The sequence below is a fragment of the Schistocerca piceifrons genome, chromosome X (genome assembly GCF_021461385.2).
Source record: "Schistocerca piceifrons isolate TAMUIC-IGC-003096 chromosome X, iqSchPice1.1, whole genome shotgun sequence".
In the NCBI taxonomy this organism is placed as follows: Eukaryota; Metazoa; Arthropoda; class Insecta; order Orthoptera; family Acrididae; genus Schistocerca; species Schistocerca piceifrons.
In genome coordinates, this window is record NC_060149.1 from 689,046,048 (window position 1) to 689,118,136 (window position 72,089).

Consider the following 72,089-nt stretch of genomic DNA (forward strand, 5'->3'; position numbering starts at 1 on the left):
CTAAAAAGAAATCAAAGGATGAGCAGAATATGAGAATATGTTTACTATTTACCGCTGAATGGTTTCTGTTCCACATGATGACTGTCATTATAGTTACAAAATCAGACATTACTTTTGAGCAACATTGTGAACTACTAAGTCATAATCACATTATGAACAGAATCATTCATAAAAGTTAATTTGAAACTGAATGTCAGCAACAAATTCTTGTGTATAAAGCTATACTTGACATTGCAGTTATCATAGATATGAACCTTCCACTGGCCATACACAAAAAGATGAGCAAAATATAGTAACTATTCCTCTAAATGGCATACCAGAAGTAATCAGTATGATTGGAGACCAAGTTAAAACATTCAGATCCACAGAAATTTTATCAAATTATTCTAGTATATGCTGGGATGAAATAATTTGCCAGTCCTCTTGACTTTTGAACCCCAGTGTGGTACTATATGTGAACAAATGAGAGTAAGTGCAATACAAAACTACTCAAAATGCTGTGTCTAAGACAGACCTCTAGGTAAAACAATTATGTTCCTTTGAAACTGTAATGACTATAGAAATTAGAATGAATTAAAATGAATTCATTAAACAGATGGTCCAGATCTACTTCACAAAATTCACTTTTTGCCATCATGTCACAGCTTATGGACCTGATGAGGTGACATCTCACACAATATTTGTTGCTGATTTTTCCAGCATTGCCATTAGTAGCAAAATCTCTGTATCATAATGTCTTCAAAGAAATAGAACTCAAGTTCTACATTATTGTTTCCCATACCAGATCTGAAAAGAAAAATGACCATAGTAACACTTTTAGTACCAAAACAGAATAATGTTATGCAGTGAAGAGTTACTTATGTATCCTTTATATGGACTTCAAATTCCATGTTTCATCAAGAGTTACAAAGGAAAGAACAAAAGGCATTAAGTCACAGATGGGGACAATGAAAAAGGATACTAGAAATATATTAGTTTTCTGACAAAGTCCTTCTTCAGAAGTTTCAAAAGGGCAACCCATGCATGCATGGACACTGTCTCTGGATGCTAAGGCCGAGAGACAATGACCATGTGTGTATAATACCTGTGTGTTTTCTATATCTCAAGAAGGACTTTGTTCAAGAGATGAAATATCTCTAGTATTTTCTTTTCATTGTGCCTGTCTGTAATTCAACATCTGCTCTTTGTGCTGAATAGGAGCCTATCCTTACTATAGTGTTGTTATTCAAGCCCAGTCTTTTACTGATTGAAGAAAGAAAGAAAGCATATTGAGACTGTGTCCTGCTATTAACAACACATGCCTATTTACTTTGTTATTAAACAGTTTAATGTGTTGTATGCAGCACAAATAAGCTGAAACAGCATCTTAACATTGTGAGATGTAGCAATGTCAATTATTTCTGTGAGTGCTTGAGATTTAATTACCAAGATAATACAATTCATCACTTATACTTGCAAAATGTTATGGAATCACATTTGAGGTTTCTTATGGTGGTAGTTGCACTTATATTCTAGCTATATGTAAAATGTTTGTTTATTAGCTGTTCCATTGATTTCTCTGAACACATAAATCACTGTATGTATCACGTAAGATCACTTATTTTCACCATAGTAAAAGTTTTTGTAATTATCACAGTGGGGTCTACAAGCCAATGCAGTACAGTTATGCACACTGCTTAACAAAACTAGTGATTCACCCTGAAGACATGGTCAATTGCCAGAGTATCTTTGTAAACATACACATCATCAGTTAGTACGTAAATGACTGGAGTTGTTAAATTTTCTGCAGCATGTAGAAAGGCCACCAGTGTGCATTAGTGATGTTACCATGCCTGGTTGGGTATACGGTGGTCAGAAACAGCAACAGATGTTGAGCAATCACTGTGAAGGACACAGAGATGCCACGTACTGAGATCAGCTGCACTTAGAGCACATGACAGAATTTGAAAGGGGGCTCACTGGAGTTCTCCATTTGGCTACTTGGTCAAACTGTGCAGTATCCATATTTGTGAGGCATGTAGATGTGACAATGCCTCATGCTGAAATGTATCGGAACATGAAGGCAGCAGATATACTTGTCGTTAAGGTCCTAGTCAACCATGTCTGATCACAAGAAGGATGGAACACCTGCATTGGGCACCAAGCACATTGTAACCCCTTCATATCTGTGCCTGCCATATGTCCACTCCTTACAGAATTTGTCACCCTGCAACCATTGGTCCGAGACTAGCAGCAGCCAAATTACAAAATTAGTGTTCCATGCATAGGCCACCATTAACACCACAACACTAATGGCTGCATTTGGAGTTGTGCCATGACAGGCAACCTGGATTGCTGAGGTAAGGGACCATAATGTATTCAGTGATGAATCATGGTTCTGCACTACATCCATTGCGCTTTGTTGATGGCTATGGTGGCAGACTGAAGGGAGGTCTAACACTTTTGCAGAGGCACAGCAGTGTTACTCCTTATGTCATGGTATAGAGAGCCATGAGGCGTGAACTCAGATCATTGCTTGTAGTGCAGAGGTAACACTGATTACAAGAAGGAACATCACTGAAATCTTTTCTTACCTCTTGTGCGCAGCGTGGCATCCCAAGTGCCCACTTGTGTCAGTTGGGCCTTAAACCGTCCCTGGTGATGTCATACTCATAAGTGGGGTCACTGCCATGTTCTTTGTAAATTTTACTGAATTACATAATCATTGAAATAAAGTCACATACCCTCTTGACTCATGAAATTTCATTTCATTCCTTCTTTTCCCTGTGATTCCTCACTTTTTCTCAGACATTGTGATTATATTACACATGTTGCCCAATTATACAGTTCATTTAATGATGATTGGCAATCTCCCTATAACTCCCACCAAGTAGCAATTTAAAATGTGTGTCAATGTATGTGTGAGGATAGACTATTATACTGTCTACTGGCCCCAGATGATGCTGCTGCTTCCCATAGGTGGTGGAATGCAGCAGCACTCTTTCTGTCTTGTGAGTACACTGGTGGACATAGACATGACAGCGCCAAAGTAGACAAGCATTGTCAGTGATAGACAGTGTGGTTTCTATGAAAGGAAGGAGTGACTGCTTCAGACATTCACAACGAGGCTAGGTGCCATATGTGGAGAAATAGTACAAAATCACACATCTATATTTCAATGGGTATCAGATTTTAGCGATGGAAGAGGCTCTGCTAAAATTCACATAAGCACTGGACATTTAGCAACTGCACAGAAACCAACAATGCCAAGCGTGTCGATGGCTTGATATTGGGCACAGGCAAGTCAGTTTAGATGAACCAGAGAAGGCAACAGGTCTATCACAGAGAACTCTGCACACCATCATTCATAATGATTTGAGGATGAAGAAGGTGTGTGCATAATGGATGTCCGATGCCCTCACCACTGTGCAGAAACAGAAATGTATGGAGATATGCCAACAGCTGGTGCAAAAATATGTTGCAGATCCCGCAGAGTTCCTTGAGCATGTGGTCACCATCAACGAGTGATGGCTCTTCCATGAGACTCCAGAAAAGAATGCCAGTCTATGGAGTGGAAGCACACTATAAGCTCTCATCCCAAGAAGTCACAGCTGGGCCTATTCATGCAGAAACCAACGACAACTCTTCTGTGATCAGGAAAGGATAGTATTAGTGGATTGGTTCTCCCCCAATATGACCCTCAACAGAGATCAATACTGCAGTTCACTCCACCAACACAACAATGTGGTGCCAGATGCCAGTCGCCAAGCTATTGCCACCACACAGGACTTATCGTTTACTATGCTGCGACACCACCCATATTAGCCATATCTGGCTCCTAGTGACTACGACCTATTCTACGAACTGCAAGAGGTCCTGCGGGGTAACAAGTTCTCCACCAATAACGAACTTCAGTGAGGTATCCTCCAGTGGCACAGGGATACCCACAAAGAAAGGTTTGCTATGCAAATATGTTAGCTGCCACAACAATGGCCAAAGTGCACAGACATTTGTGGGGAGTACCAATAGTATATACTGCATTTGTTTGTTCAGTAAATTGTTCCTGCGGACACAAAAACATTGTAGTAGCAACCATTTTTGAACGCTCCAAGTATTTGTGGTGCAACCTCCACACTAACAGATGAGGATGTAAGAAATAATATGGTGCACATGCTTTACTGATATCACTATGTAGCAGCTGTATGGTACCATTTTCTATAAGGCGACTTCACAAAAAGGTGGCAATTGTTTAACTACCTTTAAGGATGCAGGTGCTATAATGTTGCATCATTTAAATTATTTCATTATTATGCCCAGTTATGTGTGAGGTGACTCTATTTTAAGTGATTTCTGAACTACTAACTCACAGTTTCTTCCTCTTTTTCATTACTTTATTCCCTACACAGCTATTTTATCTCTTTGATGTGCTTTTAACATACTTATATCTCTGATTTCTCCTACTATGAAACCTCCAGATTCATTCTAACAGTCTTTACAATAACACTGTAACCTCCATTAATTCGTAAGTCATAACACGACATTTCTGTAATGTACTGTAGATTATGAGGTTGGGTCTCTGGGACCACTAAGTTTAAATTGAGGTTTAAGGAGCATCATTAGAAAATTTTAATTTAAGTTAACGGTATAAAAGCTTTATTTTTACATTTATTTGAGTATTTTTTAAACTGTCTTTTTATTTTATTGCATTAAATAAAGCCTACAGTACAGTATTTTACTTTTTCTCTAATAAAATCACATGCTTACATACTGTTTTTTTTTTTTAAATAGAAGACCTACCCATAAATGAACTGTTAGAGAACTGAATTTTACATTCTGTAAAATTATAGTATCTCTTTAGCAAGTAAATTTTCACATAAAACTAAATTCTGGGGTTTGAATTTGCGCAGGGAGATGTCACTCGATAGACAGAAAATGAAAGTCTGCCAAATTGATGTTCAACACTGACATCTACATTTTTCTTTACCACTACTCAAAACACATTTGATTTTAACTAACATTTTAGATATTTTATTGGAGGAACATAAAGGTTTGCATCAAGTTCCCCATCGCCGTAGTCCTGACATTCTTCCACTGAACAATCCTCTTGTTCACTAGCAGAGCTGGGATGAATGGCTATTGCAAAATTGTCATGTTTTTCATCTGTTTCTTGATTTATTCCACTGACATCTTTGTCATCCACTGACTAACAATTTCACCAAGTCATCAAATGAGGATTGTCAAAACTGACACATGATTGCAATTAGTTAGTTAGTCGGTTGTGTGTTCCATTGATCAATTGCACGGTACAGAAGCCATTATGATGTGGAACTTGTCAATTGCACAAGAAAGAGCTAAGAATATTAAGTTCCCCCTGTTTGTACATCTATGAACTGACTATTTTTGTATACAGTAACCCTATATTGTTCACAGACAAGAATTTTAAGCATCAATACAGCACAAGGAATAGGGCAAACTTCGTGCTTCCTACTCATAGGTTAAAGTTATACACCCAAACCCCAGAATATATGGGCATGAAAATCTACAACATGCTAAAAAAGAAACAAACAAACAGCATGGAGCTAGGGCAACTGAAACCAAAGCTACACAAGTTATTAGTGGAGAAATGTTATTACTCCGTAGAAGAATTCATGAATGATGATGTGGAAGTCTGAGCAAGGAAACATCACCAGTAAATTAAGCTTAGCAGTTTTGTGTCAAATAAATGATTGTAAAAATATGTTCACTATGTAAGCACTGTTGTTATATATTACTTCGTAATACATGTAAACATGAGTGTTGATATATTGTTTTTGTAATACTGTATATACAAATTGTAATTGCAATATAAATGTAATGTTGTCAAGTCCTCAGTACATCAGATCTGTGATTTGACTTTGTATGTTATGGGATAATAAAAAATTCTGATTCTGATTCTGATTCTCTTTGCAAGCATCACTGTTGTTTCAAAAAGGTCTTTTTCATATAATATTTCTTTCCCAGACATAAGATACCTTTTAGCTTTTCTTAGCTATTTGAAGTGCACCCCTTCATAGTCATACCAAATATGCACAATTCCAATAGTTGCAAGTGTTGTACTAGTTCAAGCTTCAGTGTGGTGTTGGAAGTTGACTAGAATCTACCCAATACTTCCTGAACACCATTGAAGATTTTGTTCATATTTGTAGTTCGTCTTGTAAGCATAGTCTGGGAAACTGCCAGTTCTTTAAATGCCTGCAGCCATCCCATCTCACTGCTGGTAATAGCTGCATCTACAACACATCCCAAGAGTGTATAGATGATTTCCTTACTTTATTACCTGCCATCTGAAATTAGCGTATGTAATATCATCGGATTTGTGAATCATAGCATATTTATCAGTTCATGTTTAATGTTTCACTTAATTTATTTTATTATAGAGTGACCTACCAATATTCTTGTTAAATTTAAACAGTTATGTGAAATAAACATGTTAATTAACATCAAAGATCACACAGAATAGAACTAGAGTTCACATTGAAGAAAATGAACTATTGTGCCATTTTACTCTGATACATGTTATGTTTTTGGAGCCTGACACACCTCCCTTGATCCATTCGAGAAACTTTCAACTTCTGTGTTCTCTAGCAGAACCTTCTACCTCTCAAAACATAACTGATACTTTTCTCAAACATCTAATTACTACAACACTCCAGAGAAGTGACTGTGATGTGCACATTCTGATCAGCTTTTATCATTGGAGCCACATGGGAAATATTGTCATTATATGCATTATATATGTGAATAAAAGTAAAAAGTTGGAGACTTACCTATAAGTTTTTCGTTCACAGTAGCAATGCAAAACCTGGCAGCTCTTCACCATATATGGAGGAAGTGGGTTGACTGTCGACCTTTTTACACTGCATAGTGCAGGTGTCACTACTCATCTGGTTTTCTCCATAGCCTTGCTATGTCATTTTACCTGGGTATGTCACTATTGCCTGTTAAAGGGAAATATAAAAAGATATTGTACTATGGGCGTACAGATATGTTAAACAAATGTTTTCTATTGTCTCACTGACATATAACATTTTTATGTGTTTGCATAAAAGATCAGAGAAAAAAATTCTTGAAAATTTTGTCTAGAGTAGCAGCTGTAAGAAAGATCTCTTGTATAATACTGTCACAGTCCAGATTGTAATCAGCAATTGTTATCTGTGAACAATTATGTCTTGAGATCCTCTGATCTTCTATTGCATAGTAACACATCATCCCTTGACCCGATTATGATGGTAGATAGCAGTTGTTACTCGAAAATCAGCACTGCAATATCCATGTTTCATTGCCAATAACAATGGGGTCCAGGAAACATTCACTATCCTTGAAATACCATTCCAGATGATTCAGTGAAGACATCATTTGCTTAAGTTTCATCACATCACGGACCCACCGATGTGAAACCTCCCGGTATCTTAAGAACACATGAAAAATGTTGTAAGCACTCCCACACAATATACCAAGCTCCAGAGAAGTGACTGTGATGTGCACATTCTGATCAGCTTTTATCATTGGAGCCACATGGGAAATATTGTCATTAGCAAGCAAGAAACATGGTCTCCTCAACTGCTCATTGTCATTAGACTTCACGGTCTTTGTCGAACTCACAACACCACCACCTCACAGTTCTCTAAGCAGGAGAGTTTTCCTCATATGTGGGCTGCATTTGCCTTTAGATGTCGATGGGCATTCATCCTTTGCTCCATATAAAATGAATCACATTTCATTGTTCTCATACGCTGGACATGTGAAACACAACCACCATTTTTAACAAGTGACAGCAATAGCATGTGTGAGAGCTACAAGTGGATAAGACCAGCACAAACCAAGAAAGACCCAGTGCTGCAAATATATGTGTTACTTTACATTTACAACAATAATTTAGCTAAAATGACACTCTGCTTTGCCTTTGCATAATGTCATTGTAATCTAGATTCACAGACACTAGCACTATCAAATCCCTTTACTGGTTGTTAGAAAAAAATCTGCTGCATTTTCAGATATATATTCCAAGACTGTAAGTGTTGACCTTGTTGCTTCACATTTATTGCAACAATAGCCTGAATTCCAACCTTATTCTATTTCATTTCCACAAATTAAAAATGCTTATCACATCCATTCCCTCATTGCAGGGTCCCCATTAATAGATATAAAACGAATACAGTTTTACATTTTATCTTGTTATGTGCAATGCAATACGGTGCAATATCTTGTCTTTGTTATTTGTGAATGTATGAAATATTGGGGTATGTGTGTGAGAAACACTGTGTAAGCTATGTATCTTGAGATACTGTATTTCTAAGATAAAGTGTTATTAAACTGGAGAGACAGCTTATGTAAAGTCTACTATGTAAGGTAACCGTCCACATTGCTGTGCGGTCAATGTAACCGACAGCTATCCCTGCAACTTGAGTTTCATTCCTCATACATCCAAGGAGCTTTTCTAGGTGTGGGGCTAGAAGGGAGTGCAGTGAGCCTTATCATGCCAATTGAGGAGTTATATAGTTATATAGGCAAAATAGTAACTGCAATAGAGAACAAGCAGTATTTTAGTGGAGAGTTCCTTGATCTTGGAAAAGGTCTTGGTTGTGCAGTCATCACCATATTACTTGACAAACTGTAGAACATGGTTATTAGAGGATCTGTGTCTTAATTCATAAAATGATGTTTGAGCAACAAATAATATAAGTGGCAGGTCATTTAAATCAAAACTTATTATGTAATACACCGTGAGTCTCAAAGTTCCATGGTGGTATGTAGCGTTGTCTTAATGTATAGAAGCAGTATATCGTGCTGTTCTTGTGACACTGTATTGTATGATGGCAGTAGATCAACTGTGTGGCAACTCAAAGCTTGACCGTCTGGCTATGATGTTCAACAAATGTGTAACTGTGTTTTTGGTTGTGTCTGTCAGCAACTCAATGTGTGATCCTTCGGGTAAGGAGTAATTTATTTTTTTCATAATTTTATTGATACTCCAACCTGTATTTACCATTATTTAATATGTTGTCCTCATTAGCTGTGCATAGATGATGTAACTAAAGATGGGTAACACACAGAAGACAGTAAAACTTTATCATAATTGTATAGATTTTTGAGATGAAATTTAATCAGTATCGAGGCTCATCACCCTAAATTATGCCCTGTTGCACACAAATCTCCATATGTTAGTAAATAGCATGACAAATTAGAAATTAATACATTAGTGCATTAGTGTGAATATATTAATTGGAATCAAATGGAAAAAGGGCTGGCAGCATTACAACTATGACAGTTGTGGGACTTAATATTTAAGCTGGAATTTCATAATTCCAAACAGTTCTAAGTAAAACAAGTAGGAGAGGGTATGGCATTAAACTGAAGTATAAAATCAAGCAGCTACATGCTGTTCAGCTTCTGACTCATGATATTTACCAATGAATTAAATTTCAGTAGTATCCTCACAAATTTGTGCACTTCAAAAATGGAAATTTCTCATGTTTTCCAATAACTCCAGTTTCAGAATATTTTTAGCTTACTGGTGGTTTTTGTAATATTTCTTTTAATCTGATTTAGTTCCCGGTTTTTGGCATGCAGTAGAGTAGTAATGTTGTACATAGATTATTGAATGCACTGCTGATGAAATATTATAAGTTAGAACACATTTCAGACTGAATAGAATAATTATTCTTAGATACATGACCATGTTCTTCTTTGGATCAGTTTTTTACATTTAGAAAGGCCTTACTTTTCTGGAGTAGCTATTTAATATCAGAGAAAGATTGCATCACACACAAAGTGCTTCCATTATTTTAAAATGGAATCATCAAGTATATTAAACTTCTACTACAGGGCTGGCAAGAGTGTGGAAATTGTTCGAGGCTACAACACTCTTCTCTACTGATAAGTTAATAGAAAGTTGTCCATTGAGTTGAAAGAAAATAATGCTTTAATGGTTTTGCATACACGGTGATGCTTCACATAACTGAGTAAGATGACTGAATAGGTACCTAGATTTCCTGTGAAACATTGTCATTGTTTATGTGGAGATCACAAGTAGTACATAATAGTGTATCTGAATGAGCTACGACCTACTGCTGTCCTGCTGCAAACTGCAGCACCATCACCTCTGAGGTAACTACAGCTCTACTGGTAGACATGAAATTTTTGCTTGTGGAACCAACTGTGGTCAACATCATCTACACGGTCAATAATAAATCTGCTTTTGCTATTTCAAGTGTTATCTGCATCTAAATAGTCTAAGAAAAGAACGTATGTGCTAATGTTAAATAATAATGAGTGTCCTGTGCTCATTGCTTTCTAGTATTAGACATCTAAACAACATCTCGGTAATTTTAGTAGATTTGTGATGAAAATACATATTACTATGCATGCTAGTGTTCTTTGTGTTTCTTATGTCAGAATAACAGTAACTTTAATGATAACACTCATTTCAGAAATGTTCATACTAAGCTACAACTGTTCTATCATTTATGTGTGTATTGCTATGATACTCCAAAAGGAAAACATTTCTGTATATCATAAAGATCCTTTGTTCTCATATCACTACATTATGCTATTACTTCATGCAGAAGCCATAGACTGCCTAATATTATCCATTAACATAATTACCTTATAACAGTTCAATAATATCAGACTTAACTATAGCAATAATGCAGTCATTGTAATACAGTGAATAATGCATTATAAAATTACATTTAATATTTGCCTCATATTAACCAGATTTATTGCAATTCACTTTATGCAGCAGTAGATAGACATATGGAAGAAAGAGTACGACAAATATAGGTAAACCACTTACATTAGTCGCCTTGTGCATACTTTTGTGTCTTCCTGCTGAAAAGGTAATTATTTAGTAAGAGATGTTCATTTTGTATGACACTGATTTTCATATCTTGGAGACACACACCAATAATGTTTCCTACCTTATATTTTGATCTCAATTCTTATAAGACAGATGTATTTTTCATGATAGTTAAGAGTTCACAGACATTAAAATTATCCCCAGATATTTGAAGAAATTTGCTGCTTCCATAAGAGTATTCTAGACACTGGTGAGTGGGAAGTGGTTGCTTCATACTTGATATAACAAAAGCATGGATTCAAACATGCCCCATTCTCACTGTGCTGTTTACAAATTCACATTGTTACCATTCTCTTATAGCATATTCCTCAAGGTTAAATAAATCTGCAGCCTATTTTTACACATTATCTTAAATATGAATGGTGTGATAGTTTGTCTTTGACACTTGTGCATAGATAAAAATATTCACACATGGATATCAAACACATATCAGTTGGATTTATTATATGATATTTTGTCAGTTCTGAGAGACATATTTTGTAAGATTTACCATATCATGTTTAAATCTGTTTGTGTAAGAAGATATAGTTATAGCTCATACATTAGTGTGTCAGTCTGATTCTACGAATTGTTGTACAAATGGAAACATTTTGTCAGTGTTCATATCAGTGACTTGTTCTTCTTAATACTTAAAAGTGGAGCTCTATATTCCCGAAAAGTTCTACATAATTCCTCTTGAGAAATAATCAACAAATAACTCAAGACCTATTGTTTTACAGTTGGACTTAATACATAAGCAGAATTTTCACATCTCCTAAACATTTTAAGTGAAACAAGTGACAGGGGTTATGTTGTTACATTAAACTGTAAAATCCAAAAGAGAGATGCTGTTCAGTTTCTAATACATCATATTTGCAATTGAGTTGAGCATCTTAGTGTCCACACAAACATGTGCACGTCAAATGTAATTCGTCTTGGTTTGCAATACCTCCTGCTCTCGAATATTTTTAGCTTGTGTCTAGTTTTTGATAACACTTCTTCTCTAGTTGATATACTTCCTGGTTACTGGAATGCAGTAGAGTAATAATAGAGAACATAGATTATTAGATACAGTGTTGATGAGATATTGTCAGTTAGACCATTTTTCTCTCTGAATAGAATATTTGATACTATGTACATTAGCATGCTGTACCTTGGAACTGTTTTTCACATTTCGAAAAATCCTACATATCTGGAGTAAATTTTGTAATATCAGGGAAGGAATGTATCACAGGCATAGCGAATCCTATTATTTTATAATAGAATAAGAATGTGTATTTAACTTCTGTTAAAGGACTGGCAAGAGGAAAGAGTGTGGAAACCGTTCCAAGCTACAACTGTTTTCACCGCAGATAATTCAATTCATTAGTTCATTGAGTCAAGAGAAAATAATGCTTCTCTGTGTTGGCATAGATAGTGATGTTTCAGATAACTGAATAAGATGACTGAATCGCTACCTGAATTTCCTGTCAAACATTGCCATTGTGCATCTGGAGATGAAGATGTCATAAAAGTGTATTTTAATGAGTTACACCCTCCTTCTTTCCTGCTGCCTAGTGGCGTGCCATCATGTCTGAAGGAACTACAACTATGCAGGTAAATGTGTAACTTTTGATTCCAGAACCAACTGTGTTTGGCATCATCTAAAAGGTCATTAGTAAATCAGCTATTTGCATTTGAAGTGTCATCTGTAATAAACTGGTCTAAAAAAACTACATCAGTTTCTGTGTTAAATACGAAAAGTTTCCTTTGCTCAGTGATTTATAGTGAAACCCCTTTAAACAACATCTCAGTGATTGTAGTAGATTTGCATGAAAATATATAGTACACTGTATGCTCTTGTTCTAAGTGTTTGTTAGGGATAGAACAAGTGTAACATCAATGACAATACAGATTGCGGAAATATCGAAAGTACGTTGCTACTATTCTATCATTTGCGTCTGTATTGCTATGTTACTCTAAAACAAAATCCGTTCTGCATATCCTTTCTTTTCATATCAGTACATAACAGTATTCCTTCATACAGAAGCCATAGATTGCATAACATTCTCCACTTGCCTAATTATAAGATAAATTATTCAGTGGGTGTCAGACTTAACTCTATCAAGGATGCAGTCATTGTAAGGCAGTCAATACTGTATTATAAAATTATTTTTAACATTCACCTCATATAACCTAGTTTTATTCTCAGTTCACTTTATCCGATGGTAGATGAACATATGGAACAAATATTACAGCAAATATATGGTAAACCACTTGTATGAGCCTACTTTTGCTTACTTTTGTGTCTTCACTCTCAGACACTCTACTTAAAAAGTGAATTCCTTTGGTAACAGATGTTTATTTTGTACAACAATCATTTTCATGTGTTGGCAAACATACCAAAAAATTTTCCTACCTTATATTTTAATTACATTTCTCATAAGACAGATTTTTTTCCATGCTAGTTCAGATCCTAAAATTATCCTCTTCCTTCCCAAGGTGTATGAACAAGTTTGCTACATTTTGCAGTGTATTCTGGATACCTGTAATTGGAGAGTTGGTTGTTTCATACTTAGCATCTCAAAAGCATGTACACAAACAAGAGTCTTTCTCACTGCACTGTTTAAGAATACACATTGTCACTATTGCCTTGTTCCATAATCATCATTGTTAAATAAAACTACTGTCTGCTTTCACACATTACCTTGAAATATGTGAATTAGTGTGGTGTGATAATTTGTCTTTGTCATTTGTGCAGGGATCAAATATTTAAACAAGGATGTTAACCACCTATCAGAAAATACCTGATGGTGGTTATTTTGATTTATTAGAGGATATGTTGTCAATACTGAGAGGAAGACTTTGTAAAATCTACTGTGTCATATTGTAATCTATTTACGTAGAAATGAAGGGTCATAACTTATCTATTACCAGTAATACATTAGTGTGTCAGTCTGAATGTATGAAGTGTTTTGGAAATGGAAACACTTGGTCAGCATTCATATCAGTCACTTGTGCTTCTTAATACTAGTAGCCGACCTTTACAGTCCAAAAAACTTCTACATGAGTCCACTTGAACAATAACCTACAAATAACTGAGAACATATTCTTTCACAACTGCATTCATCACTTGTAACACAACTTCCAACCATGCCTAATATTTGTTTCTTTTGATGAGTTGAAACTACATTCTCTCTATTCACTCATCCATGTAATATCAGCTGTTAATGCTGGATGTAACAAGCTATTCTTTTGGGTGAGTAGAGATATTTTATTCAAAATATTTCTATTGTCTTACAGACAACTAATGCTTTTAGGTGTTTGGAGAGATTGTGACACAGCAGATCACTGAATAAAGTGCTTGAAATTTTTGGCTAGAATATCAGCAGTAAGAAAGATTTACTGTAGAACATTGTCAAAGTTCAGGTTGTAATCAACAATTCTTAACTGTTTACAATTATGTCTTGAGATCCTCTGATCTTCTCTTGCCTAGTAACACACCATTCCATCTCCTGATTATGCTGGTGAATAGCAGTCGTTACTTCAAAAATCAGCATTGTTTAGTGTTCTGTAAATGACCAATTAGAACTAAGCTTTTGACATTGTTACTATATGATGAAATAGAGAAATGTAAGAAGTCAACATCCTTAGTCATGTTGAATATCTGTGTAAGATTTGAGTTAACTGCTTTCTGGTGTCATACAACTAAACACAAAAATATCAGAACTTTTGTTATTTTCCTTATGAAGAGGTTTAGTATTTTGAACCCTGTCATTGTATAAGTCTTGATTATTGAGAGCATGAGTACGACCTTTCTATGACTTGTGTTGTTATTGGTTGTTTACTATAACAAAAATATTACTACACAATTATCATTTCCTCAGTTTTCACATCAGAACATAATACAGGGTGATTCAAAAAGAATACCACAACTTTAAAAATGTGTATTTAATGAAAGAAACATAATATAACCTTCTGTTATACATCATTACAAAGAGTATTTAAAAAGGTTTTTTTTCACTCAAAAACAAGTTCAGAGATGTTCAATATGGCCCCCTCCAGACACTCGAGCAATATCAACCCGATATGCCAACTCGTTCCACACTCTCTGTAGCATATCAGGCGTAACAGTTTCGATAGCTGCTGTTATTTCTCGTTTAAAATCATCAATGGTGGCTGGGAGAGGTGGCCAAAACACCATATCCTTAACATGCCCCCATAGGAAAAAATCGCAGGGGGTAAGATCGGGGCTTCTTGGAGGCCAGTGATGAAGTGCTCTGTCATGGGCTGCCTGGCGGCCGATCCATCGCCTCGGGTAGTTGACGTTCAGGTAGTTACGGACAGATAAGTGCCAATGTGGTGGCGCTCCATCCTGCTGCAATATGAATTGTTGTACTTCTTGTTCGAGCTGAGGGAATAGCCAATTCTCTAACATCTCCAGATACAGTAGTCCAGTTACAGCAGCACCTTCGAAGAAAAAGGGACCAAAAACTTTATTGGCTGAAATGACACAGAAAACGTTCACCTTAGGCGAGTCACGTTCATACTGAGTTGTTTCCCGCGGATTCTCAGTGCCCCATATGCAGACATTGTGACGGTTGACTTTCCCGTTAGTGTGGAAAGTTGCTTCATCACTAAACACAATCTTTGAAACGAAAGATTCATCTGTTTCCATTTGAGCAAGGATAAAATCACAGAAATCGATTCTTTTAATCTTATCAGCTGCAGACAGTGCTTGAACCAATTTCATACGATAAGGTTTCATAACTAACCTTTTTCGTAGGACTCTCCATACAGTTGATTGTGGAATTTGCAGCTCTCTGCTAGCTCTGCGAGTCGATTTTCCTGGGCTGCGAACAAATGCTTGCTGGATGAGTGCTACATTTTCATCACTCGTTCTCGGCCGTCCAGAACTTTTCCCTTTGCACAAACACCCATTCTCTGTAAACTGTTTATACCAACGTTTAATACACCACCTATCAGGAGGTTTAACACCATACTTCGTTCGAAATGCACGCTGAACAACTGTCGTCGATTCACTTCTGCCGTACTCAATAACACAAAAAGCTTTCTGTTGAGCAGTCGCCATCTTAGCATCAACTGACGCTGACGCCTAGTCAACAGCGCCTCAAGCGAACAAATGTACAACTAAATGAAACTTTATAGCTCCCTTAATTCGCCAACAGATAGTGCTTAGCTCTGCCTTTTGTCGTTGCAGAGTTTTAAATTCCTAAAGTTGTGGTATTCTTTTTGAATCACCCTGTAGTATTCCCACAAGCAGATATCACAGATTTTGTAATTGGTTCCTGTAACCTACTTTTCAGTTACACTGTCCATTTATTTCAGTCCCAAGTATCACATGATTTCAGACTGTGTAAGGCACTAATTCTATGTTATATGAGCTTTATATGTAATTTTTTGTATTTTGAGTTCACTCTATGTTGCCACAGACAAATGTTAGTACTGGATATAATTGTCAATGTGTGTGAACCATAAGCGTTAGTCACCTCTAGGTCCTCTTGCATGCTCGCTGAAGGATGTTCATGGGGATCGTGTTGCTTCATAATTAGTGTAACTATAGCCTTAAGCAAAACCATATTCTATTTCACTTAACAAATTGAAAATGCACACCATTTCCATTCTCCCTTTGCAGGCTTCCCATGGATAAATGTAAATGAAATCTGTTTCTTTATTTTAATGTGTTAAATGTGAACTAATATGGTGCAATATCCCTGCCTTTGTCATTTGTCAGTAGATGAAATATTTGATGATGGGTTTTACAAACAGTCAGTATAAACTCCATCTTGAGATTCTATACTTCTGAGGTAAAGTTTTATTAAAATGTAGAGACAGGTTATGTACGGTTTGCTATGTCTTATGTCCATCACCATGGCTGAGTGGTCAGTGTTAGCAATAGCTATGCTTAGGTTTCAAGTTCCATTCATGATACTTCCAGGAATTTTTCCTTGATGAGGTTACTGGAACTGAGTGCAGTCAGCCTCATCATGCCAACTTAGGAGCCACTTCATTTTAGTAATTTCAATAGAATTAAATAGGCAAAATAGTAATCACTTCTGTATATCATAAAGTTCCTTCTGTTTCATATCAGTACATAATGATATCCCTTCTTGCAGAGGCCATAAATTGCCTAATATTCTCCATTAACCTAATTCTCAGATAAACTATTCAGTGTATATCAGACTTAACTATATTAGCATGCAATCATTGTAAGACAGTGAATACTGCATTACAAAATTAAGTTTAGTATTTACCTGAGATGAGCCCACTTTTAATTTGAGTTCAGTTTATGTAGCAATAGATAAACATATGGAAGAGATCTTATGACAAAGATGTGTAACCACTTACCTTAGTCCCCTTCTGCTTACATTTCTGTCTTCAGTTTTAGACTCTCGTCTCAATAGGCGAGTCTTTCAGTAACTGATTTTCATTTTTTACAGCAGTACTTTTGATTTCTTGGAAAAACAGGGCAGTAATGTTTCCAGCTTTATATTTGGATTTCATATATTATAGGACAGATTTATTTTTCATGCTGGTTCTAAGTTCACAGACACTAACATTATAGTCTTCCTTCACTAAGTGTTTGAAAAAAATTTCTGTTTCTTTGAGTGTATTCTCCATATGTGTATGTGTGGAGTTTGTTGCTATCTATTTAGCATATCATTTGAATGTATCAAAACCACTCCCTTCATCTCTGCACTTCTTAATAACACATATGGTTACTATTCTCTTGTTGTATATCCATCAAGGTTAAATAAACATGTTGCCTCCTGTTACACTTCATCATGAAATGTGTGAAGCAATAGAGTGAGTTAGTTTTCTTTGTCATTTGTACATAGCTGAAATATTGAAACATGTATATCAACCATTTATCAGAAAAAAAACCAGTCATGACGAAGTCAATTTCTGAGATGAAATGTTATGAACAATGAAATAAAAATTTTGCAAAATCTACGGTGTCGTACTGTGATCTATTTATGTAAGAAGACAGTGCAATGGATGAGGCATCAACACATTAGTGTGTAAGTCTGATTGCATTAAGTGGAGAGCAATTAAAAAAACTTTGTCACTGTTGTATATCAGTGATTTGTACTTCTCAATAATGAAATTGAAGCAACCATAGCGTCCCCAGTGCCAAATTTTTATCATGTAGCCGTAAAATAATAATTTCTCTGTGTAGGTTTAGATTGCAAAGAAATAATTTATGACAGAATGATCTAAAGAGACGACAAGATACGCTCTTTTGTTAATGTTTTTAGTCGTCTGAACTTCTTCTTTTGTCTTGAATGTGTCTAGAGGGACATCTTGCGTGTGCTGACAAATGTAAGCATATTTGTATGAGTTAAACATATAATATAACGATTTAGTAATATTGTGCACTTTTAATTTGTAAGAGGTGATCCTGATTTCATGTCCGCCTTCCTTGAATTAACCTGCATTCAAGTAATTTACAGCTCAACAATCGCAGCGGCCGATGCAGCCAACGACGCCATTACGTGGCGATATTAACTTACGAAAAATTAGCGGAAGCGGAAAACTCGCCAGCTATTAGCATAATATTAATTTTTCTCCACAGCTGCACGAAGTTGCAGAAATACTTAGCTTTAAGATTCTTATTTTCAGTACCATAGCCGAGACCCAGAGCCAGGACTCTGACTACAATACAATGGTTAATGGAGGTAAGAAAAATACTCTCGCACGTGTGTGGGCCACAATTTTAATTAACAACTAAAGATTTCTTGCTTTAAAGTGAACTGATTAGCCGAGGAAAGTAATATGAAAAGTTTATTACATTGTTCAACTTAAATATAATTTTTATTAAGGCCCACCACGTAAGTCGGCAACAATAAAAAAATAATAATAACATATATATTAAATTACGACGGCCGACGGACGCGAGATTGGCGCCGCAACTTTGGGACCCGATTAATATGATTCTATTGTACTGAATGTAATTATGTATGTGTCTAATTGTTGTAAAATATTAATGCTTGTATGAATTTTTTTACATGTACAACAACAAAACCACACCCTGAGGAGATCTGGAGAGGAAAAAGTGTAGAAAAGAAAAAGGATTGCGAGAAAGAAAAATAAGTAAGGTAAGGCCTATTGTGCAAGCATCCTGTGTAGCTCTGTGCGGAACATCGAACCCATGTGCACATGAGATACCTTCGGTGTTTTGTGTATTTATGTGTTTATTTTTGGAGGGGATAATTATTCGTTTTGTGTATTTATATGTTTATTTTTGGAGGGGATAATTATTCGTGTGTCTATCAGTGTTAAAGATTCGTCAGTGCCTTAAAGTGAATTTAGTATGGGTAAGATAGTACAACCTAAAGCATCCGTACCAGAAGAACAAAATTCTGTTAATATGGAAAGTGAGGGTCATTTGCAATACGTAAACGAATCCCAAGCCACCGCCTCGGATAACATAATTTCCGGAGCGGGGGGCGAGGATCTGTGGACGGTGAATGACGCTCCACAGCAGGATGGGAATAGAGTAACAACTCCACTGCCTGGGCAGGGGGGCCAATCGAGTGCTAGATTAAGTGGGGCACCAGTATGCTCACCGATTGCAGACCCATTTGCAGAATTTCTGCGCAGGTTAGAAGAAAGAGATAGGGAAAAAGAAAGAATGTTAGAACAGAGGGAAAACAAAGAGACGAAAAACTGGCTCAGATGCTGCATGAGCAGGAGAAAAAATTAACGCAAAAGCTCATTGAGCAAGAGCAGCGCAGTGAAGCAAAACTAGACAGTATCCAAAGCGAACTTGCCGAGATGCGGGACGCGTGCAAAGAAATACCCGATCTTGTGCAAAGCTTAGCCAGCGAAATGCAAAAATTACAGATGTCGCAGGCTAGGCTTGAAGATAATGTCCAGACTTTAACCAACCGCGTGGATAATGTGGAGATAGATGCACGGAAAAGTATTGACGCATATTTGGAAGTGCAAGCTCAAAAAGTAGAAAAAGAATTAAATGAATGGCTAGAAGTAAAGGATCGCGAGATATCTGCAAAGATTGAAAGCGATGTAAAAACAGCTGTAGAACAAGCGACTGCGGCCGCGAGTGTAAATATTGACGCTAGCGCTGCCGCACTACGTGCCGAATTAACATAGATCAAATCCCGTGTGACTGCGGAGTTGCCAAATTGGCAACAGGAGGTCGCGCGGAGACTGTCTGCGTTGGAAAGCAATGTAAACAGTGGCGGACAGATCATGAATCCGACTCTGCGCACTGATTACTATAATAACGCTGACGGTAGGCAGGGTACGAGTGCGCAACCGCAACCTAATGCGAATTATGAGCACGAACAACATGCGATACCGTGCAGCGCACATCACGAAGTGATGAATGTCCCAGAATGTAGCAATCAGACGTGCAAAAAAGAGGACAATGTAATAAAACACAGGACATTCCAACCCTTCAATAGCGAAAAACGAAATGTCCATCATGTTGTATTTATTAAGAGCTTCAGGAATGTGTTTCCCAGGACATGGACGGAAAGACAAAGAATACAGTTCGTGGTCTCCTTTATTCAAGGTGACGCGGCACTGTGGGCCACCGACGTGCCCGAAAAATGTCTAACGATGCAACAGTTTGAAGGTGCATTCTTGCAAAAATTCTGGTCCGATAGCGTCCAAGAAAGACTACGAAAGGAGTTGTACAGTCCAGAAATGTACAATCCTAAGATGGGAACGTTACGCAAATATTTCGAAAAGTATATAAACAAAACCAGGTACTGGGACGAGCCAATGTCCGATCGTGACATAATCAGATTGATAAAAATGAAGTTGCCCAGTGAAATTAAAAGATATTTCATCAATGTGCCGGAATACGATATAGAACAATTCATGGAAATAGTGGATTCTGTTGACTTATTGATCGAAGATATGAAAACCGAAAACAAGTGGAACCATGCAGGCTGTAATTTACAAAAAGCCGATTACAATAGCAGCCACAGTAATGCAAGTAACTTAGTACCAAATGGTAACGGGAATAGGGAAGAGCACCGGCAACAGAATCGAGGCACAAACAATGGCAATGGTTATAACGGCAACGGTTATAATCGTCAAAATCGAAAGACACATCATGATGGACGCATGAGTAATGGATATAATGGTAACGTCAATCCGCAATGGCGGAACAACCGAAACCAGTGGCGTGGTCGTAACGAAGCGACACCACAGTGGCAACAAAACACAGCGCCACAATGGAACGCCAACCCAGGTCCGTCACAGAATATGTCAGGGACTTACAACCGACCACCGCAAAACCAGAGCCATACACAATATCAAAATACACCATCGGGGAGGCAGGGCGGCCAACCCAACAGTAGCAACAACAACAACCAGAACCACAATGTGATGTTAGAGGAAGTGACAGACAACTGTCAACCCACTAAGGCTCATCCGTTAAACTAAAGACAGCCACAATACGCTCTCTGTTGTTGGCTGCAGGATGGTGTAGTGAGGGCACATTCACGGATGACAGCCATAAACTTTGTATGCTGAGATACAATGAGGGAACAAAAATAGAAAAGGAACTTGTAGACATACCGCAGAAATGTAACCGAACCGACAAAAGTGTTGTGCAGGCTATATTGCAAGCAGATATGTATGAAGCACCAATACACATAATAGTCGATACCGGTGCGTCAACCAATGTCATGAGTGCAAATTTTTACAAGTACTTGAGTCAAAATATTAGAATACCAGTATTGCCAGTGAAGAATTGTCGTGTAACAGGTGCAATAGGTGCACAATCTCACATCATAAAGCACCAGGTGCAAGTCGAGTTTACGGTAGGAAATGAAGCAATGAAAAGCTCGTTCCTAGTAGTTAAGAGATTAGGTGTTGCTTGCATCCTGGGAATGGAATTTTTACGCCAGAGGGACGCAAAAATCGACCTCTTGTGCGGGGAAGTAAGCCTTATGAATGAGGGTACACGTGTAGTTTTGCCGTTGTTGAGGACACGGGAAGTGCACGGTAAATATTGCCGGAGCTTTCAGTCGAGATTCGAAGGAATACAGGTAATGAATTTATATTCTGACTTAAGTACAAGACAAGCATATTATAAAGAATTCATTACTGAAGATAAAGAGGAAAAAAGGAAACTGATAGCCATGAAAGTTAGGGAGTCAGAACATTTGACTGAAGCACAACAAAACGAATTGACTCAGCTACTTACAGATTATGAGAATGTGTTTTCGGAAAAACCCGGTGTTATCGAGGGCTACACCTATAACATCGAAGTGGTACCTCACGATACTTTCTGTCACGCAAACTACACCATCCCGTGGTCAAAGAAGGAGGCAGTTACGAAGGAAATAAGAAAAATGCTTGATTGGGGGATAATTGAACCATCTCTATTCCCGTACAGCAGTCCGCTCGTGGCCGTAGCGAAAGCGGACGGCAGTATACGTCTCGTGCTTGATGCGCGCGATATTAACAAAATAATTGTACCTGTCAGAACGCGACCAGAAAACCTGGATGAACAGATACAGAAGTTTTATGGAGTTAAATATCTGACCTCTGTCGATATGCGTTCGTCGTATTGGCAAATCCCACTAACTGAATCATCAAGAAAGTACACTGCCTTTGTGTTTGCCGGCAGAAGTTACCAATTTAATGTTTTACCATTCGGATTAAATGTTAGTGCAGGTGTCTTCACTGCAGCGCTCGATAAAGTATTAGGACCAGATTTGTTGGACCGAGTAACGTTGTATGTCGATGACTTATTAATAGCTACTCCCGATTGGGAAAGCCACATGGACACGCTGAGATGCGTACTAAAAAGATTTTCTGAGGTAGGCGTAACAGCAAACCTCGCAAAATCCAAATTTGGCAGGGAGAGAATAAAATTCCTTGGTCATGTAATATCACCTACGGGTATTGTGCCCGATCCGAAGAAAATGGCAGCAATTGAGAACTTCCCTCCTCCTAGAACCAAGAAACAGTTAAAGGCATTTCTGGGTCTAGTGTCATTTTTCAGACGATTCATACCTGACCAGCTTTTAAATGATAATACCCTGTTGAACCTGTTGAGAAAGAATACACCCTGGATATGGAATGAACTGTGCCAGCAGTCATTTGAGCAAATACGACAAGCCCTTCTAAATGCTAATCTACTGTCACATCCTGACATGTCAAAGGAATTTTGCCTTGCTACAGACGCCTCCACTGTCGGACTAGGCGCTTGTTTATTTCAAATCGATGAGGATGGTGGAAACAAGAACATAAGAATAATTGGTTTCGCAAGCCGAGTGTTGTCAAGTTGTGAACGATCATATACAGTCACCGAACTCGAAACACTAGCAGTAGTATGGGCCATGAAGAAGTTCAGATACTATGTGTACGGAAAAAATGTAAAAATTTTCTGCGATCATCAGGCCTTAAGTTTTTTGCTGACATGCAAGTTAATGCACGACAGGTTGACTAGGTGGGTGCTTGCTCTGCAGGGATATCAATTTCAAATAATGTATATAAAAGGTAGTGACAACGTAGTACCTGATGCTTTGTCACGCTTGCCGCAAGGTCTGCCTGAGTTAACAACAATACTAGAACAGGCAACAGAGTACAAAATTTTAGTTATGAAAGACCCTACTTGTCGAAAAAAGTTCCTGCAGACGTGCAAGCAACTGCCTAGTTTACAGGACGAAGATCCCGCCTTGGGAAAACTCAAACAAGAACTCCTATCTTCGGGTGGAAATCAGATAGGTAGCCATTATTCTGTGCAAAATGGGGTATTATATTACCGGAAGGATGTTAACAAGGACTTGTGGTGTATCTGTGTACCGGAAGTATGTATCAGTGATTTAATCTGGCACGTACACCTTTCGTGGGGACACGTGGGCATTGAAAAATGTAGGGCACTTCTAGCAAGACAATGTCATTTTAAGAATATGAAAAGAATAATTCAGAATGTTGTAAGGACATGTGTAGTTTGTCAAAGGACGAAACCTACAAATCTGCCCACTATAAGCGAATTGCACCCTGTTGTTCCTAACAAACCATTACGACTAGTTTCTGTTGACATTCTAGGGCCACTACCCACTGGCAGAGGTGGTGTGAAATATGTATTTGCTGTATGTGATGCCTTTTCCAAATTTCTAAAATTGTATCCTGTAAAAGCTTCAACGGCCACACCCCTCATTCAGAAATTACGAACAGATTATTTTGTTAATGTTGGCAAACCACAGATCATATTATCTGATAATGCCACCTATTTTACTGGTCTCAAATGGAAAACGTTTCTACAAGAGCAAGGTATTAAACACATTTTTGTAGCCCGATTTCACCCGGAGAGCAGTCTTGTAGAGCGTACCTTTAAAGAGTTGAATAGGTTCATGAGAACTTACATTCCGAATCGCCACACCAAGTGGGCAGAATACGTTTCGACTTTTGAGGAACTCCACAATAGATTGCCACATTCAGCCACCGGTTACACTCCACTAGAAGTCATGTTTGGAAAGAATGAAACCGACAGCTGGCTGTCACCATTACCAACTGTACCACGACAAGTTGTACCTCACGAACAAATTATAGCTGAGACTTTAAATAACTTAACGAGGTGCGCGGAGCGCCGAAAGGAGAAGCATGACAAGAAACTAAAGAAGGTAACACTGTATCAACTAGGTGACTTGGTGCTAATAAGGACTCATCCCAAGTCATCGCTGTTAGCGAAAAAGAATAAAAAATGGCAACCGGTGTATGCCGGGCCCTACAAAATCATAGACATACCACATGGATGTAGCTATTTGTTGGGTGACGTAGAATCGGAAGAGATTAAAGGACTCTATCCATACAAAGACTTAAAGAAGTTCGCTCAGTAGAGCAACGTTTACATTTGTGTTTTGTAGGTTAAGTTTAGAGTGTATTTTTTTTCTGTGTGTAAATGTTCAGATTTTAGTGTAACATTAAAAGACAATGAGGCGCACAAGATTAGTGCGATTCAATTTTGTAGATGTTAAGGAATAATAGTATTTTTAAACAATTGCATTTTGAAGAAAAAAAATGAACGTAGATTTAAGAATATTTTAAAAATTTCATGTTGAAAAATGCTTAAAAAAATATTTAAAAAAAACTCAATAGCATGTAATGATGACAGAATTTTTCATTAGTGTGTCATGAATATTTTTGAACTGTAGTAGTAACGCAACTTATGAAATTCAATATTATAGTGTATATGTTGTTCCATGTATTTATGTCTATATCGATCTTGAAATATGCTCAAGCATAATTTACTTAACAATATGAGTGCAGGGTGTACAACACCCAAGGTACCTCATGTGTTGTGGACAAGGTACAAAACAAATCAGTAAACGCGATTACCGCTAAGCACTGTTAAAATATATTGCCATCTGCTAAGGCAGAGATTTGCACGAATTTGTAGTGTAAACAAAAGTCACAAATCTAACATTAATCTAGGAACTTGCACGCTAGGCCTAGATTATAAAATGTCTACAATAATGCGAGAGGCAAAGTTTTGTAAAGTCGAGCCTGGCTCTGGAGGGCAAGTACGCAATGAGTGGGCAGACATGACATGGGGACTTACCTCAGATGAGACGGAAATACAATTGTATAGTCAAAAAATCTGAAGGCAAGTACGACTCCAAGTGGAAAATGAAAAGAGATAATTAGTGCGAGAGACTGGTAAAATCCAGCACAAGCCAAAATTCAGTTCAGACTGAATGAAATACATTAGTGTTCGTGAACTAATCGAAACAGTTACTTTAAACAGTGTGAAAAACTGTGAAGCTGAAACTGTGATATGGACAGTGAAGTGTTAGTATTGAACGTTCAACAGCGGTAAAGACGCCAAACGCCAATATTACGCACGAAAAACTGTGAATTTGCTTATAAATGTGAACTGTTAACGTGAAGTGAACCCACAGTCAATATTTTTGGGACAGACTGTAATTTCAGTGAGTACAACAATGCGAGATTGGAATGCGATGCGTGGACTGTTGCAAAACAGCGACCGCAGAAACGGCGAATGTTTGTGCTAAGCTCGTATTGGGACACTCACCAGTGCCTGCGAGTGCGGCGAAAACAAATAATTTTGTCAAGACAAAAACTGACGTGTGATGGAAATAGTATTGCATCAAAACTGCATTCACGGGAGAAGGTCCATGTCATGTATTCTGCAAGACAGTGCTAGCTTGACACTCGGAAACTGGCGAAAACTTAACAACAACTGCCGCACTAATAAATGCTTCTTTCCCACCAGCGTAACCATCTGCAGCGGGAAAAAAATATTACGTTGGTTGTGATGTTCCGCGACGGCAAGACACACGCTGGCGTCGAGCGGACGTTGACCTCTCCGCAGCCGCCGCGAACGCCGAGCACCGAACACACCAACCGACGCCGTCGCGAGCTAAACGTCGCGGCGTAGATCATCAACGACACCGCAATCAATTGTTATAATGACCTCATTTTTTGCATAGTGCAACAAAAATATTTGTATGCACATCCTGTACTCCAGTGACATCCCAGAAACATTTAAGTGAAAGTGACCCAAGTAGTTAGTCTGTCGCTCCGTCGAGGTTTTCCCCAGGTTTCCCTACGGCCGCGCCAAATGGGGAGCGAACAGTTGACACCCCTGGGACTTCAAATATTCCGGACTAACTCGTGAACACTGCAAAAGTTGCAACCCTAAGAAGAAGCAGCCAAAATAAAACTAGTTGTATTCTATGTCCTTTTGTACATGACTGCATACGTAACCAATTGTATATTATATTGTTATGTAGATAACTTCATCTGTATTACACTTTGTGAGCAACACACCTCAGTAATTTAACGATTTAAATATACGATGTGACATGTATAGACTGTGAAAGAAAAATCTGCGTGTGGACACTGTGGACATGAAAGTGGAAATATTTATGTCAAAAAACACGAACATTTTTTATGACATAAACATTTCGGGGGGCAATATAGCGTCCCCAGTGCCAAATTTTTATCATGTAGCCGTAAAATAATAATTTCTCTGTGTAGGTTTAGGTTGCAAAGAAATAATTTGTGACAGAATGATCTAAAGAGACGACAAGATACGCTCTTTTGTTAATTTTTTTAGTCGTCTGGACTTCTTCTTTTGTCTTGAATGTGTCTAAAGGGACATCTTGCGTGTGCTGACAAATGTAAGCATATTTGTATGAGTTAAACATATAATATAACGATTTAGTATTATTGTGCACTTTTAATTTGTAAGAGGTGATCCCGATTTCATGTCCGCCTTCCTTGAATTAACCTGCATTCAAGTAATTTACAGCTCAACAATCGCAGCGGCCGATGCAGCCAACGACGCCATTACGTGGCGATATTAACTTACCAAAAATTAGCGGAAGCGGAAAACTCGCCAGCTATTAGCATAATATTAATTTTTCTCCACAGCCGCACGAAGTTGCAGAAATACTTAGCTTTAAGAGTCTTATTTTCAGTGCCATAGCCGAGACCCAGAGCCAGGACTCTGACTACAATACAATGGTTAACGGAGGTAAGAAAAATACTCTCGCACGTGTGTGGGCCGCAATTTTAATTAATAACTAAAGATTTCTTGCTTTAAAGTGAACAGACTAGCCAAGGAAAGTAATATGAAAAGTTTATTACATTGTTCAACTTAAATATAATTTTTATTAAGGCCCACCACGTAAGTCGGCAACAATCAAAAAATAATAATAACATATATATTAAATTACGATGGCCGACGGACGCGAGACAAAACATCCCAAAAAATTCAGCGTTCAGTTGCACAACAGCCTACAAAGAACAGTGGATGTATTATTTCACAAACACAAATATCACTGCTAACACAACTCACAACCATGTCTTATCATTTGTAGCCTTTCATTGCTTGAGATAAAATGGTCTCCATTCACTCACTCACACAGATATGTAATACCAGCTGTTGATGGAAGTTGTAACAAAATATTCTAATACGTGAGTACTGATATGTTAATCAATTGTTTTCTTCTGTGTCAAAGATAAGTATAACTTTTATGTGTTTGCATAGTTAGTGACACTTCAGACCAAAGAATAAAATACTTGAAAATTTGACTAGGGTAGCAGTAGTATGAAAGATTTCTTGTCTAATATTTCCAACGTTCATGCTGCTGTCAGCAGTTCTTAACTGTGAACATTAATGTGTTGGGCCCCTCTGATTATCTCTTGCCTAGTCAAACACCATTGCATTTCTTGATAACTATGGCTATTCTGTTAGATAATCAGTTTTTACTTGCAAAATCAGTTTTGATTGGTGTTTTCTAAATGGTCAGTGACAAGTCAGCTTTCGATATTTTAAGTATCTGACATAGCAAACAGGTGAAAGAAGTGAACATCTGTGGCTATGTTGAATATCACTGGAAACCTGAGGTAAGTGCTTTTTGTTGTTACAGATATAACAAAAAAAAATCTTAATACTTCTACTGGTTTTTGTATGAGGAGCTTTAGTATTTTGTACACCATCATTGGATAAGTCTTAATTAGTGCCAGCATGATAGGCTAATAGCAGGAAAACAATACCAATTTCAGATACAGCTTAATTTTTCACCACTCTTTTATGATATGTGTTATCACTGGTAGATCAGTATAACAAAATTATTACTACATACCAACAACTTCCTTATGTTTTACATCAGAAAATAATAGTATTCCCACATGCAGAAATCACTGATTTTGCAATAGTCTCCAGTACCATACTTTTCAGTTACGCTATTCAATTTATTTCACTCTCAAGTGTCTCATGTTTGCAGACAGTGTAAAACAGTTATTCCATATTATAAAATTGTTGAAGCTTCCTGGCAGATAAAAGCTGTGTGCCAGACCATGGCTTGAACTCAGGACCTTCGCCTTTCACGGGCAAATGCTCTACTGTCTGAACTACCCAAGCATGACTCACGGCCCATCCTCACAGCTTTACTTCTGCCTGTACCTCATCTCCTACCTCATTAGCATGATATATAGACTAGATCCCAGGGTTATATGTGGCAGTTCAAAGGGACACTGTTATGTGGTCCGACTGATGACAGACCCCAGGAGGATAAGAGAGTGCCGATGAACAGGTGATTAGTAAAACTTTCGGAGGAATCGGAGGCACAATGATAGCAGCTGGAAATTGGGTGATGAGCCTCTGAAGACACTCAGACCTAAAGTGGTCTTCTTTGCCATACACGGAACAGGTCTTGGGTTGGCTGTCGTGTATAATGACTGTGCAGCAGCTGCTGATTTGTAGGTAAGACGGCACATGACAATGGAGATCAATAGTGATCCGTCGTTCATCGTTAACAATGGGGTACGTTTGCAATTCCGCCCAGCGTTCAGCAATGTGACCTTGTACAGTGACATAGAGGAGGAAAGCATCTTCCACTGCAAACTCGAGTGGTAGTTCAAAAAGTTATATCATGCACATGGCCATGCCAGTGTAGTCGACAGTGACCACGCCGACATTACCATCGACCTGGAAAAAGCGTAGTCCTTGTCTGGTGTTATGAAGTCATTGATGACTCTGAAGTGCACCATACAGTTTAAGATGGACAAAAGTATGCGCAAAATGTCAGAAGCAGGGATTTTAGCTGCGTCACGTAGGAATCGTTCCACTTCCAAAGCCTTTGGACGGGTGTAATGATTGAAGAAGGTTAATCGCAGTGCAGATTTTCAAAAACGGTTGGTCATGCTTTACCACTCGTAAATGACACGTAAGTGATGGTCGCTGATAGTAAACAAAAACGAGAGCGCGCCCCACAGGCGGAAACACAAATCATGTCAGCACTTCATGGCTGCGAAAGCCGGATCCATTGCGCTTTAACCTCTACGCCATTCTACCAATAACCTACGTCTCATTTACTAAATGGTATGATATGGTCTGTAATGTCATACCTTCTCCATGAAAGGAAATTATATGCCTAGTGAAAGTCTCGCAGGGCGCCTTCGACGAAAATTCCATGAATGGAATTATGAAGAGCATAATTGAAAGTGACACGGTACGTATTCTGCTAGATTTTATCAAACCTACGTATTTTGGAGATACATTGTATGGGATAAGTTGAGAAAATTAATAGCTGCTAACGCAAGTGTCTTAAAATTTCGTCACAGTAATTATAAAGTTACTCATGTAGAAATTGCTCATGCAGAAAGAGGCTTGAGAACCTTTGAATCATATAGTCTACCATTATACTTGAAATGTACAGAATATGCAGTTAAATTATATACTTCCATATCTGTCTTACAACGAAAGTTTTAATGTAATGAAAGAAAACTCTTTCTTTCAGTCACAGTTATGAAATGATTTAAGTGAATCACAAAGTAATTAAAATGTATATTTACAAGGAAAAAGTTTCTCTTCTGATGCAGCTACATAAAAAAAGAGGTGAAAAAGCTTGCAACTTTGCTATTCAGTATGTTTGTCACTTCCACATTTACCTGTGTATTCATTGCTTCAACAACGTTTGTCTCGCGTGATGATCTCCTAAACGACAAACAACATCTAAATTACTGTCATTTAAGAGTCCTGTGGAGCCTTTTCTGCACCTTTCTTGTGCTGTTTCTCAGTATTTTCAAAATAGACACTTCTGGTCACTCCTACAATGTACTGAGAAGATGATGGGCTTATAGTGAAGAGCTTGTCTTAGGATTTGATCACTGAATTTCATCCTGGCCAGTTACAGATCGAATGCTGAAAACGAGGAAAAAAGTTAAAAAGTGCACTGTTTCTCCAGCACGATCCAAACCGACTTGTATATCGACCAGCACATTGGAAATCCAGTGCATTACCACTGAGCCAACATGATACTGTTGTGGTATACTTATTTTCATGATGTCCATCTTTCCTAATGTAGATGAGGCCTTCTCGGAACTTGACAGAAAAGAGCAGTCAAAGCTTAGGAACCAAACGTTAAAACTGGGCTCAAACAATGAATTTTACTTACTCACATACGAAACGGAAGGCATTCAGAATATTTCATCTAAATGAAAAGAAAGTACAATATCAGACATAAAACGTGGCTGCTGGCCGGCCACCACAGAGATGAAGTCCGAGTCGTCCATTTAAGGCGGAAAATATGGGCGCCCGCACATTAGAATTGTAAGTACCGCCATATGCACGATCTGGCAACACTTCGGGATGCGGAAATTTATGGACGAAGTCTGCTCGAGGAGTTAAGGAAATGTATCTGCTTGTGGTCTAGTGAAGAAGAAGAAGATTCGAAGAAGAGGAAGAAGGAGAAGAAAAATTGGTAAGTTTCGTGCTTTGTAGATATAAAATCGCGCGATCGGGTCCACTCGATTCTCTAGATTCTTTAAATCGCATATTGGATATCTGCTAAGGTTATCAGTCTGATGGAACCGCAAACATGATTCGTTTCATTTTCTAATCCTCCTATAATTGCAATAAGTTCCAGAAACATGTCCAAGAGACAGCTCGTTGCTGCATCAAAATCAGCACAATTTACGTTCGAGAGTTTCCTCGCCTCACAGCAGCTACTGGCTACCTGCCATACGCATCCCGCCGCCAACATTAGACGCCTCCGACCAGGTGAACGTGGCGGTGCGAAATGAGTGTATTTATCAACGGTCGTTTTCTTGTTTGAAGTTATCCTATTTACCCCACCCCCCATAGTTGTTATTGTTGTTGTTGTTGTTGTCGTGGATTTCAGTCCAAAAACTGGTTTGATGTAGCTCTCCATGCTACTCAATTCTGTGCAGTCCTCTTCATCTCCGAGTAACTACTGCAACCTACATCCCTTTGAATCTGCTGACGGTAGTCATCTTTTGGTCTCCATCTATGATTTTGACTCCCCATGTTTCCCTCCAGTACTAAACTGGTGATCCCTTGATGCCTCAGAATGTGTCCTACTAACCGATCCCTTCTTTTAGTCAGGTTGTACCACAGTTACGATTAGGATTTTGCGTATTTGAAACTTATGAATGTTGTTTAAGTGCGATAAATTAAAGTTGCAAGTGGAAAAAGCTCTGACATCTGCGACATACTGTTCGATTTGATTTTAGCAGAGGGGTGAAGGCAGCAGAGGCTGCTTTGAATCTTGATATTCTGTGTGATGAGAGAGCTTTTGGGCAAACCACATTAGCAAAACATGTTTTTTCTTCAAGAAATATCGTTCTGGCATGAATGATTTTGCACATTCAAGAAGCCTCAATAACAGACACCCGTGACGATGTGCGACCATTTTACCGTCGTGTGACATTTTCACTCAGTAGATAAGGTTCAAAAGTCGGCAGCAGGGGTACCGTATGCTCTAATGTAAGACAACGAAAGCGTTGAATATTAATGCATTTTTGATTGATCGTCATTAGCTGGCTCAGTGAGGATTTCAACGCAATATTCTTACTAGTTACAATGCCTTTACAAAAACATCTTAAGAAGAATTAATGACCGAGCACTAATAAAAGACAAAAACTCGATAAAAGGGCAGTGTGGACATAATATTTTGTCTTTGGTGACTTGGAAAGTCTGTGGTGCATTCTGAAAACCTCCCCAGCGTTGATTATACCGCAGCTGGTATTTTTTGCCAACGACTAAAACACGTATCTATCGCAGTGTAAGAAAAACGACGTACAAAATTCCACACTTGTTGGTATTACGCGATAACGCGCTCTGCCGGCTTTACTAACAAAACTGTCCAGGAGTTTTAAAAGTGATCCCTCACGCATTTATTCTTCTGACCTTCCCCCTCAAATGTTTACCTTCCTAGCGCCTTATCGATAAACAGTTCTCTCTGGTTTGACAACATCTTTAACTGAGATGCATTAGGTTCCTGCAGGCAGGGAATTGGTAAACTGCCTTAGCGTTTAGGACCATTTTAAACAAAGCGAGAAAAGATACTGTTGATGATTAATTTCCCTCTAATATTTCCTGATGATGATGAAGTCCCATACTCCTTTACAGAGCGTACGGGAACGATGTGGGAGACCCGCACCGCCGTACTACGTCCTAGTGGAGGTGGTTTCCCATTGCCTTCTCCGACTGTAATGGGGATGAATGATGATGATGAAGACAACACAACAACACCCAGTCATCTCGAGGCAGGTGAAAATCCCTAACATCGCCGGGAATCGAACCCGGGACCCCGTGCTCGGGAAGCGAGAACGCTACCCCGAGACCACGAGCTGCGGATTGATATTTCCTACCGTGTTCAATTAAGTAACGGGAAACGCTTTTAAAATATGCGCCGTGCTAATTCACATGAAATTCATATTACTACGATATCCGTAGGATGAAAGTCTACTTCAATAAAACATAAGGTATCTGTAACAGCAGCGTGCCTAATCACCACAAATTAGAAAGATATTACTCATTCTGGATTTAGAAACAGTATACTTGCTGTGTTGTGTCACAATGAAGTAGTATGGAAATGTGCATTTCATAAATAAAAATTTCATAAATAAAACAAACGAAATTTCCGTATTGATTACTGATCAGACTGCTTGTAGCTCTGTCACGAAATGGGTAATAATGTGTAGTTCAGCGAGACTGGAAGGGGGAACAAATGCAGCCCCCACCTTACAGACCAGGATTCCTCACGTACTGCAACGTTGAGCTTACCCGTTTTGTTCCAGTGCTGGCTAGGACACATACGGGAGCAACGTTCGCTATGAGATTAATTATAATTTCGACGTCGAATGATTTTATTGGGCTCAGAACCTTAGATTGATAACTGTATTTCACAGCTTATGTGAAAAATTACTCAGATTGTTTAATGGAAATAATGCAAATATATAAAATTAAATTTATATGCTAATTCTGTGTCATCCAGTAAGAAACAGGTCATTGCCAAACATATCCTGCATTGTTGACAAGATTCAGTTATACTTCTAGCAGGGCGTATACCAACCTTGCGAGGTCTCGAAGACGTGGCGCCCGGGTGCTGAAATACCCAAAGAAAATGTCAGTGAATCTTATCTGAGTTTCTGTAGCTGGGTTTAGGGACTAGAGTGTTGGTACTAGCAACACTCAGGTGCAATGACTGCATTATTATTTTAGCTAGACAACGAGAATGATGAAGAATTCATAATTTAATGCTCGACTTTACGTCTACCCGCTGGTCTTGCATCACTCTTTCTCCGCATGCATTGTGATTTGAGTTTGTCGTTAAATGGAAATGATATCTCCTTTGTGCTTTCGTCGATATTGTTATTCTGCCTGAATGTAGATAAAGAGAACACAAACTAAAATGATACTTTTTCTCGACGGAAAAACCACCAAGTACTTTCTCTTTGATGCCTTCATCAACACTGACGTCATGTGTCATGGGACAAAACAAAAATAGTTTAATGTTTCTCTCAGTCTTTTTGATCAATGCTCGTAAAAAAATATGAAATCAAAAGTGTATTGAAAAAAGAGATATAGAAGGGGGGGGGGGGGAGGGTAGAGAGAGAGGGGGGGGGGGGGAGAAAGAAAGATAGAGAAAGAGATAGAGAGAGCTAAGACAAATGAATTTCCCTCTTCTTCGAGGCAGTACAAAACGTTTATTTTCCGTAAACCAAATTTTCTCGATAGCAACACAATAATTCAGTACCGTGCCCAGTTTCCCCCCCCCCCTCCTATACAACTGCATTAAGCTGCCAGGGAATGGAGGGAAAAGTTTCCGGACAAGTCTGTTTTTCTGTGACAACACTTCCCTCGCGTCATGAATTGTTTCGGACAGTTCCGGCATCGTAGTCGGTGCTGGTCTTCCGCTCCCAATAATTTTCTGCACCTTTGTCCATACATGCTCTATGGGACTGAGGTCTGCAGCGTTGGAGGCCAGTCCAAAAGCTCAACGTCTACATTCATTTGAAACCAGTGTTTTACACAGCTCGCTGCGTGAGCAGGAAAATGTTCATGTTGGAACATTATTCAGCCTCCGAAAATCTCTGACGAACAGAAGAAAGCATTACGTTATACAGTATTTCGCAGCAGTAATAACTAGAAAACGGACGGTCCAATTGCCACAGAACGCCGCAACCAATAGCTGATATCCAACCCCAAACTCTGACAGCAGTTTGGTCATACCTTCGCCGATTATCGTTCATACCTCCCTTTCTCGTTGAGACGACGACGGATGGTGACCTGCTCTCACTTAGCTGGAGGATGTTCCTAATTTCTGTGCTAGTTGTGAAAGGCTATTCATCACTGCAGTGGAGTACACTATTGTCCTGATCATCCGTGGTAGCCTGTTTACGTCCAGGGAGACAAAGATGGTTGACGTAGCCTTCCTCCGCCGCCCTCTTCACCAAGCATGATATCGTCGAATTGGTGTATCCTACGGCACAGAAATGGTGCTGATACAGTATCTATCTTCACAAAGCGCAAGAATGCGTCGATTATGAAATTCCTTCAACTGTGAGGTTAAGCAAGTAATAACTCATTACAGGGCAGGAGGAAGCGTAGTGCAATACAGGGCGAAGAGCACTTTCTTCGCCTAAGAAGTCAGAATCATTCCCGATTACACGCTTTGAAAAAAGATTTAATAAATTAGTTCCTTGTAAGTATTGTTTAGAGGATGATATAAATGTATGTGTCTCTACACATCATATGTAGTGATAATAATGACACCGTTCCCAGACTTGAAGGTAAAATGTAGATTCACCTTGTGGTGCAGACCATGTTGCTCTGGCTGGAGTATTTTTCATTATTGATCGTTTTGTATTTTTAGCTGTGCATTCCCTTAAGAGGTTAAACTCAGATTCAACTTATGATTTCCACAGTTTCAGGAATACGATGTGTAATACCGAGTTCGTGTTTCGGTCCGGCACACGGTTTTAATTTTCCAGAAAGTTTCATGTGCAAATTTTGTTTCCCAAACCTTTTCCTACCTGGACAATAACCTTTTTTTATTCGGTAAATTTGCGAGCGTTCCTGCTTAAGTTGTTTTAAGATTAAACTAAATTCCTTCACCTACAACAAAGTTAAAATAAATCATCTTAACAGCACTAAATAGCAGTTTGTGAAGCGATTACTGGCCACATTTTTCTGCATTTCGCTGGTTAGAATGGGAAAAGATTACTACCCAGAGTACTCATCTCCCAGAACGAAAGGAACAACGAAATGTAGCTCGTAATGTTGCGGTCATGCGACTATTATTTCAGTCATAGCAAAATCACATGAAAGAAACTACGAATTTTGTAGTACGCACACCTGTCGGTGTCAGTAAGACGTTGCAGTACCTGGCGTTTGAAATGATGCGGAGCCAGTTTAGGTCAGGAATTTATAGAAATGGAGGCCATGGCACAATTTAATGCTGCAGTTCGTATGCATTGCTTGCACACGAAATTACGGTTGCAGTATACCTATGGAGTCGAATAAATCAATTACGTATTTCCCGGTGAGAAAGACCAGTGCTAAACAGTCTTCGCAACAGCACTTTACTGAAACTGGTGTTCCACAGAGCTAGACTTTCAGGTTGGCAACTAAGTGTAAGCCCTCTGAGTCGGATGTGAGTTTTGCCACGATGAAATATTTTTCTGCAGTGTTGAAGTGATATTACAATTAGAGTAATTCTGCGAAAATGTGAACTTGGGCCACGTAGAATGAGTGTATTACAACGAAAAACTGTTGATATTCCGCAGTATTTTTTTCTTTCTTCTATTTGAAATAGGTGGCTTCGACCAAATGGAGATAATAAACAGAAGATATGAATTAACAGAAAATACGAAAATCCTCTGGCTTTGAATGTGGCGTTTACTGCCAGTCTTAGCAATTTACAAGCGTCGCTGCTAAACGCAAGTTATTGAAGTAATGTAACGCAATTTGTCTTATGAAGTATCGTGTTCATCAGCTAATTTAATTTTGACGTTGTCTAAGAATAACTGGAGATGTCCGATATTAACTTCTTCTAAAAATGACCAAAAAACATTACATTCATTCTCAAGCACGCGGACAGCAGCAGCAGAATTAAAAATTTAATTGCGATAACGGCAGTAATAATAGACCTATTTGCTAACTTCATACTGTGCAATGGTATATGTCGACCTAAGAAATTTCTTGAAACAGTTAAAATTTCAAAATGGCTTCGAATCGAGGCTATGATACCAAAAAGCGTCTCTACATCCCGCTAACTTGAGACTAGTATAATTTCCGTGTTAGAAGCCTGCTGATAATTAATTAGTTAATAGAGAAATGAATTTTTTCACCATGTCTAATTTGTAAGCTAAGCGCCTATTACGCTAGGCACAACAATGAATGTAGCAAAAGTGGGCTTCAGTAGTCTTGTGGAGTGATTTTCAGTTTCATAGTTGCGAGGTATCGGTTCGATTTTCACTTCTAGCATGTATTTTAAACACAAAGGAGCGAGGTATCTGTTCGACTTTCACTTCTATTATCTATTTTAAACACAAAGGAACAGATCTCGTCCACCTGTAGTAGTGATAAGTGAAGAACGTTAAGTTGCACCGTAGTTAAGAATTTGCACTACAAACATATCCATTCTCTACCATCTGGGGCATAGCCGGTTTAGGTTTGGTCGTAACATAGGCGGAAGTCGCGGCAAACAGAAATTGTGTCGTCAGTGAGCTTCCTTGCACTAGAAAATGGTTCAAATGGCTCTGAGCACTATGGGACTCAACATCTTAGGTCGTAAGTCCCCTAGAACTTAGAACTACTTAAACCTAACTAACCTAAGGACATCAGACACACCCATGCCCGAGGCAGGATTCGAACCTGCGACCGTAGCGGTCCCGCGGTTCATGACTGCAGCGCCAGAACCGCACGGCCGCCGCGGCCGGCCTTGCACTAGAAACTTTATTTTATTTAATGAGCCAATTGTCATTTAAGGTGGCTCAAAAAAATGGCTCTGAGCGCTATGGGACTCAACTGCTGAGGTCATTAGTCCCCTAGAACTTAGAACTAGTTAAACCTAACTAACCTAAGGACATCACAAACATCCATGCCCGAGGCAGGAGTCGAACCTGCGACCGTAGCGGTCTTGCGGTTCCAGACTGCAGCGCCTTTAACCGCACGGCCACTTCGGCCGGCTCATTTAAGGTCTCAGGCTTCTTATTTTATTTGAAATTGAGACCGAAAACTTTGATGCTGAACTGGAATTCGAATTCAGATTTTTTTTTTTTTTTCGTGGTATGAGACCCACACGGAGCGACACAGTTCGATCATTTTGTTGTTTTCTGCAAAATTGCAAAACCCTCTAGATCTCAAAGAAAGGCACATATACGGATTCGAACCTTGGTCCAGAACAAATATGTTCATGGTTTCGTTACTATCTTTATCAATTGCACACAGAACTATTGGCGATAAACATTCTTCAATTTTAAAATCTCTTCATGTCAGTGATAGAGCACCGCGACTTCTGGCTGCCAGTAAGGAGAGTACGCTGTTCGTTTGTTATATATTTTTTACGAGCTTCCAACAGGAGCTACTTATTTACAGATACCTGTGTAGTTTCTAGTTTATTTTTGTAATTCCTTACTTGCTTGCGTGCTTACTAGTCACAACCTTTTGTTTCAATAACAGAGTAGCGTACAGTACCGCCGTTGTTAGCGACCCTCGTATCGTACATGTTTTGTTTGTTTTGGTTAGTGTAGCTCAGTGCGAGAGAGCACTTCGAATTCCTGCTTCCTGCTGCTAATAAGCCGAGTACACAGTTCGTTTGTTACACATTTTTAAGAGCTTCAAACAGGAGAGAGCTCAGTAATGGATAGGAATTGTCATTGCTGTGTACAGATGCGAGCTGAGTTTCTGACTCTCCGCTCGCAGCTGCAGGCTCTGTTGGCTTTGTCACACTGCTTGAGGCTGCTGTCAAGGGTCATCAGCCTGTGACGGGGGGGGGGGGGGGGGGGGGTTCGGACACGGGGATGCGAGGGACATCAAGCATGTCCCACGTGTCCCCCAATCGGTCCACTGCTGTGGCCACCCCAGGTACTGCCTGCACTGCAGTTGACCTGTCACCCGTTGTCGAGTAGGAGATCATTCCAAAGCCTGTCAGGCAGCGAAAGACTTTCTGAGGGGCCGATTGTAGGGCCTCCTCGATTCGTTTAACGAACAGGTTGCAGGCGTTATTTGTGGTTGACAAAGTCTCAAGGCCTGATGCAGTCGTTCACACTGTTCCAGAGGAAGCTTCTCATCCCGCAAGGTCTGAGAATTCACAGAAAGTGGGTTTGCTGGTAGCTGTGATCTCTAACGTTAGGCGCATAATCAGGCCCCTCAGGAACATGGCTGCCAAAGAGGGGAAAGAAGCCAGTGTGCACTCTGTGTGCATACCGGTGTGGAAAGGTTGCTTCCGGATGCCATGAAGAGTACACTGCGTAGCCAACTGCAGGTGGTGGCTCATGTCGGTACCAATGACTCTGGATTGGAGGAGATTCTCTCTGGTTTTGGGCAGCTAGTTGAAATGGTAAAGGCTGCCAGTCTTGCTTCCGAGATTAAGGCAGAGCTCACCATTTGCAGCATCGTCGATAGAACTGACTGTGGCCGTTGGTGCAGAGCTGGATGGAGGGTCTGAATCAGAGGCTCAGGCGGTTCTGTGACCATGTGGGCTGCAGATTCCTTGACTTACGCCTTGGGTGGTGGGTTTCCGGATTCTGCTTAATATGTCAGGAGTCCACTATACACAGGAAGCGGCTACACAGGTAGCGGGGGCTGCATGGAAGGGACTATGGTATTTTTTTTTTAGAGGGTCTCAGGAAACCCCAGAAAGAGCGTCTGTCCAGGGCAGGCAAAGCACACTAAGGTATTTGTAGAAACGATCGGTATTGCAGTTGTAAACGTCGTAGCTGTGTTGGTAAACAACAAGAGCTCCAACCCTTAATAGAAAGCTCAAATAGTAATAGGTACAGCAAGCTGGCTAAAGCCAGAAATAAGTTTAGCCGAATTTTTTTCAAACGATCTAACAGTGTTCAGAAAGGATAGATTAAATACAGTTGGTTTTGGAGTATTTATTGCTGTCAGAAGTAGTTTACCTTATAGTGAAATGGAAGTAGATAGTTCCTGCGAAATAGTATGCATAGAGGTTATCCTTGACAATCGCACTAAACTGTTAATTGGATCGTTTTACCGACCTCCCGACTCAGAAGGTATAGTTGCTGAACAGTTCAAAGAAAACTTGAGTCTCATTTCAAATAGGTACCTCACTCATTCAACTATAGTCGGTGGTGACTTCAATCTACCCTCGATATGCTGGAGAAATTGGACGTTTAAAACCGGCTGCAGGCATAAAACGTCATCCGAAATTGTACTGAATGCTTTCTCAGAAAATTATTTTCAACAATTAGTTCATGAGCCCACTCGAAGCGTAAATAGTTGCGAAAGTATACTTGACCTCTTAGCAACAAATAATCCTGGACAAATAGGGACTATCGTGACGAATACAGGGATTAGCGATCACAAGGCAGTTGCTGCTAGGCTGAATATTGTACACCTACAACCATCAAAAAGAAACGCAAGGCATAAGTATTTAAAAAAGCTGATAAAAATGCACTTCCAATCTGATCATGTAAGTGTAGAAAAGATGTGGAATGGTTTCAAAGAGGTAGTATCGACGGCAATTGAGAGATACATGCCAAATTAATTAATAAGTTATGGTACTGATTCCTCACAGTAGACAAAACGGGTCAGATCGCTGTTGCAGAAGTAACGGAAAAACCATGCCAAATTTAAAAGAATGCAAAATCCCCAATATTGGAAAAGTTTTGCAGAGATTCGAAGTACAGCGCATACTTCAATCCGAGATGCTTTTAATAATTTCCACAATGAAATTCTGTCCCGATATCTGGCACAAAATGTAAAGAGATTCTGGCCATCCATAAAGCACACCAGTGGCAAGACGCAATCAATACCTTCACTGCACGATAACAACAGTGAAGTCACTGATGGCAGTGCCGATAAAGTAGCGTTTTTAAACACGTCTTCCGGAACTCCTTCACCAAAGATGACGAAGTAAATATTCTTGAATTTCAATCAAGAACAACTGCCAAGATGAGAAACATAGAAGTATATGTCCTCGGTGTACCAAATCAGCTTAAATCACTTAATAAAGGCAAGACCTCCGGTTCAGATTGTATACCAGTCAGGTTCCTTTCAGAATATGCTATTACAATAGCTCCATATTTAGCAAGTATAGAAAACCGATCGCTCACAGAAAGATCCATACCTAAGGACTGAAGAACTGCTGAAGTCACACCAATACCCAAAAATGGAAATAGGAGTAATCCGCTGAATTACAGGCCCATGTCACTAACGTCGATTTGCAGTAGGGTTTTGGAACGTATACCGTGTTCGAAGTATAAAGTAGAAAACGATTTATTGACACATAGCACGGATTCTTCTTGTGATACACAACTATCTCTCTATACTCATGAAATAACGAGTGCTATTGACAGGGGATGTCAAACTGATTCAATATTTCTAGATTTCCAGAAGGCTTTCGACACCGTTCCTCACAAGCGTTTTCTGACCAAACTGCCTGCCTATGGAATACAGCCTCAGCTGTGCGACTGGACTCGTGATTTCCTGTCAGAGAGGTCACAGTTCGTAGTAATAGACGGAAAGTTCAAATGGCTCTGAGCACTATGGGACTTAACTTCTGAGGACATCAGTCCCCTAGAACTTAGAACTACGTCAACCTAACTAATCTAAGGACGTCACACACATCCATGCCCGAGGCAGGATTCGAACCTGCGACCGTAGCGGTCGCACGGTTCCAGACTGTAGGGCATAGAACCACTCGGCCACCCCGGACGGCAGACGGAAAGTCAGCGAGTAAAACAGAAGTAATATCCGGCGTTCCCCAAGGATGTGTTACAGGCACTCTTTTGTTCCTGATCTATCTTAATGACATAGGAGACAATCTGAGTAGCGCTCTTCGTTTATTTGCAGATGATTCTGTCATTTACCGTCTTGTAAAGTCATCAGATGACCAAACCAAATTGCAAAATGATATAGATAAGATATCTGTTTGGTGCGAAAAGTGGCACCTGACCTTGAATAAAGAAAAGTGTGAAGATATTCACATGAGTACTAAAAGAAATCAGCTAAATTTCGATTACGTGATAAGTCACACAAATCTGAAGGCTATTACGAATAACCTACATGGCAACGATCACATAGATAATATTGTGGGTAGAGCAAACCGAAGACTGCGATTCATCAGCAGAACAATTAGAAGGTGCAACAGATCTACTAAAGAGACAGCTTACACCACGCTTGTCCGCCCTGTTCTGGAGTACAGCTACATTATGTAGGCTTCGTGCAAATCAGGTGAAACGCAATTCAGGTGTTTTGGACATATTTTGTATGAAGTACTTTAATGCTTCACGAATGTATTACTTATATTAACTACTTAGTCATTTATGTATATTCATACGACAAGCATGTTGCTGCCCAGACTATACGCCCTCTCTACACCATGTGGGCCACAGTAGTGTTAGTTTAGCCAATGGTAACAGAATGCAGAAAAACGAACAAAAATGTAACTAAGCAACATTTTTTTTCCAGTTGACAGTTAAACGTTGATGTTCACCGCGATGTGTATCCCGAACGATCCCGCTCTGTACTACGAGAAACAGAATGCGGAAGGAGGAATCGGACGGTGCCCCGCCCAGATGTCGCCCTGGCCACGCCTTGTGTACATCCCCTCATTATCTTACCCAATAGTCGTAGGTTGCAGAAAAACGAACAAAAAGTTAACTACGCATTTTTTTTTCATTTGACAGTTAAACATGGTGCCCACAGTGACGTGTACCCGAAACGATTCCGCTCTGTATTAGGAGAACAGAATGCGGAAGGAGGTAGAGGACGTTGGCGCCGACCAGACCACGCCCTGGCAACGCCTTGTGTATAGCCCCTCATTATTTTAGCCAATAGCCGTAGAATACAAAAAAACCAGCATAACGTTAACTACGCAACTTTTTTTCCAGTTGACAACTCAACTTGATGCCCAGCCCTATGTGTACCCGAAACGATTCCGTTCTGCACTAGGAGAACAGAACAAGGAAGGAGGAAGTGACGATCGAGCAGCCCAGACCACACCCCAGCCACATCATATGGCCAAACCCTTCACCTTATCCTAGCCAATAGTAATTCATTCTTTATGTGTGTTAAATGATTTCTTCTTATAAATATTTCGATTATACATTGATATATTTTATCATCATTCAGTAATTCAATAATTTCCATGCTCCTGTGTTCGTTATTAAAGATAACATTTTCCTCATGCAACTAGTCTAAATTTCTACAAGTTTATGAAAAGCCTAATATGTTATTCTGGGAATAGGTGGTGCAAAATGTTAGAAAAGAGTGATATAAGTAACAGAACCACATGTGTTCTGCTGGACGCACTAACTAAAATCCGGTAGTATCAGTCGGCACATTCACAGACTGGGAACATCAGTCCAACGAGGTTGTGCTGATTTAAACAGACTGGGATTCTGTTCTTCAAAAAATAGTTTTTAAGTAGTGTAAGCATTTATGCAATCGAATTATGTTATTTTGGTTCTTATACCATAATACTATGAAACGTCCACTAACCCTGCAAATGAGGGACACAGGTAAATAAAACTGTTACTGCTGTTACCTTTCGAATTTACAGCTACCGCAGACTAAGAAACGAATTACATTAAGTCTCTGCCTTGGACTAGGTTGATAGTCATTTGAAATACTGTTTATTCGAGCAGCGTGTAACGGAGCTCTACGTGTATCAATAGTTGAACACAGTTGATTTATACCTCCTTTCATTCTTTCTTGGACGTAAAGACGACGATGTTTCCTATTCTGTTCAGGCCCACGGTTTGCCTAGTCGGGTGATCCATTCAATTCATTATTGTGCTAGTCGGAGCACGATTCAAAGCACATGTGTTTTCCACAAGCCATTAATAACCATCGACGACAACCGTGCGGGTGTCTGACAGATTTTTTTTTTTATTATTTCGCCTAAAGTACTGACGACACACAAATGCCAACGGCGTCTGCTCATATGACGAAACGGAAAAAGAGCTAGGTAACGATCGTCAGTTCCCCTCTATACTTAACGAGTTCGTTCAAGGACTTGACCAGGCTTTTGCAGAAGGGGAGGTCCAATCAATCTGTTAAAGAGTTTGATTTCATATATGAAGAAAAAGCAAACCGCAAATCAAGTATATACATATATATGATAACTTCAGCCTACTGCCAAACGAATTAAAATTCCCATATAATTCATTGTCAGTTTGCTAACACAACACATCTCAGTCTTCTTATATGATGATCACTTTCTTAACGCAGAAAAATTTTAACATTACGCTGATTTACGTATAAAGTTAAACGGATTCAAATCTCTTTTGGCAACAACTATCTTTCTCCTACTACAATCTTGTATTTAAATTTTTGGCTTGTCTGAAACCAGGTCAGAGTTCCTTCAGCACATCAAAACATCCCAAACTCCTCGACTGAATCTCAAATTTTGTTGAAAGTGTCTTTCATTTCAGTAAAATTCTTCAATTTCCTTAAGTGATCAAGTATTCCAGCTATTGTATCATTACAAGTGCAAGAGCATAAACAGATTTCCCACGAAAGGTATGGGAGGGGGTATCCAGGGCTCAGTCGGCTCAGAAGAATTCAAGAGCCCACTGATAAAATCTATTAGAAAAGAACTATAGAAAGTGCTGTCATCACATACATCCTCCACACTCCACAAACCCCTCCCGATCTTTCCTTATCGGAACTGATTTTCATAATTGGTTACCGCCCAGGTGGCTGCAATGGGTGATATTTTGCCTCTTGGGCTAGTAATGGTAAGAAACTTGAGCAAATTTCTTCAAGAAATGCAACCGTTATCATCTTTAGAGCGATATTTATGTTGGTCAACGCGATTTTTGGACAACACAGGCAAATCCATATGTACTTTTATGCACTGAATTTAATTTCATGTTATTCGTAAGGATTTTACTGTTCCGCTGCCGCGTGAAATTTTGAAATATTGTAACCCAAAAGTTCTATCAGTCTCCAAATAACGAGTCGAGTGTTAACGTTAAACTGTTATACATAGATAATAGGGCTATTATAGTAGTGCGTACATATTTCTAACCTACCATAATGTTAGTGAACGAGTCTAACTCGGTTTTAACCCCCTTTGTTTTTAAAGACTTATCCACAATTAGGGGCCTATTAACAAAACAGCAACTCACTTCGAGTGAGGCCAACAACGTAAAGTAGATGGTCTTCGCTAAAATAGGAATAGGCGATAGCCGATAGTGAGTATCCCTTTAACTTTGTATTACTGAAAATCAAAATATCATTCAGTTTCACTAAACGGCAACTAGATCATCTGATCTCTATTTCCCATACAATGAGGGCATCCCAGACACACACCAGGTCCTCCTTTTGGTTGCGTCCTTCGTTCGTCGACACGCCTGAGGATTTATTAAATTCTTCCGATTTCTATGTTAACGGGTGGTTTTGTTACTAGGTAACTACATGTATCGCTTTTGAGAGACACCATGTAAATTACAGAAAAAAACATACGTAGTGCACTTACAAAACTAAGATGATGAAAACAACTTTACATTAACAAATTTAACCGTTAATTTGTGAAATGAATTATTTTAAAAATATCACTGACACATGACAGTTCTAAGATGAACGTGTCCGAATTACACTTCTCAGTAACCTGTATTAATATCAGGAGTAGTATTCATAACTGTATCCATTACAGCGGCGGAAAACTACATCGCAAAATTAACACACAATATACAGACGATCGAAAAACACTACTAAAATCAATTGTACAGACACTGTTCAGTTCTACTCAGTGATGAATTTCCTTACGATTTCGAAGATAGGTCAACCACATCTATCTCATAGTCCTCTCAGATCAGAAATGGACAAGATCAATACGATATTAATAAACTCCAGGAACTTCCGCGGTAAGGTCCCAGAATTAATATCGTTTATTAAATGTAATGATTCCCAGATGGCATTAAGAATCGAAAGTCTGATGAAACCAGTAGGGAACAGTACCTAATTCTAGGCGCTCAGTTCGGAACCGCGCGACTGCTACGGTCGCAGGTTCGAATCCTGCCTCGGGCATGGATGTGTGTGCTGTCCTTAGGTTAGTTAGGTTTAAGTAGTTCTAAGTTCTAGGGAACTGATGACCACAGATGTTAAGTCCCATAGTGCTCAGAGCCATTTGAACCATTTGAACCAGTACCTAAATTCTGAATTCAGAATGGGATATATATCTCAAGGTTAGGTTAGATGCCAACGGTGGCGCCATATTTACTGCAGTAAAGAATTTGATAGCATCTAGTGATGTCATTACAGACACACAATGTGAATTTGGGTGGATAAACGTAAGGATCAAAAGTTGATAAAAGAGGGTAAGCGGAAGCTATTATAGACCACCTGCCTCAGAAACAGTGACAGCAGAAAGCTTCAGAGTTACATCACGAGTAAGTTTTCTAATCATGGAGTTGTAATAGTGGGACACTGCCACATTTTACATACAGAAAGGGAGACTGACGTATTTCAGACAGGTGCAAGAAAAGGGATTCATGTGGGTTTCATTTCAATGTCTTGTCCAGCAGGTAGTTGAAGAAGGAACGCAAGAGGACAACGTCTTAGACCTTCTAGAAACTAACAAAACCGAACTTTTAGTATCAGTTAACAGCGAGAAGGAATCAGCTATCTGGACCTGCGGGTATGGGGAGGAGAACTGTAGGACTCTCCTTGACAGGTCAGTGGTGAATTACACAAAAGGAGGAGCTACTCCAGTAGTAGACTATTTGTGGAGTGCACACGCGATTTATATTCTTCTTTTTATTTGCACTAGGCGGTACTTTGCGGTTCTCTGATCAACGCTGGCCAGTAAATACGTAGAGAGCGAAATCAGACCGCGTACAAAGTAAAGACATTTTGACTGTCAAAATTATACATTAAATTGTCTTGGCATTCGTAACGAAGCTCCTGAATTTACATCAAATTTCTCCCAGACCCGAAAGCTGGATGAAACCCGAAGTAGACATCGCTAAAATATTTAGTGACTCGTGGAATGTATACCGTTAACAGCCTACACTTTTACGCCAAAGATGGCGGAGTCTTCCTTGCAGTTGAAAAAACTGTTGTGTCTGTCGAGGTCGAACTTGAGTTGGTGAAGGCATCTGGACGTGTGTAACACGACCAGGTGAAATCAAGTTCATTACCGTATATTGTTGCCGACCACACGTTTCCACGGTGACAGTTGTAGAATCATTCAAAGAAATTCTACGCTCAGTAGTGCACAAATACCCAGAGCACTTAGTACAGATTGGAGGCTACTGTAACCTAACAGGACAAATTGAAAGGGCTATGGATTCATCGCAGGTGGTAGGAACACGTAGCCTTGTGTATTACTTTTGAACACGATTTCCAAAAACTGCCTGGAGCAACTACTTCGACAGCCCAGAAATATTTTAGACCTTGTAGCCACAAGCACGTCTGACCTTATCGGTAGTGTGATTACGATATTACCATAGCGACAATGGTTACTAAAGTTAATAATTTTTTTGCTAGAAGAGCAAATAAACCGTTGCCTGAGTTCCTCTTAAATAATGTTGCACTCACGGTTCAAAAAAGGAAGCGTAAACGCCAACAGGTAAAAGTTAGTAAACTTAGTGCGTGTGTAACATGACTGATGGGCCAAGCATACAACTACATACAATAGCCAAAATTGTTGCCGAGCAAACGGGAAAATTCTGGTGCTACGTAGAATCGCTAAGCGTGTCAAAGGTTTCTGCGCTGTCATTTGTTGACGTGTCTGATGTAGCAACAGAAGGCTGCGAAAAGAAAGCTTAAGTTCTAAATATAGTGTTAAGAGATAATGGAGATGGCACTAAAACGTCGTCGTCTGACTGTTGGTAGGTTAAGTCCAGACGAACAATTTGATATAGGGCGCAGCGCTTGTGATCCATGAAGGCCTGAAATAACTTCAAAAGGGCCTACAAATACTGTCTGAGCAACAGCCGGCTGGTCCCAGCGGAGGTTCGAGTCCTCCTTCGGGCATGGGTGTGTGTGTGTTTGTCCTTAGGATTATTTAGTTTAAGTAGTGTGTAAACTTAGGGACTGATGACCTTAGCAGTTAAGTCCCATAAGATTTCACACACTTTTTTTTTAGCAACAGAGCATGCATGCCACACAAGAAAGTTTTGTGTCGCTCACTTACACAATAAGCTTAATCGGCTATACCGCTAACATTATGAATTTCGACTTTCCAGTGAGAGTTACGAAACAAAACTGTCTTTTGGAATCGTCATGGAAAGATAATTACGTTACAATCTCTGTATATACAAACCGAAGTCGCTTGATGGCGTCCATCTGTATATGCAGGCTAATCTCAGGAAATGCTGTGTAGATTGTGTTTCAGTTTTAACTAACTGATACACTGATTTGCAAGATAGGTTCTTGTACAAAGTTTATAAATATTTCGTACAAATCGGCTGAAATCTGGTGAGTTAAAGCTAAGATCTGAAAATGATGTTCCCACCTAGCGATCAGCTGCCGTATGTCGAGAGAGCAGCAGTGCCCCAAGAACCCAGTGAGTAGGACTTAATTTGGATCGAGTGTGTTCGTCCAGCAGAAGTGTGTGTGGATTGAAACAGGAAAGCTTTGGGATGGGTTCCCAGCCAGGTCACTTTTTTTCAGTCTGAATGTTAAATGCAGCACTCACCTCTCAGTGGTGTGGAGATACGCATTGCGAAACATGAAGATAATTTAATACTGCTAATTTCTGCTTCCTTCAGTTACCAATAGCAATTCGCACTGTTAATTCACTGAAAATTCTCCAAATAGGCAGTGAATAACCTAACTTTGACCCATCGCGAAAAGATGACCTCATCATCATCAGGCTGTGTTGCGAGACTTACAATTTGACATAAACAAATGTTTTTAACCAGTAATTTCCCATCAATCTTTTCAGAAGAGTTGCATATAAAAAAAAGCAAATCCAAAACTGTGGTATTTCATTTTTAACGTTATAGGTGAAACGTTTTCCAGACATCTACTTCAGCACTTCACCAACTTTGCTTCGTCTAAAAACAGTACATTCTTTCAGTAGCGCACCATAATCTAGGATCACATTACGTATGGGACAACAGGGTCCTCTGGTTGCGGTACTGTGTATTAGGTCTCTTGGACTCCGGGCCTCATTATAAACACACTGGATGGGGCTACTGACTATGACCACTCAAATTGTTTAAATGAAGACTGTAGGCAAAATAAAGACTTGTGTCCATCCTATCCAGCAGCCCAGCACAGGCTGAGTCCTTTCCGCCAATTCCAAGGAAGAGGTGGCAGTCGGTCGACTTAGGTTAGTGGAGGTAGTCCAAGTGACCTTTTTTCACACCATTTCCTTAGGTCAGTGGAGGTAGCCCAAGTGTCCTTTTTTCCCCACCAAAATCTGAACTTCCCACCATGATGTCATTGCGACATAGCCATATCTATCGCTGCCATCTTGGACCCGCTATCTTGAATAAATATGGCAACAATGCCGAGTGGGGGTGACGTCCTTGCTGTTCCACTACTCACACTGCCCATGACCTCTATCCATGTTTCAGCAGTTTTCATTCGTCTATTCGACAGAAATCTTCGATTAATTCAGCGATGTTGTCGATATGGAGTCGTTCTGGAACGACGAATACCTGCCTGTCTTGCCACATTGTAGTCCTGAATCACTGATCACCGCTCTTTTTGCAGTCATTGCACTACAAATGGTTCAAATGGATCTGAGTACTATCGGACTTAACGTCTGAGGTCATCAGTCCCCTAGAACTTAGAACTACTTAAACCTAACTAGCCTAAGGACATCACTAACATCCATGCCCGAGGTAGAATTCGGACCTGCGACCGTAGCGGTCGCGCGTTTCCATACTGAAGCACTTAGACCGCACAGCCACTACGGCTGGCCATTGCACTACACCAATCTGCCTATGCGATCCTTCAATGTGATGCTCCTATGTCACTCATGCAAATGATTCGAACTTCCTCAACATATGAAACATGGCGACCAGCATTACGAGCATGTCAACATTGCTTGCTGTGCTGCGATTACCACCTGAAAAGTTCAAGTAACATTAGGCACTAACGTTATACATTATTTATTCAAACTATTCTTCATGTGTAGGAATGGCTTTATCATGACTACAAATCAGATCGTCTATACGTGAAATTTTTAGCAACGTATCTCACAGACACAGAAACGCTGGAGTTTCAGTTTCTTAGGGTTTTATCCAGGCATTCACTGTAAAACATGTTCTGTTATCATCAGTGTATATTTGAGATTCGGAGGAAAGGAATAGAAAAGATAAAGCGTTATAGTTGTTAGTGTGTACATAAACATTAATAAACGGATATTGGGAAAGTTTAGCGTTCATAAGTGTTTTCAGCAACGTTTATTTGGTGTGTCTGTGTGCTATGTAATGATACATTAATTCCACAACGGATATCTATCCTCTTCACGTGATGCACCTCAAAAAACTAAATGAAGATCGGCGTTGGCCATCTTTAACATCCACCTGTCCCTCATCTTTCCTAGTGCTGGATGACATGGCGGAGACATTTATTATAGTAGTTGAGGTACATTTTGCTTTTTCAGGAAACATTCCACTTCAGAAACAACTCGTCGTCATTTCAATGTTATTGTTACTTCATTCCAGAAAAGAGAAACAGGTCACTGGTCATTGGATGCCGTGCCAGGCTAATACAGTGACCGTAAGCGGGGGATGGGGTGATGATGAGGCAGCTGACTCGTCAGTATATTTCTGTAGGACGTTCCTATGACGGTTCGTCCTTTATGGGCATAATCTATCTGCACCGCACCATGGTACTTCAGCAAACACTCAGCCTCACTTTGTTCGATAATACTTTCTTTCGGACTCATATTAATATTCCTAGTAGTCCTCGATGGTGATTAGGGTGCTAGACAAGTCCTCTGGACTGACTCGATACCTCCATCACTTCTGCTGCTGTCTTGGTTCAAGGCGCTTTTTGAACAGATGTGAGCAGTCATGAGACCCAGCTGGTTGCGATATTTGTCGTATTCGAAATATCGTGCAAGATGCAGAAAACTGGCTCATCACTGATGTCTACTTTTTCCGCTATCAACTCAATTGAGAGACGCCGATCTTCGAGCAACAAACCTCCCTCTCCCCAAGCAATCCTGCTGCTCCACAGCGAAATGGTATACCACTTTGTTCTTCGTCATTTTCAGACTAGTTTGATACACTACAATGTCAGCACAACCTAACAGACGCGTCATATGACAGTGCACTATTGCTGGACACTGTCACCAACACAGCATGGTTTGCTGAAGCGTTGTATCTTTTCAAATGCAGTAGACGAATTACCACAAAATATCCACCGTGACACTGGACTTTACTGAGTCTTTTCAGAGTCTTGCAGTAGCATCCTTCAATAAAATCGTCTTGATTTGGAAGCTGCATCACTTCAGATGAAACATTCGACCTTGCGATAGCTGTCTCCATCATCGTCCTCAGGACCTAACATCACTGAATGCTGGGGCTGGCACGGTATTCTACTTATATAGATATAATGGCAGCGTCTGGAACCTTCCAGAAAGGGACGGAGTGACGAATGTGCTGAAGGCAAACAGCAACTTCGCCCCGCTGCGACACTATGTGACGGCAAATGGCGCGATCAGCCGGCACTACATCTCAAACTGCCGCCCACGCATCCCTACAATCGTCAGGTCTACGTTTTTGCTTCCGCTCAATGTGAAAAGCCCGCCATCATGTCCTAGTGTGTACCTCTGGTCTCTTTGAAATTGTAGCTGTTTATCCTAATTTCAGCAGCTTCTTGTTTAACAGAATCTCAGTATAATGGTATTTGCGCCAAAATTCTCGTCAAATGGTTCAAATGGCTCTGAACACTATGGGATTTAACTTGTAAGGTCATCAGTCCCCTAGAACTTACAACTACTTAAACCTAACTAACCTAAGGACATCACACACATCCATGCCCGAGGCAGGATTCGAACCTGCGACCGTAGCGGTCGCGCGGTTCCAGACTGTAGCGCCAAGAACCGCTCGGCCACTCCGGCCGGCAAATTCTCGTCCTTTCGCATTGTAATTTATGCCCGTTTTCCTGGCAATGTTCAGCCACTGTCGATTTCTCAAGTTCCCCTTGTCTGATATGTCGTGAATGCTCCTCATAGTGCTCATCAACAGTGCAAATAGTATAACTTATTTAAGTGCTTCCATTTTCACATGGGACAACATACACGCCAGGAACTAGAACAGTTTTGTTGCCTTTAATGGGGTGTAACTTACTTTTATCTCGGAGGCTGGCCGCAACACTTGCCTCAGTCCATGTCTCTTCAGCAAGTTTTCTTTCTTGCCACTAGTTGCTGTACAGTAAGGAAGGAATGCAGCTGCCTTGGCCTCTTGCGCCGATTCACGACGCGTCTTTTGCCGGCGAAACCTGAAACCCTTTATAATTTCTCCCTTGCTGTAACTGTTTTGTCTAAACACACGCTTCAAATGCTGAAATTCAAACGCTAGATAGTCGTCGTCAGAGTTAAACTTTGCCCTGTGTGCTAATGTGTTCACGACCCTTTCTTGTGTACAGGGTTGTGAAAACCTTTGGCGTTCAAGTACCTGTCAGTGTACGTAGATTTTCTGTACACTGAATGACCAAGCCGGCCTCTTGTCTTCCGTTCAAGTAGAACATCTGTACACGAGAAAGCGGTCCAGAACATGTTAGTACGCAGGGTTAAAGGAGCGGAGAAATTGCAAGAGCTTTGAGGTGCCACCAATAAAAAGCGTCTCGTGAAACCGCGGAAGACACCAAGCCAAGTGCATTTCTTCCATACTGTGGAGCAACTACTAACAAGGTAGGACGCGTGCTGAAAAGACATGGATTGAGACCGTTGTTCCGGCACACCTCCAAGATAAAAGACATGTTACCCCTCGTTAGAGACAACGTAGGTCTTCGAGATCCTCGCATGTGTGGTGTCCCCTGTAAAGGTGGTAGCATTTACGTAAATCTAGCAATTCACACTGTTGCTGAGCTTTGTTCACAGCACTCACTACATATCACACAAAGGAAACTTGAGACGTCGGCCGTGTATCAACATTGCCTAGAAAAAGGGTACAATGTACAATTCGAAAAGACGTCAATTTTTGCTTAAGCACCATCATACTAGCATTATGTTTTAAAAGAAGTGGCCGAAATTAGCAGCAACAATGTACACAGAGATGAGGGATACACATTTAGTAGGTTGTGGGGCGGACTTTGGATATTGAGCAGATTAAAACTGTGTGCCCGACCGAGACTCGAACTCGGGACCTTTGCCTTTCGCGGGCAAGTGCTCTACCAACTGAGCTACCGAAGCACGACTCACGCTCGGTACTCACAGCTTTATTTCTGCCAGTACCTCGTCTCCTACCTTCCAAACTTTACAGAAGCTCTCCTGCGCTGCAGAGTGAAAATCTCATTCTGGAAACATCCCCCAGGCTGTGGCTAAGCCATGTCTCCGCAGTATCCTTTCTTTCAGGAGTGCTAGTTCTGCAAGGTTCGCAGGAGAGCTTCTGTAAAGTTTGGAAGGTAGGAGACGAAGTACTTGCAGAAGTAAAGCTGTGAGTAGCGTGCCTGAGTCGTGCTTCGGTAGCTCAGTTGGTAGAGCACTTGCTCGCGAAAGGCAAATGTCCCGAGTTCGAGTCTCGGTTGGGCACACAGTTTTAATCTGCCAGGAAGTTTCATATCAGCGCACACTCCGCTGCAAAGTGAAAATCTCATTCTGGGGACAAATGAGTAATTTTTATGCTTGTAGGGATGCGAGAGCGGCAGTTTCAAATGTGGTGCCGACCCCTCGCGCCATCTGACGTCAATCAGTCCTGCAGTGAGATGGAGCTGCTTGGAGCTGCCCTACCTGCCTTCCGTGCATCCATCACTCCGGCCTTCTAAGGGAGGTTCGAGATGCTGTCATTATATGGATACAAAGAGAACACTGGCAGTCAGTGATTTCAGCTCTCGGTGACGATTGCGGGGACAGCTATCCATTCTTGAGTGTTTTATTTGAATTGACGCAGCTTGCAAACTGAGAAGATTTTACTCAATGGGCTTTGCTGTTTTCTTTCGACTCTCCTAGCGTCGTGCTACGGCACTGTAGTGTGGGAATTTTGATGTGCTTTGGGACGGTAGACCAGGGCCCTATGGGATGGGTGGCGAGATAGGTCTCGGACAAGACGCAGAAGAGACCCAAATAACGACCGAAAACAGAACCAAAATAGAGAGAAAAGTAGGACTTAACCTTGAGAGGTATGTGAGCTTTCTGTCCCCTCGTGTTTCCATCTTCTGACTACGAAAGGAAGCCTTTATCTCACTCCTCCCACAATCGTGAATGCACTACGTTGTTACAGCGTCACTTTATCCAAACAGGATCAACGGTTCATTCAGAGCTCCCTGCTACCTCTTACTTACGATAAAAGATGTTATTTCGCTATAGTATTGGTGGACACAACTGTCACTAAGCGGGTTCTGGAGATATGAACAAAGGCACCTTTTTCGATTTCTGCAAGCTGGGGCGGGATGTGTTAACCAACCTTCTTTTCCAAAACTGTGTCGTAACTACTATAAAGTCGGAACAGAAATTGAGAAATAAAATGCTTATCAGTACCAGTGTTTGAGACTTCTGTAGCTCATTTATAATATTATTGGAGTTGTTAGTTGTGTCTACAGCCAGCTATATTCTATTCATTAAAGTTAAAACCACATGTAAAAATATGTATATGCTGCCATTTGTGATCGACTTCTTTTCTAAAGCATCTGGTTTCGTAAGATCATTAAACGTAGATCTTACTCATGTGTCTACAACTACGTGAGTACTCTGCTATTCAATAGAAAGAGCCTGGCAGAGGGTTCAATGAACCACCTTCAAGCTGTCTCTCTATCGTTCCACTCTCGAACGGCGCGCGGGAAAAACGAGCACTTAAATATTTCTGGGCGAACTCTGATTTCTCTTATTTTATCGTGATGATCATTTCTCCCTATGTAGGTGGGTGTCAACAGAAGGTTTCACAATCGGAGGAGAAAACTGGTGATTGAAATTTCATGAGTATATCACGTCGCATCGAAAAACGCTTTTGTTTTAATGATTGCACTCCAGTTCACGTATCATGTCTGTGGCACTATCTCCCCTACTTCACGATAATGCAAAACAAGCTGTCCTTCGTTGTACTTTTTCGATGTCATCCGTCGGTCCCATCTGATGCGGATCCCACAACGCACAGCAATACTCCAGATTAGGGTGGACAAGCGTGATGTAAGCAGTCTCTTTAGTAGACCTGCTGCAGCTTCTAAGTGTTCTGCCTATGAATCCCAGCCTTTGGTTGGCTCTACCCACAACATTATCTACGTGATCGTTCCAATTGTATTTGTAATTGTAATCTCTAATTACTTAGTTGAATTTACAGCCTTCAGATTTGTGTTGTTGTTATCCTAGCGAAAATGAAACTCTGAACCTTATTTTAATGTCATCAGTTTTATGGATATAACAAAGTGGTTATTATAATTTATCAGTCATAAATGGTAGCATTAATCCCATTCATGTCACAACTACAACTCAATAACGCCTTTCGAAAGACAATTCTCTCATCACCATGTTGTGGAATTTAGCTCCCGAGTTAAAAACTCAAAAAACTACCAGCACGTTTGAAATGTTCATACAATAATATAGAACTAAAACACAGTATACTATAGATCCTCACCTTACATTAATATCGTGGAATTCTGTCACTAGTTGTCGCATTTCACGCCACACATCACAACATCTCGCAGCCTCCTGATCTCCTGTGTATCAAGCTGAAGCTTCTCCAAATGTCTGAGGTTTGTTGCGTTCTGACATGTACACGGTTCTGTAATGTAAGCGTGACTGTTTGTGCATTCATAATGCTACTCTATTGGTACTGTAGGGTGTCCGTTGTGTCGGAGCTACACTCCTGGAAATGGAAAAAAGAAAACATTGACACCGGTGTGTCAGACCCACCATACTTGCTCCGGACACTGCGAGAGGGCTGTACAAGCAATGATCACACGCACGGCACAGCGGACACACCAGGAACCGCGGTGTTGGCCGTCGAATGGCGCTAGCTGCGCAGCATTTGTGCACCGCCGCCGTCAGTGTCAGCCAGTTTGCCGTGGCATACGGAGCTCCATCGCAGTCTTTAACACTGGTAGCATGCCGCGACAGCGTGGACGTGAACCGTATGTGCAGTTGACGGACTTTGAGCGAGGGCGTATAGTGGGCATGCGGGAGGCCGGGTGGACGTACCGCCGAATTGCTCAACACGTGGGGCGTGAGGTCTCCACAGTACATCGATGTTGTCGCCAGTGGTCGGCGAAAGGTGCACGTGCCCGTCGACCTGGGGCCGGACCGCAGCGGCGCACGGATGCACGCCAAGACCGTAGGATCCTACGCAGTGCCGTAGGGGACCACACCGCCACTTCCCAGCAAATTAGGGACACTGTTGCTCCTGGGGTATCGGCGAGGACCATTCGCAACCGTCTCCATGAAGCTGGGCTACGGTCCCGCACACCGTTAGGCCGTCTTCCGCTCACGCCCCAACATCGTGCAGCCCGTCTCCAGTGGTGTCGCGACAGGCGTGAATGGAGGGACGAATGGAGACGTGTCGTCTTCAGCGATGAGAGTCGCTTCTGCCTTAGTGCCAATGATGGTCGTATGCGTGTTTGGCGCCGTGCAGGTGAGCGCCACAATCAGGACTGCATACGACCGAGGCACACAGGGCCAACACCCGGCATCATGGTGTGGGGAGCGATCTCCTACACTGGCCGTACACCACTGGTGATCGTCGAGGGGACACTGAATAGTGCACGGTACATCCAAACCGTCATCGAACCCATCGTTCTACCATTCCTAGACCGGCAAGGGAACTTGCTGTTCCAACAGGACAATGCACGTCCGCATGTATCCCGTGCCACCCAACGTGCTCTAGAAGGTGTAAGTCAACTACCCTGGCCAGCAAGATCTCCGGATCTGTCCCCCATTGAGCATGTTTGGGACTGGATGAAGCGTCGTCTCACGCGGTCTGCACGTCCAGCACGAACGCTGGTCCAACTGAGGCGCCAGGTGAAAATGGCATGGCAAGCCGTTCCACAGGACTACATCCAGCATCTCTACGATCGTCTCCATGGGAGAATAGCAGCCTGCATTGCTGCGAAAGGTGGATATACACTGTACTAGTGCCGACATTGTGCATGCTCTGTTGCCTGTGTCTATGTGCCTGTGGTTCTGTCAGTGTGATCATGTGATGTATCTGACCCCAGGAATGTGTCAATAAAGTTTCCCCTTCCTGGGACAATGAATTCACGGTGTTCTTATTTCAATTTCCAGGAGTGTAGAATGACGTACGGCGTTCCGCCGCACAGCAGTCATCCCAGCGACCCAGTCAGTGTGCTGAAATCCTCAGCTGAACGGCCGCACTGCCAGCCCGCAGCATTGGGCTGCTCAGTTCACCGCAGCCCACCGCACTGGATGGGCTGGTTCCCCCTGTCAAAGACACATCCCGTGCTGCGTACCAAGCTCTACCAGTGTCAGAGAGAGATTTTTCTAAGTACTCTGAAAAGCGTTCACCACCGAACTGATGGTGTCAGAATACATCCAGAACCGAATTCTAAAACTAACTGAACCTGCCCAAAAGCAGAATTGTTTATTTTCTTCAAACAAACAAGGACACCAACAAAAATTTTGAGTGTTGTTGCGACTGCATAAAGTATGTACTGAATCTCTAATTTGCCCGAGAAGCAGATTATTGTCGTGTCAAACAATTTTTTGTTTTGTCTAAACTTAAGTATGGCATTAAGCCGGGTCCGCAGTAGTATTTAGCGTCAACAGATTATTCAAATTAAGCGTTTTCATGCTAAACGATTTTCTCTGCACTAACTGCAAGACATGATGTTTTGGGGTGAGATAAAACTGGCAACATCGTGTCTACAATGCAACAGTAATTCGTTAAGAAACAGTTTCGTTTATTATGCAGCGATAAATCAACACTAATTTGACAGTCTGCATAAATGAAAGCTGCTTGACAAACAGATACAATAACGGCAACCGATTCACAGGGAACACAAAACAAAACATGTTGTGCAAAAATATTTACAACGTACTCCTCTATTCATTTTCTCTGATACTGTACTTGTGTGAAAAAAGAGAACGGCGCAACATTGTCCGGATACAAAAGTGACGGTCGTGCGCTTAGAATGGATCTTGCACAAGTAAAATTTCTCTGTTATGCAGAGCTGAATGACTTTACACAAAATTTTTCTGGCAATATTCTGGTAATATTTTATATTCTTCAGTTTACTTATTGAAGCAAATATAGCACAGGATGATTGTTGTCTCTTCAACATAATTTGAATCAGGAGTTCCATCAACAATAATGGAATAACGCTTTTCATTTTTGCCCTATTTCAGGTTGGCAGTCTTGACATAATGGGCACAGCTAGACATGTATTCTGAGTATCACTTGACAGATAATGCCTTGTAAACATATTCCAGCTCCTTGGCCTTGTCTGACCTTGCTAAGGTGTTTTGTAAGAACTGGATCAAGGTGACTCAAGAGTTTTAACTTTCCAAGGAAATTTTCATTATTTGGATCTTCAACTTTGTGAGATGATGCTCTGAAACCCTAACCTCTTTGACTGAGAAACAATGACGCATCACGTATCACATCAGTTGGCTATCCTACAGACATAGAAAAGAAGAACATTACCTCTCTACTTATGAGCATCAGTGTGCCCAATGTACATCTATTGCATCACTTCATTTCTTCATCTTTACAGTTGTTCTAGGACAATTACATAAATTGAGATATTTTATTTTGTGCTTGCTCTCAAATGCAAAATGTTTTCTGTATGTTTTAAGTAAAATCACCATGTGATGGATTGAGATATCCGTTATGTTTGAACAATGTAAAAAACAAAACATTTACAGTGAAGAGAAATGTGTTACATGCCATATGATTGTAAAAATATCAGAAAAAAGGATGGGAAAATCGACAAATTTCGTTAACGCAATTGCGAGTATAGCGTCCACATCGTCTTCCGGTTAACCTCGTGGTGAACATTATCGTGTATACTCAGACAAATGCTACTGCAACAAGCGAGCGGCGAAATGTATTATGTGTTTTAAATGCAAAACTTTACACCATTACAGTTGTGCAAGTGCTAATCCGAAACAAAAATACTGGGCTTGTCGGGAATGTTATGTAGACGACATTGAAAAAAAATTGATCAGTGCAGAATGCGAAAGTGAAGTGATTGCAACGTTGCTAACTGAGATCGGCATTTTAAAACGTAAATATGAGGCCTTAACACAAGAAGACCTACAGCCTGATATATTAAAATATAAAAGCGAACTGCAAGAAGCAAAAATACACTCCTGGAAATGGAAAAAAGAACACATTGACACCGGTGTGTCAGACCCACCATACTTGCTCCGGACACTGCGAGAAGGCTGTACAAGCAATGATCACACGCACGGCACAGCGGACACACCAGGAACCGCGGTGTTGGCCGTCGAATGGCGCTAGCTGCGCAGCATTTGTGCACCGCCCCCGTCAGTGTCAGCCAGTTTGCCGTGGCATACGGAGCTCCATCGCAGTCTTTAACACTGGTAGCATGCCGCGACAGCGTGGACGTGAACCGTATGTGCAGTTGACGGACTTTGAGCGAGGGCGTATAGTGGGCATGCGGGAGGCCGGGTGGAAGTACCGCCGAATTGCTCAACACGTGGGGCGTGAGGTCTCCACAGTACATCGATGTTGTCGCCAGTGGTCGGCGGAAGGTGCACGTGCCCGTCGACCTGGGACCGGACCGCAGCGACGCACGGATGCACGCCAAGACCGTAGGATCCTACGCAGTGCCGTAGGGGACCGCACCGCCACTTCCCAGCAAATTAGGGACACTGTTGCTCCTGGGGTATCGGCGAGGACCATTCGCAACCGTCTCCATGAAGCTGGGCTACGGTCCCGCACACCGTTAGGCCGTCTTCCGCTCACGCCCCAACATCGTGCAGCCCGCCTCCAGGCGTGAATGGAGGGACGAATGGAGACGTGTCGTCTTCAGCGATGAGAGTCGCTTCTGCCTTGGTGCCAATGATGGTCGTATGCGTGTTTGGCGCCGTGCAGGTGAGCGCCACAATCAGGACTGCATACGACCGAGGCACACAGGGCCAACACCCGGCATCATGGTGTGGGGAGCGATCTCCTACACTGGCCGTACACCACTGGTGATCGTCGAGGGGACACTGAATAGTGCACGGTACATCCAAACCGTCATCGAACCCATCGTTCTACCATTCCTAGACCGGCAAGGGAACTTGCTGTTCCAACAGGACAATGCACGTCCGCATGTATCCCGTGCCACCCAACGTGCTCTAGAAGGTGTAAGTCAACTACCCTGGCCAGCAAGATCTCCGGATCTGTCCCCCATTGAGCATGTTTGGGACTGGATGAAGCGTCGTCTCACGCGGTCTGCACGTCCAGCACGAACGCTGGTCCAACTGAGGCGCCAGGTGGAAATGGCATGGCAAGCCGTTCCACAGGACTACATCCAGCATCTCTACGATCGTCTCCATGGGAGAATAGCAGCCTGCATTGCTGCGAAAGGTGGATATACACTGTACTAGTGCCGACATTGTGCATGCTCTGTTGCCTGTGTCTATGTGCCTGTGGTTCTGTCAGTGTGATCATGTGATGTATCTGACCCCAGGAATGTGTCAATAAAGTTTCCCCTTCCTGGGACAATGAATTCACGGTGTTCTTATTTCAATTTCCAGGAGTGTAATAATAAGTTCATTAACTAATGAACTACAAAGACAGGCCTCACATAGAAAACACGCAGAGATCGATGAATTTCAACAGAAAATGCATACCAGCGAAGCGAAAATCTGTGCCCAAGTGAAATATTTGTCTCCAAGAATAAATAATAAATCTTCACGAAATCTCACTGAGTTAAATATCTACTCAGATAGCCACGGACGCGGACTGGCGGAAGTACTACGATACCGTTACGATCTGAAAGTATGCAGTCTTGTGAAACCAATGCGGGAAATTATTAGGGACGTTTTACTGGACAAACAAGACAACAAAAATCGTCATGTTGTATTAATTGGAGGAGCAAATGACGTGTATTGTAACGAGTTAGCTAACGCTATTATCAGTCTCAAAAGTGCCCTCAGTTCGATAGAAAACCAAAAAGTTACTGTTATTGGTATACCACATAGGCATGACCTCATATCTGCTTCATGTGTGAACGCCGAAGTTAAGGAAGCAAATAAACAGATACAAGCAGCGTGTAAAGTGTACCCAAACATAAGATTTCTATCAATCGATTTCCTGGATAGATGCAGCTTTACAAAACATGGCACGCACCTGAATAGAAGAGGCAAGTCATCTCTGTGCAAAGCAATTTACGAAACGTTAGAACCATATAAAAAACAAAGTATCTATGAGTCACTACCAGCCATTGTAATGAACTACCAATACATTACTGGAAGCAACCATGGAGGAAGTGAATCTGTCTTGGAGACAACAACTAAAGCAGCTGCAGAACCACAAATTGCTACAGCATCACGATCAAATTCAGTATCAACTGCAGCACCAGCAAAACCAGCAACATCTGAACCAGCTCAAGCAACAAGACCAATAACAGCAGCAGCACAAGCAACAGAAGCAGAAGTGGTGTCAACAACTGTAGCCGTTCCACTACAGTCACTGGCAGAAAAGAGGAAGGAAACCACAGGCATCATCAATTACAGGGCAAAACCAACAGATACTACAACAACAGATCCACCACCAACAGAAATAGTGCCAATAAAAGAATCAAAGGCAGCAACAGCACGAAGAATCCTGTCAGCACCACCACCACATCCACTACCACTACCACCACCACCACCTCCGGCCACAGAAGCACCAGCAGCAACAACAGCAGCAGCAACTGAACCAGCAACAACAGTAGCAGCAGCAACAAAACCATCAACAACAGTTGCAGCAACACAACACTGCCTAAGGAGGAGTCAAAGACAGGGTACATCTACATCATTAAATAAGGATTTTTTATGGCTTCAGACAAAGAAATGGAAAAGATTGTGACAAATCAGCAAGAAAATTTGCAGATAAGTCACAACTACTATGGAAAAAGCAGCACATTACCAGGTAATGACAAAAGGAAAAATACTTGCAAAACAGTCAAGATAATGTGTCAGAATATTCAATGCCTCAGAAACAAAGTACTAGATCTAGAAGTAGCTTTAAATAATCTTGCTGATGTCTCTTGTATTTGTTTATCTGAACACTGGTGCAAGGCTAGTGAATTAAGTCTCATAAATATAAGCAAGTTTAATTTAGCAACACATTATTGCTGAAGTGTTTTTAAAAATGGTGGGGTATGCATTTACTCTAGAGTAGGACTGCAGTTCAAAGTGAAAACAGAATTGGACCATCCAAATATAGAAAAACAGTTTGAATCATGTGCCATAGAGTTAAAAACTGAGGAGAAGAGTGAAAAACTAGTTGTCATTACAGTATATAGATCTCCACTGGGTGACAAAAACATATTCTTCAAAAAAATAGAAGCAGCATTAAACACTTTTTATAGTAATGAAGTGAAATTATTTTTATGTGGCGATTTTAATATTAACCTGTTAATTGAATGTGATGAAAAAGACAGTTTTTGAGTATACTCAGCAGCTTCCACATGAAACCACTCTGTACAGATGCCACCTGAATAACAGAACTGTCATCTTCTCTTTTATACAATATTTTCTCAAATATGGAGAATGGTATCACTGAGCCACTAAACATAATCTTAGGTCTCTCGGATCACAATACACTATTAACATACATAAATTACTCTATCCCCAAGGCAGTAAATTATAAGTGGGGATACAAAAGGCACTTCTATACAGAAAAAGTAAATACTTTCATCCAGTTGTTAGCTAATGAAACATGGGAAGATGTCTTTGCACAAACAACAACCGAGGAATCTTTCAATGCTTTTTCTAGTACATTCATGTCCCTATTTGAGATGTGTTTCCCAAAAAAGCTCACAAGGATCAATGTCATGCCTAGGAACACAAGCCAGTGGATAACACCTGCTATTAGAGTATCTAGTCAAACACTAAAACATATCAGTCAACTCAAAAAAGATAACAAAGATGAACACTTCACGGATTATGTTAAGACATACATGAAAATTTACAGGAAGGTGATAAAAAAAGCCAAGACAATGCACAATGACAGTGTAATTGCTGGGTCAGCAAACAAATCAAAAGCCATATGGAATGTAGTAAAAAAAGAAATAGGCCCAAGCAAAAATGGTAGAAATCCAGATGACTTTGTTTTAAAAGATGATCAAGGTGTGCTAGTGAGAAATCGTACTTTAGCAAATTACATTAATGACTACTTCATAAATAGTCCAATCAATCTGCATAAAAATTGTTCTAAGATTAGTAGAACATCAATCCCAGAAGAACAAAGTGTTAATTCATTATTGCTACCTCCCACAAACAAATTGGAAGTTAATCGAATAATAAAAACAATGAAGAATAAAATGTCCTCAGGGATTGACGAGATACCTTGCTCAGTCATGATGAGATGTGCTAGTGTCATATCAGACCCTCTCTCACACATCATAAACATATCATTTTCAGAAGGTGTCTTTCCACAACGATTAAAAATTGCAAAAGTAAAACCATTGTATAAAAAGGGCAATATACATGAAGTGGGAAACTATAGACCAATAGCTTTATTATCGGTATTTTCAAAAGTAATAGAGACAGTCATGAAAAACAGAATTACAAATAACCTCGAGAAATTCAATCTATTGTCTGTAAACCAACACGGGTTTCGCAAAGGAATGAGTACAGAGTCAGCCACCACCCAATTCATTGAAAATATTGTAACGGGGCTAGATAAGAACAACAGTACAATAGGAATAAATTTGGACCTCTCAAAGGCATTTGATACTGTCCAAAATGATATCCTGTTAGACAAATTACAATATGTCGGTATACGAGGAGTAGCTAAAAAGTGGTTTCAGTCATATCTCCATAATAGGAAACAGGTAGTAGAAATTGCAACAACAAACAGTAAAAACCAAAGTATTGTTTACAGATCGGATATTCAGTCAGTGCCAATAGGGCTACCGCAGGGGAGTGTTCTAGGACCTCTCCTATTTCTTCTTTACATAAATGATATCAAGATTCCAGTAAATGGTACTCATATAACCCTGTTTGCGGATGACACAAACATTTTAGTAACTGACATAAACCGGGTATTGCCAACATCTGCAACCAGAGTTATAGAATATTTGCAAAATTGGTTTGAAGTGAACAAATTAACCATAAATATCTCTAAAACTAATTATATCCATTACAGGAAAGCAAAGTCACACTCTGATCTACATCTCAGAATACAAAATAAAGAAATTGTGAGAGTTGCTACCACAAAATTCTTAGGTGTACATATAGATGAAAATTTAGACTGGAAATCACATATCCTGTATCTCTCGCATTGCTTTGCTTTATGCGTTATTAGCTTTGTATGTAGTAGGGAATGTAGCAGAGCTGTTTACTTTGCTTATATACATTCTGCTATTACCTATGACCTCATTTTCTGGGGTCATAGTAAGAAAAATCTCAAAACCATCTTCACTCTACAAAAACGAGCTGTTAGAATAATTACCAACAGTTCAAGGCTAACTCCTTCAAAGCAATTATTTAAACAGCTGAATATTCTACCCCTACCGTGCCTCTATATACAGAAAAGCGTAATTAATGTAAAACGAAATATTAACAATTTCCAATCCAACTCGGATCTACATACTTTCAACACAAGAAAGTGCAATGACATTCATATTAAAAGAGTTAACAAGGTTTTGGCGCAGAAACAAACAAAACATACAAGATAGCAGATTGTATAACAAACTACCGGTAAAGATAAAAGAAATAAAAAATTGTCTTCATTTGAAGGAGCAGTATTCAAATTTTTAATGACCAACTGCTATTATAGTGTAAAAGAATACCTGGAGTAGCTTCATACTAAACAATTATATTTATGTACTCTGTGCCAATAGTAATTTTTATCTGACTGTTGCTATGATCTAAATAAATAATATGTACAAAAGTGCTAGAATTGTATGTGTTATATCTAAATATCAATTGTGTATTCCATGTAAAAAGTCTTTCTCATACATCAATGTAAATAATCAAAGTTGTACATGCTATTTCAATGTGGTCTGATGTTATGTAGTCTACTATGCACATCTGTATTTTGTATAGTATTGTTCACCCTATATGTGTGTATGTATATACTATGTATTTTTTGACGAAATCCATGCAATGTAAATTGTCTCTGGATGAATAAACTACTACTGCTACAATGTGGGCAAATCTACCAAATTATAATGATGTTTCATGGCTGTTGTCACGTTCATTTGTTGGTGATATGTTTTGGCAGGATTTGCAACAGCATTTAAGGGAAGCACATTTTTGACCCTATCCCAAGGTGGATTTAGTCCACGATGTCTAAAGAAAATATTGTGCATTTGACATTAAACATGAAATAGAATTGTATGTTGCTGACATGTGAGAACCACAAAAGTGAAAATTTGAAATGCAAAGTAAGAGTTAAATGGCTATGCTGGTGCTAGGGTAAGGTTCTTTTATTTATTATACTATACAAAATTTATTCTACAATAGCAGTCCGACATTTGCAAACTAAGAACCCAGGGGAACACAATCCCTTAAGACACAAGGGCACCCATGAGGCTTGAGCCCCATACATTTTGCCCTCCAAGTCACAAGTCCACCCATGAGGCCCCCCCCCCCCATCGCAAATACTCCATCTTATTACGGCTGCTTATGTACTATTAAGAACCATGACCAACCATTTGCAAAGTGCAAGGGAACATGAAGAACAATGGTGCCTTGAGTATAATTATTGCCTTTGTATAAAAGTGTCATCTCTGTGCATCTCATTGCATATTTCAATCAATTAATATCAGTATTACATTGTAGCACTTCTATATAAGTAAGGTTACAGTAACAATGAGCCACGTTACTTTGCTGTGGCATATCAGGTGAAATTAACTTCTGCACACCAGTGTATTTACCATGCATGACTAAGTGTTCAAACTATGAGAGCTTAAATTCCCAGAATTCCTTTGCAAAATTATACATCCTCCAGAATGTGGGTCCTCCAGATGACCACAATCAAAAAATTAGAGCTTGTAAGGAGTTTAATCAATAGAGGTACTTCCAATGCACTATTTGCAGATGGAACAGGAATCACAGGAACTGATGGTGGTACCAGAAATACCTTTCACTACAAAATGTAAGGTGGTGTGCAGGGCAACCCTGTAGCTCTGTAATGTTCATCAGAATTACTAACCATGAAGCAAATAGATCTGATAATCTCAAAGCCCATTATCTACACAGTGTTAGGCTGACATGTGAAATATATGTATATGTTTTCAATGTTCTTTAACAGAAGTAAATATTTACATGACTAATTGTCCAGATTATTAGAGCATACATTCCAAAATTGAGAGTATACATTCCAAAAATATTTGGGAAAATTATTACATCCTACAATATGTAAGTCAATGAAGTTATTACCATAATGAAGTGATCAGAGCTCAAGATGAGTTTATTCAACTGTGGTTCTTCCAACAAACTATTTGCAGACACAACAAGAATAGGATGGTAATGTTGACAGAATTTCCCTCTAATACACACTGCGAGGTTATTTACAGAGTACTCTTGTAGATCTTTGAGGTTCAGGGAGATTATTAAACATCAAGCATGTAGCTTTAACAGCCTCAAAATTCCAGAATGAGATTTTCACTTTGCAGCGGAGTGTGCACTGATATAAAACTTCGAGGCAGATTAAAACTGTGTGCTGGACAGAAACTCCAACTCAGGGGTCTCGGTTCAACACACTGTTTTAATCTGCCAGGAAGTTTCAACCTCAAAATTTATGATCAGTTAAATGATCATGAATGACCGACAAAATTCTGAGAACATAGATTTCAAGATTGGGCAGGCTAAACATTACTTACAAATTAACTATTACTTTCTGCAAATGCAACATGGATGGGAGGATATGATGTTGACACACCTCGATTTTTAATGTTCATCAACATTGTTAAACAGGAAGCAAGTAGATCTAGTAACCTCAAAGCTCATTATGTTGGTCTTCAGTTCAAAACTTTTCTTCTGAGGGCATGGGTATTTTTGTTGATCTTCTATAACTAGTGCAAACTGCAGACAGCTGGGGTACACTAATCCCATCCCGGGGAGTTATGGGGTGGCAGCAGGAAGGGCATCCGGCCAACCCTTCCAATTAACCATGCCAAATCTGTACTTAACCCTGCCTACCCTGCGCACAATGTGGGATAAAGGCAGTAGCAGTAGAAAGAAAGAAAAAATGAAAGATGTAGATCTTTAATGATCTTCATTTTTAAACAATACATAAATAATACGTGAGACAACCTCAAATGCCATTGTTGATTTTAATTGGTTCAATTATGCGTTTTTGGTGAAACATTATATATTGTATTAAATAAACAAAATAATTTTAGCCTTATTCACAAACTTCTTTATTATGTACAGCTTAGGTTTCATGTTATAAGCCTGTTTTCTAGTATATAATTGATCCCAAACATAAAAATCAGGTACACACAAATGTAACTTTTCGATCTATTGTTTCCTGCCTTAAACTGTCAATGTTATCTCTGTTGACAGTTTTGACAAAATTACACAATGATTTACAAAATTCTTCAGGTCAGGGTTAACAATAATTACGGCTAAACTTACAGAGGAATAGTGCTACATACAGGATTGAAAATTTCTTTTATTCTTCTATGTAGGGGTTGCACTATTATCTAAAATGGGTGAACAGTTGCACTGAATTTGTTCATAGAAAGATAAATATGAGGATACCCACATTTGTTTCTTAATTTCTAAGATTTCTATCTGAGTGAGATTTGCACCCTTATCCTATGTGCATAGACTTCTACATCTATTAAATATTCCTGGTTTGCATTTTCCATGACATAACTCTGTCTCGGAATCTGGCAGAAAACCCAGAGACATTCTGGTCATACAAAAAGCACATCAGTGGCAAGACGCAGTCAATACCTTCACTGCACTGTGTGATAACAATGGTGAAGTCACAGACGACAGTGCCACTGAAGAGGAGTTATTAAACATGGTTTTCTGAAACTCCTTCACCAAAAATGATGAAGTAAATATTCCTGAATTCCAATCAAGAACAACTGCAAAGATGAAAAACATAGAATTAGATATCCCTGGTGTAGCAAAGCAGCAAGGCGTCCAGTCCAGATAGTGTAGCAGTTAGGTTCCTTTCAGAGTATGCTGATGCAATAGCCCCATATTTAGCAATTATATACAACTACTCGCTCACAGAAAGTTCTGTACCTAAAGACTGGAAAATTGCTCAAGTCACAACAATACCCAAAAAGGGAAATAGGAGTAATCCACTGAATTATGGGCCCATATCACTAATGTCGATTTGCTGTAGGATTTTGGGACTTATACTGTATTCGAACATTACGAATTACCTTGAGTAAAATGATTTATTGACACATGTCAGAACAGATTCAGGAAACATCATTCTTGTGAAACACAACTAGCTTATACTCATGAAGGTGTGAGTGTTATCGACAGGGGATGTCAAATTGATTCAATAATTTTGGATTTCCATAAGGCTTTCAACTCCATTCTTCACAAGCGTCTTCTGGCCAAACTGCATGCCTATGGAATATAACCTCAGCTGTGCAACTGGATTCATGATTTCCTGTCAGAAAGGTCACAGTTTGTAGTAATAGAAGGGAATTCATTGAGTAAAACAGAAGTAATATCTGGCGTTCCCCATGGAAGTGTTATAGGCCCTCTATTGTTACTGTTCTATATTAATGACATAGGAGACAATCTGAGTTGGCCTCTTACATTATTTGTAGATGACACTCTCATTTACCAACTTGTAAAGTCATCAGATGACCAAAACAAATTGCAAAATAATTTAGATAAGATACCTGTGTGGTGCAAAAAGTGGCAATTGACCCCGAATAAAGAAAAGTGTGATATTATTAACATGACTACTAAAAGAAATCCGCTAAATTTTAATTATGTAATAAGTTACACAAATCTGAATGCTGTAAATTCATCTAAATACTTAGGGATTACAATTACAAGTAACCTAAATTGGAACAATCACATAGACAATTTGTGAGGAGAGCAAATCAAAGACTCTGATTCATTGGCAGAACAGTTAGAAGGTGCAACAGATCTACTAAAGAGATTGCTTACACCACACTTGTCCACCCTATTCTGGAGTACTGCTGTGCACTGTGGGATCCGCATCAGGTTGGACTGACAGATGCCATCAGAAAAGTTCAAAGAAGTGTGGGTCATTTTGTATTATCACAAAATAGGGGAGATAGGGCCATAGACATGATACTTGAATTGGAGTGTCAATCATTAAAACAAAGGCAGTTTTCATTGTGATGGCATCTTCTCACAAAACTTCAACACCAGTTTTCTCCTCCAAATGCGAAAACATTCTGTTGGCAGCTACCTACATAGGAAGAAATGAACATCATGATAAAATAAGAGAGATCAGGGCTCGCACAGAAAAATTTAAATGCTCATTTTTCCTGTGCGCCATTCGTGAGTGGGACAGTAGAGACAGCTTGAAGGTGTTTCACTGAACCCTCTGCTAGACACTTAATTGTAAATAGCAGAGTAATCATGTAGATGTAGAAGTATGCAGTCTTCACCACATCATCAGTTTAATCAGTTAACTGATCAGACTTGACTATCAATATTCTGAGAGCATACATTCCGAATTTGGCAGGTATAACATTACTTAATCCAAAACATTACTTCTAGAAGTGGTAAAGACAAGAATATCTGACAAATTACAACCCACAGGGACAACTGTTTTTATATGTACTTTTTGCAATTTTATCTGCAGTAAAAGATGATAGTCATAGAAACAGAAGTTCTCTCCAGTACACATCATTGGGCTGGCATGTGGAGTATAGCCATATCTTTTCAACATTCTTTAACAGAACTAACCAAAAGCAAGGAGCTGAGACTATCTCAGTGTCAACTATCTATTCCCTGTACACATGTAACTGTGCAAATTAGAAGAGAATAATTTCCAGCAATAATTGCATAATGGAGTATAGATACATGTATCACATGTTCTTAAAGAAAAGTAACTGTAAACATGGCGATAGTGTCTCAGTATCAACTGTCCATCCCATGTACATGTTTAACTGCTGAAACTAAAAGAGCATACTGTCCAGCAATAGTTGTATAAATTATTGCAGTCTCTAATATGTGGGTCAATGAAATTATCTTGCCCTAGATATGTGAGGAAATAATAGTATTGTCAGAAGTACCCTGTCTTACACACTGTGAGGCTGTTTTCAAAGTACTCCAGTAGGTCACTAATGTACATCAACATTATTATCCACATAGGAGGTAAATTTGACAATCTCAGAGTTCTTTAAAAATAAAATGAAAATTAATATCTGGCAATATTCTGTGAACATCCATTTCAAGACTGGTCAGTCTAAAAATTACTTCATCCTACACACTGCTCTTAGAAGACATACAGACAAGGGCATCTGACAAATCAGAGGTCACAAGGAGGACTGTTAACAATTGTCCTCCTTTGCACCATTTGTGATATAATCTGGAATAAATGGAAATGGATGTTGGACCCAGGCTTGTCCCCACTGCACAACATTAAGTGAAATATAGAGAAATGTTTTTAAATTTCCTTAACAGAAGTAACTATAACAATTATATCACACAGTCTCAAAATCAAGTATTTTATTACGTACATGACTGTCAAAATCATTAGAACATATTCTCCAAGAACACTTGGCAAATTATTACATCCTCCAATACATTGGCCTATTAAATGACCATGATGTAACAATCAGAGCACATAAAGAGTTTAATTAAACAGTTTCCCTTCATGTACACCCCATGCAGATGCAAAAGGATGCGAGTAAAATAGTGGCTACAGAAGCACTCTCCATGACATACTGTGAGGAGGGTTTGCTGAGTAATGTCAATCTTTGATGTCGATAAGCAACAAGTAATCCTGGTGACTACTCATTATCCATTTACCAGAAACCATTTCCTGTCAAAATTCAGAGAACCTACAATCCAAGATTGGTCAGGAAAACTATATCTTCTTCATAGCATTCGCTCCTAAAACTGATAAAGATTAAAGCATCTGAAAAATTGGAGCTCATAATGAGCATCATCAACAAGTTGACACTATTTACCATTCGTGGTGGATATGAAATGGAACAGGCTGGGAAATGAAACAGAAATACTCTCTTATCACACAGTATTGAGCTGGCTTGTGGAGTATACATTTACGATTCCAATCTCCTTTGATGTAAGAAACCGATATGACTCACTGCAAAATTCTGTAAATGTCAAGGATGGGAGGAAATGATAGTGATATCAAAAGGACCCCCTGTCACTCACTCTAAGACAGATTCTTCAGTACACATGGAGCTCTCTAATTTTCATCAACATTATTAACCACATATAAGTAGATATGACCAACTCAAAGTCCACTTTCAATTAAATGAAAATTATTTACAGATAAAATTCTGAGAACATACATTCCAACACTGGTTGGGCTAACTATTATGAGGGTGGTTTGAAAAGTTCTATGACCAGAACAGAAAAAAGGACTTACATCACAGGAACATTTTTTTTATATTTTTCAATGTAGTCTCCTTGTAGATTAATGCACTTGGTCTAACAAAGTTCCTGTGCCTTGATCCCACAGGCCTGCCAAATAGTTGTCAACTCTAGCTATCAATTCTTCGTTTGAGTGTATTTTCAACCACCAAGAAAAATTTTCAGTTTCAAGAAGAGATGGAAGTCTGACAGAGCCATATCATGTGAATAATGTGGGTGTGGTAACCATTCATACGTTAGTTCGTGTAATTTTTTCAAGGTGGCAGCACGTGTGTGCTGGTGCACATCAAGAGTTCCTACACCCAGCTTGCAGATAATTTTTTCATTGCTAATTCTTCAGTTAAAATGTAATACACTCTTTCAGGTGACATCTGGCAAGCATGAGAAATTTCTTGCACTTTCAATAGGCAATCCTCCATGACCATTTTGTCCACTCGTGCAATGACTTCTGCAGTAGTGGCACATCTTGACAGACCACTGCACAGATCATT